The 72,089-nt window shown below is 37.3% G+C and overlaps 1 protein-coding gene and 2 pseudogenes across 3 annotated transcripts; all 3 read right to left on the reverse strand.

The window, feature by feature from the left end:
- Positions 1-45,377: 45,377 nt before the first annotated feature.
- On the reverse strand, positions 45,378-49,389 carry LOC308521515 (protein SET-like; annotated as a pseudogene). The gene is made up of 2 exons: positions 49,363-49,389; positions 45,378-46,243 (listed from the first exon to the last, which is right to left on the reverse strand). The product of its transcript is annotated as a protein SET-like (transcript).
- Positions 49,390-49,510: 121 nt separating this feature from the next.
- On the reverse strand, positions 49,511-53,013 carry LOC308521844 (protein SPT2 homolog; annotated as a pseudogene). The gene is made up of 2 exons: positions 52,803-53,013; positions 49,511-51,289 (listed from the first exon to the last, which is right to left on the reverse strand). The product of its transcript is annotated as a protein SPT2 homolog (transcript).
- On the reverse strand, positions 51,188-54,244 carry LOC308521843 (hsc70-interacting protein-like). The gene has a single exon (XM_081094957.1). It carries the CDS (start codon positions 52,716-52,718, stop codon positions 51,612-51,614), a length of 1,107 nt encoding a protein of 368 aa, XP_080951083.1. The 5' UTR covers positions 52,719-54,244; the 3' UTR covers positions 51,188-51,611.
- Positions 54,245-72,089: the final 17,845 nt, after the last annotated feature.

Consider the following 72,089-nt stretch of genomic DNA (forward strand, 5'->3'; position numbering starts at 1 on the left):
CACTTACAGTCTTTCTACACTAATTTTGAGCTGTATAAACATGAATTCCTAATATTTGAAAGCAAATTCAAGTGAAAACACTCCCTAAAGTGCCCGGAGTCGTAAATATTTTCAGTTTTCTGGTCATTTCCCTGCTTTCTAAGGGTAATTTCAGTTATTGAATACGGCAGAGTATGTAGTAAGAACCTACCTACTTTTATTTCAAGGGCTTATTACAAGTATAAATCATTTCTGGAAACTCTACATGCGTATTTTAAGAGTTATACCACAATTAGACAGTTTTCTTACAAGTATGTACTGGAACCGTCAGATTATTAACTTTTTCACCAAAAAGACGCTCGAGAAATTTGGCCTCAATTGTAAACATAAGCAGTATCGTCCTCACTTACAGTCTTTCTACACTAATTTTTAGCTGTATAAACATGGATTCCTAATATTTGAAAGCAAATTAAAGTGAAAACACTCCCTAAAGTGCCCGGAGTTGTAAATATTTTCAGTTTTCTGGTCATTTCCCTGCTTTCCACGGGTAATGTCAGTGATTGAAAACGGCAGGAAATGTAGTAATAATCTACTTACTTTAATTTCAAGTGTTTATTACAAGATTTTAATCATTCCTGGAAACTATAAATGCTTATTTTAAGAGTTATACCACAATTAGACAGTTTTCTTACAAGTATGTACTGGAACCGTCAGGATATTAACTGATTCACCAAAAGGACGTTCGAGAAATTCGGCCTCAATTGTAAACATAAGCAGTATAGTCCTCACTTACAGTCTTTCTACACTAATTTTGAGCTGTATAAACATGGATTCCTAATATTTGAAAGCAACTTCAAGTGAAAACGCTCTCTAAAGTGGCCGGAGTTGTAAATATTATCAAATTTCTGGTCATTTCCCGGCTTTCAACGGGTAAAGTCAGTGATTGAAAACGGCAGAGTATGTAGTAAGACCCTACCAACTTTTATTTCAAGGGCTTATTACAAGTTTTAAATCATTTCTGGAAACTCTAAATGCGTATTTTAAGAGTTATACCACAATTAGAGAGTTTCTTACAAGTATGTACTGGAACCGTCAGGATATTAACTGATTCACCAAAAGGACGCTAGAGAAAATCGGCCTTAATTGTAAACATAAGGAGTATAGTCCTCACTTACAGTCTTTCTACACTAATTTTAAGCTGTATAAACATGGATTCCTAATATTTCACAGCAATTTCAAGTGAAAACACTCCCTAAAGAGCCCGGAGTTGGAAATATTTTCAGTTTCTGGTCATTTCCCTGCTTTCGAAGGGTACTGTCAGTGATTGAAAACGGCAGGGTATGTAGTAAGGACCTACTTACTTTTATTTCAAGTGCTTATTACAAGTTTTAAATCATTTCTGGAAACTCTAAATGCGTATTTTAAGAGTTATACCACAATGAGACAGTTTTCTTACAAGTATGTACTGGAACCGTCAGGATATTAACTTTTTCACCAAAAAGACGCTCGAGAAATTCGGCCTCAATTGTAAACATAAGCAGTATAGTCCTCACTTACAATCTTTCTACACTAATTTTTAGCTGTATAAACCTGGATTCCTAATATTTGAAAGCAAATTCAAGTGAAAACACTCCCTAAAGTGCCGGGAGTTGTAAATATTTTCAGTTTTCTGGTCATTTCCCTGCTTTCTAAGGGTAATGTCAGTGATTGAAAACGGCAGGGTATGTAGTAAGAAACTACTTATTTTATTTCAAGTGCTTATTACAAGTTTGAAATCATTTCTGGAAACTCTAAATGCGTATTTTAAGACTTATACCGCAATTAGACAGTTTTCTTACAAGTATGTACTGGAACCGTCAGGATATTAACTTTTTCACCAAAAAGACGCTCGAGAAATTCGGCCTCAATTGTAAACATAAGCAGTATAGTCCTCACTTACAATCTTTCTACACTAATTTTTAGCTGTATAAACCTGGATTTCCTAGTATTTGATAGCAAATTGAAGTGAAAACACTCCCTAAAATGCCGAGAGTTGTATATATTTTCAGTTAATTGGTCCTTTCCCTGCTTTCCACGGGTAATGTCAGTGATTGAAAACGGCAGGGTATGTAGTAAGAAACTACTTATTTTATTTCAAGTGCTTATTACAAGTTTGAAATCATTTCTGGAAACTCTAAATGCGTATTTTAAGACTTATACCGCAATTAGACAGTTTTCTTACAAGTATGTACTGGAACCGTCAGGATATTAACTGATTCACCAAAAAGACGCTCAAGAAATTCGGCCTCAATTGTAAACATAGGCAGTATAGTCCTCACTTACAGTCTTTCTACACTAATTTTGAGCTGTATAAACATGGATTCCTAATATTTGAAAGCAAATTCAAGTGAAAATGCTCTCTAAAGTGGCCGGAGTTGTAAATATTATCAAATTTCTGGTCATTTCCCTGCTTTCTAAGGGTAATGTCAGTTATTGAATACGGCAGAGTATGTATTAAGAACCTACCTACTTTTATTTCAAGGGCTTATTACAAGTTTAAATCATTTCTGGAAACTCTAAATGCGTATTTTAAGAGTTATACCACAATTAGAGAGTTTCTTACAAGTATGTACTGGAACGGTCAGGATATTAACTGATTCACCAAAAGGACGCTAGAGAAAATCTGCCTTAATTGTAAACATAAGGAGTATAGTCCTCACTTACAGTCTTTCTACACTAATTTTAAGCTGTATAAACATGGATTCCTAATATTTCACAGCAAATTCAAGTGAAAACACTCCCTAAAGAGCCCGGAGTTGGAAATATTTTCAGTTTCTGGTCATTTCCCTGCTTTCTAAGGGTACTGTCAGTGATTGAAAACGGCAGGGTATGTAGTAAGGACCTACTTACTTTTATTTCAAGTGCTTATTACAAGTTTTAAATCATTTCTGGAAACTCTAAATGCGTATTTTAAGAGTTATACCACAATTTGACAGTTTTCTTACAAGTATGTACTGGAACCGTCAGGATATTAACTTTTTCACCAAAAAGACGCTCGAGAAATTTGGCCTCAATTGTAAACATAAGCAGTATCGTCCTCACTTACAGTCTTTCTACACTAATTTTGAGCTGTATAAACATGAATTCCTAATATTTGAAAGCAAATTCAAGTGAAAACACTCCCTAAAGTGCCCGGAGTCGTAAATATTTTCAGTTTTCTGGTCATTTCCCTGCTTTCTAAGGGTAATTTCAGTTATTGAATACGGCAGAGTATGTAGTAAGAACCTACCTACTTTTATTTCAAGGGCTTATTACAAGTATAAATCATTTCTGGAAACTCTACATGCGTATTTTAAGAGTTATACCACAATTAGACAGTTTTCTTACAAGTATGTACTGGAACCGTCAGATTATTAACTTTTTCACCAAAAAGACGCTCGAGAAATTTGGCCTCAATTGTAAACATAAGCAGTATCGTCCTCACTTACAGTCTTTCTACACTAATTTTTAGCTGTATAAACATGGATTCCTAATATTTGAAAGCAAATTAAAGTGAAAACACTCCCTAAAGTGCCCGGAGTTGTAAATATTTTCAGTTTTCTGGTCATTTCCCTGCTTTCCACGGGTAATGTCAGTGATTGAAAACGGCAGGAAATGTAGTAATAATCTACTTACTTTAATTTCAAGTGTTTATTACAAGATTTTAATCATTCCTGGAAACTATAAATGCTTATTTTAAGAGTTATACCACAATTAGACAGTTTTCTTACAAGTATGTACTGGAACCGTCAGGATATTAACTGATTCACCAAAAGGACGTTCGAGAAATTCGGCCTCAATTGTAAACATAAGCAGTATAGTCCTCACTTACAGTCTTTCTACACTAATTTTGAGCTGTATAAACATGGATTCCTAATATTTGAAAGCAACTTCAAGTGAAAACGCTCTCTAAAGTGGCCGGAGTTGTAAATATTATCAAATTTCTGGTCATTTCCCGGCTTTCAACGGGTAAAGTCAGTGATTGAAAACGGCAGAGTATGTAGTAAGACCCTACCTACTTTTATTTCAAGGGCTTATTACAAGTTTTAAATCATTTCTGGAAACTCTAAATGCGTATTTTAAGAGTTATACCACAATTAGAGAGTTTCTTACAAGTATGTACTGGAACCGTCAGGATATTAACTGATTCACCAAAAGGACGCTAGAGAAAATCGGCCTTAATTGTAAACATAAGGAGTATAGTCCTCACTTACAGTCTTTCTACACTAATTTTAAGCTGTATAAACATGGATTCCTAATATTTCACAGCAATTTCAAGTGAAAACACTCCCTAAAGAGCCCGGAGTTGGAAATATTTTCAGTTTCTGGTCATTTCCCTGCTTTCGAAGGGTACTGTCAGTGATTGAAAACGGCAGGGTATGTAGTAAGGACCTACTTACTTTTATTTCAAGTGCTTATTACAAGTTTTAAATCATTTCTGGAAACTCTAAATGCGTATTTTAAGAGTTATACCACAATTAGACAGTTTTCTTACAAGTATGTACTGGAACCGTCAGGATATTAACTTTTTCACCAAAAAGACGCTCGAGAAATTTGGCCTCAATTGTAAACATAAGCAGTATCGTCCTCACTTACAGTCTTTCTACACTAATTTTGAGCTGTATAAACATGAATTCCTAATATTTGAAAGCAAATTCAAGTGAAAACACTCCCTAAAGTGCCCGGAGTCGTAAATATTTTCAGTTTTCTGGTCATTTCCCTGCTTTCTAAGGGTAATTTCAGTTATTGAATACGGCAGAGTATGTAGTAAGAACCTACCTACTTTTATTTCAAGGGCTTATTACAAGTATAAATCATTTCTGGAAACTCTACATGCGTATTTTAAGACTTATACCACAATTAGAGAGTTTCTTACAAGTATGTACTGGAACCATCAGGATATTAACAGATTCACCAAAAAGACGCTCGAGAAATTCGGCCTAAATTGTAAACATAAGCAGTATAGTCCTCACTTACAGTCTTTCTACACTAATTTTTAGCTGTATAAACATGGATTCCTAATATTAGAACACAAATTCAAGTGAAAACACTCCCTAAAGTGCCCGGAGTTGTAAATATTTTCAGTTTTCTGGTCATTTCCCTGCTTTCTAAGGGTAATGTCAGTGATTGAAAACGGCAGGGTATGTAGTAAGGACCTACTTACTTTTATTTCAAGTGCTTATTACAAGTTTAAATCATTTCTGGAAACTCTAAATGCATATTTTAAGAGTTATACCACAATTCGACAGTTTTCTTACAAGTATGTACTGGAACCGTCAGGATATTAACTTTTTCACCAAAAAGACGCTCGAGAAATTCGGCCTCAATTGTAAACATAAGCAGTATAGTCCTCACTTACAATCTTTCTACACTAATTTTTAGCTGTATAAACCTGGATTCCTAATATTTGAAAGCAAATTCAAGTGAAAACACTCCCTAAAGTGCCGGGAGTTGTAAATATTTTCAGTTTTCTGGTCATTTCCCTGCTTTCTAAGGGTAATGTCAGTGATTGAAAACGGCAGGGTATGTAGTAAGGACCTACTTACTTTTATTTCAAGTGCTTATTACAAGTTTTAAATCATTTCTGGAAACTCTAAATGCGTATTTTAAGAGTTATACCGCAATTAGACAGTTTTCTTACAAGTATGTACTGGAACCGTCAGGATATTAACTTTTTCACCAAAAAGACGCTCGAGAAATTCGGCCTCAATTGTAAACATAAGCAGTATAGTCCTCACTTACAATCTTTCTACACTAATTTTTAGCTGTATAAACCTGGATTTCCTAGTATTTGATAGCAAATTGAAGTGAAAACACTCCCTAAAATGCCGAGAGTTGTATATATTTTCAGTTAATTGGTCCTTTCCCTGCTTTCCACGGGTAATGTCAGTGATTGAAAACGGCAGGGTATGTAGTAAGAAACTACTTATTTTATTTCAAGTGCTTATTACAAGTTTGAAATCATTTCTGGAAACTCTAAATGCGTATTTTAAGACTTATACCGCAATTAGACAGTTTTCTTACAAGTATGTACTGGAACCGTCAGGATATTAACTGATTCACCAAAAAGACGCTCAAGAAATTCGGCCTCAATTGTAAACATAGGCAGTATAGTCCTCACTTACAGTCTTTCTACACTAATTTTGAGCTGTATAAACATGGATTCCTAATATTTGAAAGCAAATTCAAGTGAAAATGCTCTCTAAAGTGGCCGGAGTTGTAAATATTATCAAATTTCTGGTCATTTCCCTGCTTTCTAAGGGTAATGTCAGTTATTGAATACGGCAGAGTATGTATTAAGAACCTACCTACTTTTATTTCAAGGGCTTATTACAAGTTTAAATCATTTCTGGAAACTCTAAATGCGTATTTTAAGAGTTATACCACAATTAGAGAGTTTCTTACAAGTATGTACTGGAACGGTCAGGATATTAACTGATTCACCAAAAGGACGCTAGAGAAAATCTGCCTTAATTGTAAACATAAGGAGTATAGTCCTCACTTACAGTCTTTCTACACTAATTTTAAGCTGTATAAACATGGATTCCTAATATTTCACAGCAAATTCAAGTGAAAACACTCCCTAAAGAGCCCGGAGTTGGAAATATTTTCAGTTTCTGGTCATTTCCCTGCTTTCTAAGGGTACTGTCAGTGATTGAAAACGGCAGGGTATGTAGTAAGGACCTACTTACTTTTATTTCAAGTGCTTATTACAAGTTTTAAATCATTTCTGGAAACTCTAAATGCGTATTTTAAGAGTTATACCACAATTTGACAGTTTTCTTACAAGTATGTACTGGAACCGTCAGGATATTAACTTTTTCACCAAAAAGACGCTCGAGAAATTTGGCCTCAATTGTAAACATAAGCAGTATCGTCCTCACTTACAGTCTTTCTACACTAATTTTGAGCTGTATAAACATGAATTCCTAATATTTGAAAGCAAATTCAAGTGAAAACACTCCCTAAAGTGCCCGGAGTCGTAAATATTTTCAGTTTTCTGGTCATTTCCCTGCTTTCTAAGGGTAATTTCAGTTATTGAATACGGCAGAGTATGTAGTAAGAACCTACCTACTTTTATTTCAAGGGCTTATTACAAGTATAAATCATTTCTGGAAACTCTACATGCGTATTTTAAGAGTTATACCACAATTAGACAGTTTTCTTACAAGTATGTACTGGAACCGTCAGATTATTAACTTTTTCACCAAAAAGACGCTCGAGAAATTTGGCCTCAATTGTAAACATAAGCAGTATCGTCCTCACTTACAGTCTTTCTACACTAATTTTTAGCTGTATAAACATGGATTCCTAATATTTGAAAGCAAATTAAAGTGAAAACACTCCCTAAAGTGCCCGGAGTTGTAAATATTTTCAGTTTTCTGGTCATTTCCCTGCTTTCCACGGGTAATGTCAGTGATTGAAAACGGCAGGAAATGTAGTAATAATCTACTTACTTTAATTTCAAGTGTTTATTACAAGATTTTAATCATTCCTGGAAACTATAAATGCTTATTTTAAGAGTTATACCACAATTAGACAGTTTTCTTACAAGTATGTACTGGAACCGTCAGGATATTAACTGATTCACCAAAAGGACGTTCGAGAAATTCGGCCTCAATTGTAAACATAAGCAGTATAGTCCTCACTTACAGTCTTTCTACACTAATTTTGAGCTGTATAAACATGGATTCCTAATATTTGAAAGCAACTTCAAGTGAAAACGCTCTCTAAAGTGGCCGGAGTTGTAAATATTATCAAATTTCTGGTCATTTCCCGGCTTTCAACGGGTAAAGTCAGTGATTGAAAACGGCAGAGTATGTAGTAAGACCCTACCTACTTTTATTTCAAGGGCTTATTACAAGTTTTAAATCATTTCTGGAAACTCTAAATGCGTATTTTAAGAGTTATACCACAATTAGAGAGTTTCTTACAAGTATGTACTGGAACCGTCAGGATATTAACTGATTCACCAAAAGGACGCTAGAGAAAATCGGCCTTAATTGTAAACATAAGGAGTATAGTCCTCACTTACAGTCTTTCTACACTAATTTTAAGCTGTATAAACATGGATTCCTAATATTTCACAGCAATTTCAAGTGAAAACACTCCCTAAAGAGCCCGGAGTTGGAAATATTTTCAGTTTCTGGTCATTTCCCTGCTTTCGAAGGGTACTGTCAGTGATTGAAAACGGCAGGGTATGTAGTAAGGACCTACTTACTTTTATTTCAAGTGCTTATTACAAGTTTTAAATCATTTCTGGAAACTCTAAATGCGTATTTTAAGAGTTATACCACAATTAGACAGTTTTCTTACAAGTATGTACTGGAACCGTCAGGATATTAACTTTTTCACCAAAAAGACGCTCGAGAAATTTGGCCTCAATTGTAAACATAAGCAGTATCGTCCTCACTTACAGTCTTTCTACACTAATTTTGAGCTGTATAAACATGAATTCCTAATATTTGAAAGCAAATTCAAGTGAAAACACTCCCTAAAGTGCCCGGAGTCGTAAATATTTTCAGTTTTCTGGTCATTTCCCTGCTTTCTAAGGGTAATTTCAGTTATTGAATACGGCAGAGTATGTAGTAAGAACCTACCTACTTTTATTTCAAGGGCTTATTACAAGTATAAATCATTTCTGGAAACTCTACATGCGTATTTTAAGACTTATACCACAATTAGAGAGTTTCTTACAAGTATGTACTGGAACCATCAGGATATTAACAGATTCACCAAAAAGACGCTCGAGAAATTCGGCCTAAATTGTAAACATAAGCAGTATAGTCCTCACTTACAGTCTTTCTACACTAATTTTTAGCTGTATAAACATGGATTCCTAATATTAGAACACAAATTCAAGTGAAAACACTCCCTAAAGTGCCCGGAGTTGTAAATATTTTCAGTTTTCTGGTCATTTCCCTGCTTTCTAAGGGTAATGTCAGTGATTGAAAACGGCAGGGTATGTAGTAAGGACCTACTTACTTTTATTTCAAGTGCTTATTACAAGTTTAAATCATTTCTGGAAACTCTAAATGCATATTTTAAGAGTTATACCACAATTCGACAGTTTTCTTACAAGTATGTACTGGAACCGTCAGGATATTAACTTTTTCACCAAAAAGACGCTCGAGAAATTCGGCCTCAATTGTAAACATAAGCAGTATAGTCCTCACTTACAATCTTTCTACACTAATTTTTAGCTGTATAAACCTGGATTCCTAATATTTGAAAGCAAATTCAAGTGAAAACACTCCCTAAAGTGCCGGGAGTTGTAAATATTTTCAGTTTTCTGGTCATTTCCCTGCTTTCTAAGGGTAATGTCAGTGATTGAAAACGGCAGGGTATGTAGTAAGGACCTACTTACTTTTATTTCAAGTGCTTATTACAAGTTTTAAATCATTTCTGGAAACTCTAAATGCGTATTTTAAGAGTTATACCGCAATTAGACAGTTTTCTTACAAGTATGTACTGGAACCGTCAGGATATTAACTTTTTCACCAAAAAGACGCTCGAGAAATTCGGCCTCAATTGTAAACATAAGCAGTATAGTCCTCACTTACAATCTTTCTACACTAATTTTTAGCTGTATAAACCTGGATTTCCTAGTATTTGATAGCAAATTGAAGTGAAAACACTCCCTAAAATGCCGAGAGTTGTATATATTTTCAGTTAATTGGTCCTTTCCCTGCTTTCCACGGGTAATGTCAGTGATTGAAAACGGCAGGGTATGTAGTAAGAAACTACTTATTTTATTTCAAGTGCTTATTACAAGTTTGAAATCATTTCTGGAAACTCTAAATGCGTATTTTAAGACTTATACCGCAATTAGACAGTTTTCTTACAAGTATGTACTGGAACCGTCAGGATATTAACTGATTCACCAAAAAGACGCTCAAGAAATTCGGCCTCAATTGTAAACATAGGCAGTATAGTCCTCACTTACAGTCTTTCTACACTAATTTTGAGCTGTATAAACATGGATTCCTAATATTTGAAAGCAAATTCAAGTGAAAATGCTCTCTAAAGTGGCCGGAGTTGTAAATATTATCAAATTTCTGGTCATTTCCCTGCTTTCTAAGGGTAATGTCAGTTATTGAATACGGCAGAGTATGTATTAAGAACCTACCTACTTTTATTTCAAGGGCTTATTACAAGTTTAAATCATTTCTGGAAACTCTAAATGCGTATTTTAAGAGTTATACCACAATTAGAGAGTTTCTTACAAGTATGTACTGGAACGGTCAGGATATTAACTGATTCACCAAAAGGACGCTAGAGAAAATCTGCCTTAATTGTAAACATAAGGAGTATAGTCCTCACTTACAGTCTTTCTACACTAATTTTAAGCTGTATAAACATGGATTCCTAATATTTCACAGCAAATTCAAGTGAAAACACTCCCTAAAGAGCCCGGAGTTGGAAATATTTTCAGTTTCTGGTCATTTCCCTGCTTTCTAAGGGTACTGTCAGTGATTGAAAACGGCAGGGTATGTAGTAAGGACCTACTTACTTTTATTTCAAGTGCTTATTACAAGTTTTAAATCATTTCTGGAAACTCTAAATGCGTATTTTAAGAGATATACCACAATTTGACAGTTTTCTTACAAGTATGTACTGGAACCGTCAGGATATTAACTTTTTCACCAAAAAGACGCTCGAGAAATTTGGCCTCAATTGTAAACATAAGCAGTATCGTCCTCACTTACAGTCTTTCTACACTAATTTTGAGCTGTATAAACATGAATTCCTAATATTTGAAAGCAAATTCAAGTGAAAACACTCCCTAAAGTGCCCGGAGTCGTAAATATTTTCAGTTTTCTGGTCATTTCCCTGCTTTCTAAGGGTAATTTCAGTTATTGAATACGGCAGAGTATGTAGTAAGAACCTACCTACTTTTATTTCAAGGGCTTATTACAAGTATAAATCATTTCTGGAAACTCTACATGCGTATTTTAAGAGTTATACCACAATTAGACAGTTTTCTTACAAGTATGTACTGGAACCGTCAGATTATTAACTTTTTCACCAAAAAGACGCTCGAGAAATTTGGCCTCAATTGTAAACATAAGCAGTATCGTCCTCACTTACAGTCTTTCTACACTAATTTTTAGCTGTATAAACATGGATTCCTAATATTTGAAAGCAAATTAAAGTGAAAACACTCCCTAAAGTGCCCGGAGTTGTAAATATTTTCAGTTTTCTGGTCATTTCCCTGCTTTCCACGGGTAATGTCAGTGATTGAAAACGGCAGGAAATGTAGTAATAATCTACTTACTTTAATTTCAAGTGTTTATTACAAGATTTTAATCATTCCTGGAAACTATAAATGCTTATTTTAAGAGTTATACCACAATTAGACAGTTTTCTTACAAGTATGTACTGGAACCGTCAGGATATTAACTGATTCACCAAAAGGACGTTCGAGAAATTCGGCCTCAATTGTAAACATAAGCAGTATAGTCCTCACTTACAGTCTTTCTACACTAATTTTGAGCTGTATAAACATGGATTCCTAATATTTGAAAGCAACTTCAAGTGAAAACGCTCTCTAAAGTGGCCGGAGTTGTAAATATTATCAAATTTCTGGTCATTTCCCGGCTTTCAACGGGTAAAGTCAGTGATTGAAAACGGCAGAGTATGTAGTAAGACCCTACCTACTTTTATTTCAAGGGCTTATTACAAGTTTTAAATCATTTCTGGAAACTCTAAATGCGTATTTTAAGAGTTATACCACAATTAGAGAGTTTCTTACAAGTATGTACTGGAACCGTCAGGATATTAACTGATTCACCAAAAGGACGCTAGAGAAAATCGGCCTTAATTGTAAACATAAGGAGTATAGTCCTCACTTACAGTCTTTCTACACTAATTTTAAGCTGTATAAACATGGATTCCTAATATTTCACAGCAATTTCAAGTGAAAACACTCCCTAAAGAGCCCGGAGTTGGAAATATTTTCAGTTTCTGGTCATTTCCCTGCTTTCGAAGGGTACTGTCAGTGATTGAAAACGGCAGGGTATGTAGTAAGGACCTACTTACTTTTATTTCAAGTGCTTATTACAAGTTTTAAATCATTTCTGGAAACTCTAAATGCGTATTTTAAGAGTTATACCACAATTAGACAGTTTTCTTACAAGTATGTACTGGAACCGTCAGGATATTAACTTTTTCACCAAAAAGACGCTCGAGAAATTTGGCCTCAATTGTAAACATAAGCAGTATCGTCCTCACTTACAGTCTTTCTACACTAATTTTGAGCTGTATAAACATGAATTCCTAATATTTGAAAGCAAATTCAAGTGAAAACACTCCCTAAAGTGCCCGGAGTCGTAAATATTTTCAGTTTTCTGGTCATTTCCCTGCTTTCTAAGGGTAATTTCAGTTATTGAATACGGCAGAGTATGTAGTAAGAACCTACCTACTTTTATTTCAAGGGCTTATTACAAGTATAAATCATTTCTGGAAACTCTACATGCGTATTTTAAGACTTATACCACAATTAGAGAGTTTCTTACAAGTATGTACTGGAACCATCAGGATATTAACAGATTCACCAAAAAGACGCTCGAGAAATTCGGCCTAAATTGTAAACATAAGCAGTATAGTCCTCACTTACAGTCTTTCTACACTAATTTTTAGCTGTATAAACATGGATTCCTAATATTAGAACACAAATTCAAGTGAAAACACTCCCTAAAGTGCCCGGAGTTGTAAATATTTTCAGTTTTCTGGTCATTTCCCTGCTTTCTAAGGGTAATGTCAGTGATTGAAAACGGCAGGGTATGTAGTAAGGACCTACTTACTTTTATTTCAAGTGCTTATTACAAGTTTAAATCATTTCTGGAAACTCTAAATGCATATTTTAAGAGTTATACCACAATTCGACAGTTTTCTTACAAGTATGTACTGGAACCGTCAGGATATTAACTTTTTCACCAAAAAGACGCTCGAGAAATTCGGCCTCAATTGTAAACATAAGCAGTATAGTCCTCACTTACAATCTTTCTACACTAATTTTTAGCTGTATAAACCTGGATTCCTAATATTTGAAAGCAAATTCAAGTGAAAACACTCCCTAAAGTGCCGGGAGTTGTAAATATTTTCAGTTTTCTGGTCATTTCCCTGCTTTCTAAGGGTAATGTCAGTGATTGAAAACGGCAGGGTATGTAGTAAGGACCTACTTACTTTTATTTCAAGTGCTTATTACAAGTTTTAAATCATTTCTGGAAACTCTAAATGCGTATTTTAAGAGTTATACCGCAATTAGACAGTTTTCTTACAAGTATGTACTGGAACCGTCAGGATATTAACTTTTTCACCAAAAAGACGCTCGAGAAATTTGGCCTCAATTGTAAACATAAGCAGTATCGTCCTCACTTACAGTCTTTCTACACTAATTTTTAGCTGTATAAACATGGATTCCTAATATTTGAAAGCAAATTAAAGTGAAAACACTCCCTAAAGTGCCCGGAGTTGTAAATATTTTCAGTTTTCTGGTCATTTCCCTGCTTTCCACGGGTAATGTCAGTGATTGAAAACGGTAGGAAATGTAGTAAGAACCTACTTACTTTTATTTCAAGTGCTTATTACAAGTTTGAAATCATTTCTGGAAACTCTAAATGCGTATTTTAAGGCTTATACCGCAATTAGAAAGTTTTCTTACAAGTATGTACTGGAACCGTCAGGATATTAACTGATTCACCAAAAAGACGCTCAAGAAATTCGGCCTCAATTGTAAACATAAGAAGTATAGTCCTCACTTACAGTCTTTCTACACTAATTTTGAGCTGTATAAACATGGATTCCTAATATTGGAAAGCAAATTCAAGTGAAAACGCTCTCTAAAGTGGCCTGAGTTGTAAATATTATCAAATTTCTGGTCATTTCCCTGCTTTCCACGGGTAAAGTCAGTTATTGAATACGGCAGGGTATGTAGTAAGGACCTACTTACTTTTATTTCAAGTACTTATTACAAGTTTGAAATCATTTCTGGAAAGTCTAAATGCATATATTAAGAGTTATATCACAATTAGACCGTTTTCTTTCAATTATGTACTGGAACCGTCAGGATATTAACTGATTCACCAAAAAGACGTTCGAGAAATTCGACCTCAATTGTAAACATAAGCAGTATAGTCCTCACTTACAGTCTTTCTACACTAATTTTGAGCTGTATAAACGGGAATTCCTAGTATTTGCAAGCAAATTCAAGTGAAAACATTCCCTAAAGTGCCGGGAGTTGTATATATTTTCAGTTAATTGTTCATTTCCCTGCTTTCTAAGGGTAATGTCAGTGATTGAAAACGGCAGGAAATGTAGTAAGAACCTACTTACTTTTATTTCAAGTGTTTATTACAAGATTTTAATCATTCCTGGAAACTCTAAATGCGTATTTTAAGAGTTATACCACAATTAGACAGTTTTCTTACAAGTATGTACTGGAACCGTCAGGATATTAACTGATTCACCAAAAAGACGTTGGAGAAATTCGGCCTCAATTGTAAGCATAAGCGGTATAGTCCTCACTTACAGTCTTTCTACACTAATTTTGAGATGTATAAACAGGATTTCCTAGTATTTGATAGCAAATTGAAGTGAAAAAACTCCCTAAAATGCCGAGAGTTGTATATATTTTCAGTTAATTGGTCCTTTCCCTGCTTTCCACGGGTAATGTCAGTGATTGAAAACGGCAGGGTATGTAGTAAGAAACTACTTATTTTATTTCAAGTGCTTATTACAAGTTTGAAATCATTTCTGGAAACTCTAAATGCGTATTTTAAGACTTATACCGCAATTAGACAGTTTTCTTACAAGTATGTACTGGAACCGTCAGGATATTAACTGATTCACCAAAAAGACGCTCAAGAAATTCGGCCTCAATTGTAAACATAGGCAGTATAGTCCTCACTTACAGTCTTTCTACACTAATTTTGAGCTGTATAAACATGGATTCCTAATATTTGAAAGCAAATTCAAGTGAAAATGCTCTCTAAAGTGGCCGGAGTTGTAAATATTTTCAGTTTTCTGGTCATTTCCCTGCTTTCCACGGGTAATGTCAGTGATTGAAAACGGCAGGAAATGTAATAATAATCTACTTACTTTAATTTCAAGTGTTTATTACAAGATTTTAATCATTCCTGGAAACTATAAATGCTTATTTTAAGAGTTATACCACAATTAGACAGTTTTCTTACAAGTATGTACTGGAACCGTCAGGATATTAACTGATTCACCAAAAGGACGTTCGAGAAATTCGGCCTCAATTGTAAACATAAGCAGTATAGTCCTCACTTACAGTCTTTCTACACTAATTTTGAGCTGTATAAACATGGATTCCTAATATTTGAAAGCAACTTCAAGTGAAAACGCTCTCTAAAGTGGCCGGAGTTGTAAATATTATCAAATTTCTGGTCATTTCCCGGCTTTCAACGGGTAAAGTCAGTGATTGAAAACGGCAGAGTATGTAGTAAGACCCTACCTACTTTTATTTCAAGGGCTTATTACAAGTTTTAAATCATTTCTGGAAACTCTAAATGCGTATTTTAAGAGTTATACCACAATTAGAGAGTTTCTTACAAGTATGTACTGGAACCGTCAGGATATTAACTGATTCACCAAAAGGACGCTAGAGAAAATCGGCCTTAATTGTAAACATAAGGAGTATAGTCCTCACTTACAGTCTTTCTACACTAATTTTAAGCTGTATAAACATGGATTCCTAATATTTCACAGCAATTTCAAGTGAAAACACTCCCTAAAGAGCCCGGAGTTGGAAATATTTTCAGTTTCTGGTCATTTCCCTGCTTTCGAAGGGTACTGTCAGTGATTGAAAACGGCAGGGTATGTAGTAAGGACCTACTTACTTTTATTTCAAGTGCTTATTACAAGTTTTAAATCATTTCTGGAAACTCTAAATGCGTATTTTAAGAGTTATACCACAATTAGACAGTTTTCTTACAAGTATGTACTGGAACCGTCAGGATATTAACTTTTTCACCAAAAAGAAGCTCGAGAAATTTGGCCTCAATTGTAAACATAAGCAGTATCGTCCTCACTTACAGTCTTTCTACACTAATTTTGAGCTGTATAAACATGAATTCCTAATATTTGAAAGCAAATTCAAGTGAAAACACTCCCTAAAGTGCCCGGAGTCGTAAATATTTTCAGTTTTCTGGTCATTTCCCTGCTTTCTAAGGGTAATTTCAGTTATTGAATACGGCAGAGTATGTAGTAAGAACCTACCTACTTTTATTTCAAGGGCTTATTACAAGTATAAATCATTTCTGGAAACTCTACATGCGTATTTTAAGAGTTATACCACAATTAGAGAGTTTCTTACAAGTATGTACTGGAACCATCAGGATATTAACAGATTCACCAAAAAGACGCTCGAGAAATTCGGCCTAAATTGTAAACATAAGCAGTATAGTCCTCACTTACAGTCTTTCTACACTAATTTTTAGCTGTATAAACATGGATTCCTAATATTAGAACACAAATTCAAGTGAAAACACTCCCTAAAGTGCCCGGAGTTGTAAATATTTTCAGTTTTCTGGTCATTTCCCTGCTTTCTAAGGGTAATGTCAGTGATTGAAAACGGCAGGGTATGTAGTAAGGACCTACTTACTTTTATTTCAAGTGCTTATTACAAGTTTAAATCATTTCTGGAAACTCTAAATGCATATTTTAAGAGTTATACCACAATTCGACAGTTTTCTTACAAGTATGTACTGGAACCGTCAGGATATTAACTTTTTCACCAAAAAGACGCTCGAGAAATTCGGCCTCAATTGTAAACATAAGGAGTATAGTCCTCACTTACAATCTTTCTACACTAATTTTTAGCTGTATAAACCTGGATTCCTAATATTTGAAAGCAAATTCAAGTGAAAACACTCCCTAAAGTGCCGGGAGTTGTAAATATTTTCAGTTTTCTGGTCATTTCCCTGCTTTCTAAGGGTAATGTCAGTGATTGAAAACGGCAGGGTATGTAGTAAGGACCTACTTACTTTTATTTCAAGTGCTTATTACAAGTTTTAAATCATTTCTGGAAACTCTAAATGCGTATTTTAAGAGTTATACCGCAATTAGACAGTTTTCTTACAAGTATGTACTGGAACCGTCAGGATATTAACTTTTTCACCAAAAAGACGCTCGAGAAATTTGGCCTCAATTGTAAACATAAGCAGTATCGTCCTCACTTACAGTCTTTCTACACTAATTTTTAGCTGTATAAACATGGATTCCTAATATTTGAAAGCAAATTAAAGTGAAAACACTCCCTAAAGTGCCCGGAGTTGTAAATATTTTCAGTTTTCTGGTCATTTCCCTGCTTTCCACGGGTAATGTCAGTGATTGAAAACGGCAGGGTATGTAGTAAGAACCTACTTACTTTTATTTCAAGTGCTTATTACAAGTTTGAAATCATTTCTGGAAACTCTAAATGCGTATTTTAAGACTTATACCGCAATTAGAAAGTTTTCTTACAAGTATGTACTGGAACCGTCAGGATATTAACTGATTCACCAAAAAGACGCTCAAGAAATTCGGCCTCAATTGTAAACATAAGAAGTATAGTCCTCACTTACAGTCTTTCTACACTAATTTTGAGCTGTATAAACATGGATTCCTAATATTGGAAAGCAAATTCAAGTGAAAACGCTCTCTAAAGTGGCCTGAGTTGTAAATATTATCAAATTTCTGGTCATTTCCCTGCTTTCCACGGGTAAAGTCAGTTATTGAATACGGCAGGGTATGTAGTAAGGACCTACTTACTTTTATTTCAAGTACTTATTACAAGTTTGAAATCATTTCTGGAAAGTCTAAATGCATATATTAAGAGTTATATCACAATTAGACCGTTTTCTTTCAAGTATGTACTGGAACCGTCAGGATATTAACTGATTCACCAAAAAGACGTTCGAGAAATTCGACCTCTATTGTAAACATAAGCAGTATAGTCCTCACTTACAGTCTTTCTACACTAATTTTGAGCTGTATAAACGGGAATTCCTAGTATTTGCAAGCAAATTCAAGTGAAAACATTCCCTAAAGTGCCGGGAGTTGTATATATTTTCAGTTAATTGTTCATTTCCCTGCTTTCTAAGGGTAATGTCAGTGATTGAAAACGGCAGGAAATGTAGTAAGAACATACTTACTTTTATTTCAAGTGTTTATTACAAGATTTTAATCATTCCTGGAAACTCTAAATGCGTATTTTAAGAGTTATACCACAATTTGACAGTTTTCTTACAAGTATGTACTGGAACCGTCAGGATATTAACTGATTCACCAAAAAGACTCTCAAGAAATTCGGCCTCAATTGTAAACATAAGCAGTATAGTCCTCACTTACAGTCTTTCTACACTAATTTTGAGCTGTATAAACATGGATTCCTAATATTTGAAAGCAAATTAAAGTGAAAACACTCCCTAAAGTGCCCGGAGTTGTAAATATTTGCAGTTTTCTGGTCATTTCCCTGCTTTCTAAGGGTAATGTCAGTTATTGAATACGGCAGGGTATGTAGTAAGGACCTACTTACTTTTATTTCAAGTGTTTATTACAAGTTTTAAATCATTTCTGGAAACTCTAAATGCGTATTTTAAGAGTTATACCACAATTAGACAGTTTTCTTACAAGTATGTACTGGAACCGTCAGGATATTAACTGATTCACCAAAAAGACGTTGGAGAAATTCGGCCTCAATTGTAAGCATAAGCAGTATAGTCCTCACTTACAGTCTTTCTACACTAATTTTGAGATGTATAAACAGGATTTCCTAGTATTTGATAGCAAATTGAAGTGAAAACACTCCCTAAAATGCCGAGAGTTGTATATATTTTCAGTTAATTGGTCCTTTCCCTGCTTTCCACGGGTAATGTCAGTGATTGAAAACGGCAGGGTATGTAGTAAGAAACTACTTACTTTTATTTCAAGTGCTTATTACAAGTTTGAAATCATTTCTGGAAACTCTAAATGCGTATTTTAAGACTTATACCGCAATTAGACAGTTTTCTTACAAGTATGTACTGGAACCGTCAGGGTATTAACTGATTCACCAAAAAGACGCTCAAGAAATGCGGCCTCAATTGTAAACATAAGCAGTATAGTCCTCACTTACAGTCTTTCTACACTAATTTTGAGCTGTATAAACATGGATTCCTAATATTTGAAAGCAAATTCAAGTGAAAATGCTCTCTAAAGTGGCCGGAGTTGTAAATATTATCAAATTTCTGGTCATTTCCCTGCTTTCTAAGGGTAATGTCAGTTATTGAATACGGCAGAGTATGTATTAAGAACCTACCTACTTTTATTTCAAGGGCTTATTACAAGTTTAAATCATTTCTGGAAACTCTAAATGCGTATTTTAAGAGTTATACCACAATTAGAGAGTTTCTTACAAGTATGTACTGGAACCGTCAGGATATTAACTGATTCACCAAAAGGACGCTAGAGAAAATCGGCCTTAATTGTAAACATAAGGAGTATAGTCCTCACTTACAGTCTTTCTACACTAATTTTAAGCTGTATAAACATGGATTCCTAATATTTGAAAGCAAATTAAAGTGAAAACACTCCCTAAAGTGCCCGGAGTTGTAAATATTTTCAGTTTTCTGGTCATTTCCCTGCTTTCCACGGGTAATGTCAGTGATTGAAAACGGCAGGAAATGTAGTAATAATCTACTTACTTTAATTTCAAGTGTTTATTACAAGATTTTAATCATTCCTGGAAACTCGAAATGCTTATTTTAAGAGTTTTACCACAATTAGACAGTTTTCTTACAAGTATGTACTGGAACCGTCAGGATATTAACTGATTCACCAAAAGGACGTTCGAGAAATTCGGCCTCAATTGTAAACATAAGCAGTATAGTCCTCACTTACAGTCTTTCTACACTAATTTTGAGCTGTATAAACAGGAATTCCTAGTATTTGAAAGCAAATTCAAGTGAAAACACTCCCTGAAGTGCCCGGAGTTGTAAATATTTTCAGTTTTCTGGTCATTTCCCTGCTTTCCACGGGTAATGTCAGTGATTGAAAACGGCAGGAAATGTAGTAAGAACCTATTTACTTTTATTTCAAGTGCTTATTACAAGTTTGAAATCATTTCTGGAAACCCTAAATGCGTATCTTAAGACTTATACCGCAATTAGACAGTTTTCTTACAAGTATGTACTGGAACCGTCAGGATATTAACTGATTCACCAAAAAGACGCTCAAGAAATTCGGCCTCAATTGTAAACATAAGCAGTATAGTCCTCACTTACAGTCTTTCTACACTAATTTTGAGCTGTATAAACATGGATTCCTAATATTTGAAAGCAACTTCAAGTGAAAACGCTCTCTAAAGTGGCCGGAGTTGTAAATATTATCAAATTTCTGGTCATTTCCCGGCGTTCAACGGGTAAAGTCAGTGATTGAAAACGGCAGAGTATGTAGTAAGAACCTACCTACTTTTATTTCAAGGGCTTATTACAAGTTTTAAATCATTTCTGGAAACTCTAAATGCGTATTTTAAGAGTTATACCACAATTAGAGAGTTTCTTACAAGTATGTACTGGAACCGTCAGGATATTAACTGATTCACCAAAAGGACGCTAGAGAAAATCGGCCTTAATTGTAAACATAAGCAGTATAGTCCTCACTTACAGTCTTTCTACACTAATTTTGAGCTGTATAAACATGGATTCCTAATATTTGAAAGCAAATTAAAGTGAAAACACTCCCTAAAGTGCCCGGAGTTGTAAATAATTTCAGTTTTCTGGTCATTTCCCTGCTTTCCACGGGTAATGTCAGTGATTGAAAACGGCAGGAAATGTAGTAATAATCTACTTACTTTAATTTCAAGTGTTTATTACAAGATTTTAATCATTCCTGGAAACTCTAAATGCCTATTTTAAGAGTTATACCACAATTAGACAGTTTTCTTACAAGTATGTACTGGAACCGTCAGGATATTAACTGATTCACCAAAAGGACGCTAGAGAAATTCGGCCTTAATTGTAAACATAAGGAGTATAGCCCTCACTTACAGTCTTTCTACACTAATTTTGACCTGTATAAACATGGATTCCTAATGTTTCACAGCAAATTCAAGTGAAAACGCTCGGTAAAGAGGCCAGAGTTGTAAATATTATCAGTTTTCTGGTCATTTCCCTGCTCCACGCGTAATGTCAGTGATTGAAAACGGCAGGGTATGTAGTAAGAACATACTTACTTTTATTTCAAGTGCTTATTACAAGTTTGAAATCATTTCTGGAAACTCTAAATGCGTATTTTAAGAGTTATACCACAATTAGACAGTTTTCTTACTAGTATGTACTGGAACCATCAGGATATTAACTTTTTCACCAAAAAGACGCTCGAGAAATTCGGCCTCAATTGTAAACATAAGCAGTATATTCCTCACTTACAGTCTTTCTACACTAATTTTGACCTGTATAAACATGGATTCCTAATATTTTAAAGCAAATTCAAGTGAAAACGCTCTGTAAAGTGTCCGGGGTTGTAAATATTATCAGTTTTCTGGTCATTTCCCTGCTTTCCACGGGTAATGTCAGTGATTGAAAACGGCAGGGTATGTAGTAAGAACCTACCTACTTTTATTTCAAGGGCTTATTACAAGTATAAATCATTTCTGGAAACTCTACATGCGTATTTTAAGAGTTATACCACAATTAGAGAGTTTCTTACAAGTATGTACTGGAACCATCAGGATATTAATAGATTCACCAAAAAGACGCTCGAGAAATTCGGCCTAAATTGTAAACATAAGCAGTATAGTCCTCACTTACAGTCTTTCTACACTAATTTTTAGCTGTATAAACATGGATTCCTAATATTTGAAAACAAATTCAAGTGAAAACACTCCCTAAAGTGCCCGGAGTTGTAAATATTTTCAGTTTTCTGGTCATTTCCCTGCTTTCTAAGGGTAATGTCAGTGATTGAAAACGGCAGGGTATGTGGTAAGGACCTACTTACTTTTATTTCAAGTGCTTATTACAAGTTTAAATCATTTCTGGAAACTCTAAATGCATATTTTAAGAGTTATACCACAATTCGACAGTTTTCTTACAAGTATGTACTGGAACCGTCAGGATATTAACGTTTTCACCAAAAAGACGCTCGAGAAATTTGGCCTCAATTGTAAACATAAGCAGTATCGTCCTCACTTACAGTCTTTCTACACTAATTTTTAGCTGTATAAACATGGATTCCTAATATTTGAAAGCAAATTAAAGTGAAAACACTCCCTAAAGTGCCCGGAGTTGTAAATAATTTCAGTTTTCTGGTCATTTCCCTGCTTTCCACGGGTAATGTCAGTGATTGAAAACGGCAGGAAATGTAGTAATAATCTACTTACTTTAATTTCAAGTGTTTATTACAAGATTTTAATCATTCCTGGAAACTCTAAATGCCTATTTTAAGAGTTATACCACAATTAGACAGTTTTCTTACAAGTATGTACTGGAACCGTCAGGATATTAACTGATTCACCAAAAGGACGTTCGAGAAATTTGGCCTCAATTGTAAACATAAGCAGTATAGTCCTCACTTACAGTCTTTCTACACTAATTTTGAGCTGTATAAACAGGAATTCCTAGTATTTGAAAGCAAATTCAAGTGAAAACACTCCCTGAAGTGCCGGGAGTTGTATATATTTTCAGTTAATTGGTCCTTTCCCTGCTTTCCACGGGTAATGTCAGTGATTGAAAACGGCAGGGTATGTAGTAAGAACCTACTTACTTTTATTTCAAGTGCTTATTACAAGTTTGAAATCATTTCTGGAAACCCTAAATGCGTATTTTAAGACTTATACCGCAATTAGACAGTTTTCTTACAAGTATGTACTGGAACCGTCAGGATATTAACTGATTCACCAAAAAGACGCTCAAGAAATTCGGCCTCAATTGTAAACATAAGCAGTATAGTCCTCACTTACAGTCTTTCTACACTAATTTTGAGCTGTATAAACATGGATTCCTAATATTTGAAAGCAACTTCAAGTGAAAACGCTCTCTAAAGTGGCCGGAGTTGTAAATATTATCAAATTTCTGGTCATTTCCCTGCTTTCAACGGGTAAAGTCAGTGATTGAAAACGGCAGAGTATGTAGTAAGAACCTACCTACTTTTATTTCAAGGGCTTATTACAAGTTTTAAATCATTTCTGGAAACTCTAAATGCGTATTTTAAGAGTTATACCACAATTAGAGAGTTTCTTACAAGCATGTACTGGAACCGTCAGGATATTAACTGATTCACCAAAAGGACGCTAGAGAAAATCGGCCTTAATTGTAAACATAAGGAGTATAGTCCTCACTTACATTCTTTCTACACTAATTTTGAGCTGTATAAACATGGATTCCTAATATTTCACAGCAAATTCAAGTGAAAACACTCCCTAAAGAGCCCGGAGTTGGAAATATTTTCAGTTTCTGGTCATTTCCCTGCTTTCTAAGGGTAATGTCAGTTATTGAATACGGCAGGGTATGTAGTAAGGACCTACTTACTTTTATTTCAAGTGCTTATTACAAGTTTTAAATCATTTCTGGAAACTCTAAATGCGTATTTTAAGAGTTATACCACAATTAGACAGTTTTCTTACAAGTATGTACTGGAACCGTCAGGATATTAACTTTTTCACCAAAAAGACGCTCGAGAAATTTTGCCTCAATTGTAAACATAAGCAGTATAGTCCTCACTTACAGGCTTTCTACACTAATTTTGACCTGTATAAACATGGATTCCTAATATTTTAAAGCAAATTCAAGTGAAAACGCTCTGAAAAGTGTCCGGGGTTGTAAATATTATCAGTTTTCTGGTCATTTCCCTGCTTTCCACGGGTAATGTCAGTGATTGAAAACGGCAGGGTATGTAGTAAGAACCTACTGACTTTTATTTCAAGTGCTTATTACAAGTTTGAAATCATTTCTGGAAACCCTAAATGCGTATTTTAAGACTTATACCGCAATTAGACAGTTTTCTTACAAGTATGTACTGGAACCGTCAGGATATTAACTGATTCACCAAAAAGACGCTCAAGAAATTCGGCCTCAATTGTAAACATAAGCAGTATAGTCCTCACTTACAGTCTTTCTACACTAATTTTGAGCTGTATAAACATGGATTCCTAATATTTGAAAGCAACTTCAAGTGAAAACGCTCTCTAAAGTGGCCGGAGTTGTAAATATTATCAAATTTCTGGTCATTTCCCTGCTTTCAACGGGTAAAGTCAGTGATTGAAAACGGCAGAGTATGTAGTAAGAACCTACCTACTTTTATTTCAAGGGCTTATTACAAGTTTTAAATCATTTCTGGAAACTCTAAATGCGTATTTTAAGAGTTATACCACAATTAGAGAGTTTCTTACAAGCATGTACTGGAACCGTCAGGATATTAACTGATTCACCAAAAGGACGCTCGAGAAATTCGGCCTTAATTGTAAACATAAGGAGTATAGTCCTCACTTACATTCTTTCTACACTAATTTTGAGCTGTATAAACATGGATTCCTAATATTTCACAGCAAATTCAAGTGAAAACACTCCCTAAAGAGCCCGGAGTTGGAAATATTTTCAGTTTCTGGTCATTTCCCTGCTTTCTAAGGGTAATGTCAGTTATTGAATACGGCAGGGTATGTAGTAAGGACCTACTTACTTTTATTTCAAGTGCTTATTACAAGTTTTAAATCATTTCTGGAAACTCTAAATGCGTATTTTAAGAGTTATACCACAATTAGACAGTTTTCTTACAAGTATGTACTGGAACCGTCAGGATATTAACTTTTTCACCAAAAAGACGCTCGAGAAATTTTGCCTCAATTGTAAACATAAGCAGTATATTCCTCACTTACAGGCTTTCTACACTAATTTTGACCTGTATAAACATGGATTCCTAATATTTTAAAGCAAATTCAAGTGAAAACGCTCTGAAAAGTGTCCGGGGTTGTAAATATTATCAGTTTTCTGGTCATTTCCCTGCTTTCCACGGGTAATGTCAGTGATTGAAAACGGCAGGGTATGTAGTAAGAACCTACTTACTTTTATTTCAAGTGCTTATTACAAGTTTGAAATCATTTCTGGAAACTCTAAATGCGTATTTTAAGACTTATACCGCAATTAGAAAGTTTTCTTACAAGTATGTACTGGAACCGTCAGGATATTAACTGATTCACCAAAAAGACGCTCAAGAAATTCGGCCTCAATTGTAAACATAAGAAGTATAGTCCTCACTTACAGTCTTTCTACACTAATTTTGAGCTGTATAAACATGGATTCCTAATATTGGAAAGCAAATTCAAGTGAAAACGCTCTCTAAAGTGGCATGAGTTGTAAATATTATCAAATTTCTGGTCATTTCCCTGCTTTCCACGGGTAAAGTCAGTTATTGAATACGGCAGGGTATGTAGTAAGGACCTACTTACTTTTATTTCAAGTACTTATTACAAGTTTGAAATCATTTCTGGAAAGTCTAAATGCGTATATTAAGAGTTATATCACAATTAGACCGTTTTCTTTCAAGTATGTACTGGAACCGTCAGGATATTAACTGATTCACCAAAAAGACGTTCGAGAAATTCGACCTCAATTGTAAACATAAGCAGTATAGTCCTCACTTACAGTCTTTCTACGCTAATTTTGAGCTGTATAAACGGGAATTCCTAGTATTTGCAAGCAAATTCAAGTGAAAACATTCCCTAAAGTGCCGGGAGTTGTATATATTTTCAGTTAATTGTTCATTTCCCTGCTTTCTAAGGGTAATGTCAGTGATTGAAAACGGCAGGAAATGTAGTAAGAACCTACTTACTTTTATTTCAAGTGTTTATTACAAGATTTTAATCATTCCTGGAAACTCTAAATGCGTATTTTAAGAGTTATACCAGAATTAGACAGTTTTCTTACAAGTATGTACTGGAACCGTCAGGATATTAACTGATTCACCAAAAAGACGCTCAAGAAATTCGGCCTCAATTGTAAACATAAGCAGTATCGTCCTCACTTACAGTCTTTCTACACTAATTTTGAGCTGTATAAACCTGGATTCCTAATATTTGAAAGCAAATTAAAGTGAAAACACTCCCTAAAGTGCCCGGAGTTTTAAATATTTTCAGTTTTCTGGTCATTTCCCTGCTTTCTAAGGGTAATGTCAGTTATTGAATACGGCAGGGTATGTAGTAAGGACCTACTTACTTTTATTTCAAGTGCTTATTACAAGTTTTAAATCATTTCTGGAAACTCTAACTGCGTATTTTAAGAGTTATACCACAATTAGACAGTTTTCTTACAAGTATGTACTGGAACCGTCAGGATATTAACTGATTCACCAAAAAGACGTTCGAGAAATTCGGCCTCAATTGTAAGCATAAGCAGTATAGTCCTCACTTACAGTCTTTCTACACTAATTTTGAGATGTATAAACAGGAATTCCTAGTATTTGATAGCAAATTCAAGTGAAAACACTCCCTAAAATGCCGGGAGTTGTATATATTTTCAGTTAATTGGTCATTTCCCTGCTTTCCACGGGTAATGTCAGTGATTGGAAACGGCAGGAAATGTAGTAATAATCTACTTACTTTAATTTCAAGTGTTTATTACAAGATTTTAATCATTCCTGGAAACTCTAGATGCGTATTTTTAGAGTTATACCACAATTAGACAGTTTTCTTACAAGTATGTACTGGAACCGTCAGGATATTAACTGATTCACCAAAAGGACGCTAGAGAAAATCGGCCTTAATTGTAAACATAAGGAGTATAGTCCTCACTTACAGTCTTTCTACACTAATTTTGACCTGTATAAACATGGATTCCTAATATTTCAAAGCAAATTCAATTGAAAACGCTCACTAATGTGGCCGGAGTTGTAAATATTTTCAATTTTCTGGTCATTTCCCTGCTTTCCACTGGTAATGTCTGTGATTGGAAACAGCAGGAAATATAGTACGAACCTATTTACTTCTATTTTAATTGTTTCTCTCAAGTTTTTAATCATATCTGGAAACTATAATTGCGTTATTTAATACTGGTCATTTCACAGCTGTTTGAAAGTTAGTTTTCTGTGTGTGAGCATGGCCCCTGTCGACAGTAAGGCTGCATTTACATGTGTTCCCAGCATTTCAGTTATATTTCCATACCATTCCACTTTCTATAATTTTGACTTCTTAGAGTTTTTATCTAACTAACATAGTGTTCTGTGATCTATAGACTTGAATTTTTAAGGCTTTTATACTGGGTTTTTTTAAAAATTGCCAAGTTTTTGTACCAGAAATATAAATGTAATCAGTATCCTCGTGACTCAACAGCTGTTTCTATGAGAGGTTTCAGTGTTTGATCACGGCCCCACAGAGAGTAAGGCTCTATTTACATGTATTCCTAGCATTTTACGCACCTTCCTCTACAATTCCAGGTTCTATCATTTTGATTTCTTAGAGTTTCAGTCTAACTCACATCTTGTTATAAGTCCTATAGTTTTGAATTTTAAAGGGTTTTACCCAGGATTCTTTTAAAAAGCTAACTGATTGAACCGGAATTATAAATGTAAACAGTATATTCATCATTTCACAGCTGTTTCAAAGTCAGTTTTCAGTGTCTGAACACGGCCCTGCAGACAGGAATGCTGTATTTACAGGTTTCCTAGCATTTCAGATACATTTCCATACAATTCTAGGTCCTCTCATTTTGATTTCTAAGAGTTTTATTCTAACTAAGATTGTGTTCTGAGCTCTATAGCCCTGAGTTTTTATGGCTTTTATGCCGGGTTTTTTAAAAACGCCAACTCCATGAACCGGAAATAGAAATGTAATCAGTGTCCTTGTGACTTCACAGCTGTTTATATGAGAGCTTTCAGTGTTTGAACACGGCCCCACAGAGAGTGAGTCTCTATATACATGTATTCCTAGCGTTTGAGATCCAATCCTATACAATTCCAGTTTCTATCATTTTGACCCTAAGTGTTTCAGTCGAACAAACATAGGGTTCTTAGGTCTATAGCAGGCTCCTCAAACTTTTTAAACAGGGAGACAGTTCACTGTCCCTCAGACCATTGCAGGGCTGGAGTATAGTTTTAAAAAAAACTATGAACAAATTCCTATGCACACAGCACATATATTATTTTGAAGTAAAAATACAAAAAGGGAACAAATACAATATTTGGATTTGCATGTGGCCTGTGGTCCATAGTTTGAGGACCCCTGGTCTATAGACTTGAATTCTTATGGTTTTTAAAAATGTTCCTATAGAAATGTCAAGTCATTGAAACGGATTTATAAATGTAAACAGTATACTCGTCATTTCACAGCTATTTGAAAGTCAGTTTTCATAGTTTGAACATGGCCCCGTTGACAGTTAGGCTGTATTAATATGTATTCCTAGAGTTTCAGATCCCTTCTTATACAATTCCGGATTCAATCATTTTTATATCTAGGAGTTTCAGTCTAACTAACATAGTGTTTTCAGGTCTATAGATTTGAATTTGAAGGGTTTTAAGTAGGTTTCTTTTAAAAAACCAACTGATCGAACCGGAATTATAAATGTAAACAGTATATTCGTAATGTTTGAACACAGCCCCTCAGATTGTTAGGCTCTATTTATATATAGTCCTATCGTTTCAGATACCTTCCTGTACAATTCCAGGGTCTATCATTTTGATTTCTAAGAGCTTCAGTCTAAGTTACACTGTTATGATGTCTATAGATTTGAATTTTTAAGGGTTTTAAGTAGGTTTCCTTTAAAAAGCTAACTGATTTAACCAGAATTATAAATATAAAAGTACATTCCTCATTTCACAGCTGTTTTAAGTCAGTTTAAAGTATTTGAACATGGCCCACTGACAGTAAGTCTCTATTTACATGTATTCCAAGTGGTTCATACACATGCCTTACTAATTCACTGGGCTATCATTGTGAATTCTAATCGATTTAAGGACTTTCGGGCAGTTTTCTAAGCCTATAATCATAAATTTTAAAAGATTAAACCAACTTTTTTAAAAAATGCCAATTAACTGAGCAGGAATTATGAATGTTAACACAATTCTACTCATTTCACAGCAGTTTGAACCAGAATTCTTCATGATTTTTACACTTTCTTACACATATTAAGGCTCTATTTATATGTATAACAAGGACTTCATAAACATTCATACAATTTGACTGGTTTATTATAGTGAATTTCAAGTTATTTTCACCACACTTTCAAAAAGGTCAACTCATTGAGCAGGAATTAGGAATTTAAAACACTATCCTACCCATTGCACAACTGTTTGAAGGCAAAATCCTAATGTTTTAACACTCCCTTCCAGACATTAAGGCTCTATTGACATTAATGCTAGGTTTTTCAACCACTTTTCTACTCATTTCCCTCATATATCCTTGTGAATTCTGGTGAAAGGACTTCTTTACAGTTTCCTTGGTTTTAAAACAGAAATTCTTGGTAATTGTAAAACACATTCTTCCCAAAACATTAACTCATTCATGTGGAATTACAAATGTAAACACTCTCCAACCCATCTCAAAACTATTGGAAAACTAATTCTCATTGATTTAATAATGCCCTACACATATGAAGGCTCTATTTACATGTGTTCCAAGTGGTTCATACACATGCCTTACTAATTCACTGGTCTATCATTGTGAATTCTAATCAATTAAATGACTTTCAGGCAGTTCTCTGAGCTAATAATCATAAATTTTAAAAGATTAAACCAACTTTTTTAAGAAATGCCAATTAACTGAGCGGGAATTATGAATGTTAACACTATTCTACTCATTTGACAGCTGTTTGAACGTGAATTCTTAGTGACTTTACACTGTCCTGCAGATATTAAGGCTCTATTTATATGTATTCCAAATGATTCCTACACATTCATACTATTTTACTGGTTTATTATAGTGAATTTCAAGTTATTTTAACCACATTCTTCCAAAAACGCCAACTCACTGAACCTGAATTATGTATGTTAAACACTATCCTACCCATTGCACAACCATTTGAAGGCAAAATCATGTTTTAACATGTCCTTACTGAAATGAAGGCTCTATTGACATTTATGCTAGGTTTTTCAACCAGTTTTCTAATCATTTTCCACGATTATCCTTGTGAATTCTGGTGGAAACACTTCTTTACAGTTTTCTTGGTTTTAAAACAGGAATTCTTGGTAAATGTAAAACACATTCTTCCCAAAACACTAACTCATTCAGGTGGAATTACGAATGTAAATACTCTCCAACCCATTTCAAAGTTATTGGAACACTAATTCTCATTAATTTAATAATGCCCTGCACATATTAAGGCTCTATTTACATGTATTCCAAGTGGTTCATACACATTCGTTGCAAATTCACTGGTCTACCCTTGTGAATTCTAATCAATATAACGATTTTCATCCAGTTCTCTGAGCATATAATCATAAATTTTACAAGATTAAACCACCATTTTTTAAAATGCCAATTCACTGAGCAGGAATTATGAATGTTAACACTATTCTACTCATTTTGCAGCTGTTTGAACGTTAATTTTGTTACTGTACACTGTCCTATAGATATTAAGGCTCTATAGGTATAACAAGTGGTTCATACACATTCATACTATTTCACTGATCTATTATAGTGAAATTCAAGTTATTTTAACCACACTCTTCCACAAATGCCACCTCATTGAGCCGGAATTAGGAATGTAAAATACTAACTTACCCATTGTACAACCATTTGAAGGCAAAATCCTAATGTTTTAACATGTCCTTACAGATATGAAGGCTCTATTGACATTTAGGCTAGGTATTTCAATCACATTTCTAATTATTTCCCTCGTCTATCCTTGTGGATTCTGGTGGAAGCACTTCTATACAGTTTCCTTGGTTTTAAAAATAGGAATTCTTGATAAATGTAAGACACGTTCTTCCCAAAACACTAACTGATTCATGTGGAATTATGAATGTAAACACTCTCCATCCCATTTCAAAGCTGTTAGAATGCTAATTCTCATTGATTGAATATTGCCCTACACATATGAAGGCTCTATTTACATATTTTCCAAGTGGTTCATACACATGCCTTACTAATTCACTGGTCTATCATTGTGAATTCTAATGGATTAAATGACTTTCAGGCAGTTCTCTGAGCTTATAATCATAAATTTTAAAGGATTAAACCAACTTTTTAAAAAAAATGCCAATGAACTGAGCAGGAATTATGAATGTTAACACTATTCTACTCATTTGACAGCTGTTTGAACGTGAATTCTCAGTGACTTTACACTGTCCTTCAGATATTAAGGCTCTATTTATATGTATTCCAAATGGTTCATACACATTCATACGATATTACTTGTTTATTATAGTGAATTTCAAGTTATTTTAACCACATTCTTCCAAAAACGCCAACTCACTGAACCTGAATTATGTATGTAAAACACTATCCTACCCATTGCACCACCGATTGAAGGCAACATCCTAATGTTTTAACACGACCTCACAGATATTAAGGCTCTATTTACGTTTATGCTAGGGTTTTCAATCACTTTTTTAATCATTTCCCTCCTATCCTTGTGAATTCTGTTGGAAACACTTCTTTAATGTATTATTGGTTTGAAAAACAGGATATTTTAAACTTTAAAACACATTCTTTCCAAAATGCTAACTCATTCATGTGGAATTACAAATGTAAACACTCTCCAACCCATTCCGAAGATTTTGAACGTTAATTCACATTTATTAATACTGCCCTGCACATATGAAGGCTCTATTTACATGTATTTCAAGTGGTTTATAAACATTCCTTACTAATTCACTGGTCTATCATTATGAATTCTAATAGATTTAACGACTTTCCCGCAGGTCTCTTAGCTTATAATCATAAATTGTAAAAGATTAGCCCTAGCTGGTATGGCTCAATGGATAGAGCGTTGGTCTGCAGACTAAAGGGCCAAGGGTTCGATTCCGGCCAAGGGCACATGCCTGGGTTGCAGACTTGATCCCCAGTGTGGGGCGTGGAGGAGGCAGCCGATCAAGGATTCTCATCATTGTTGTTTCTCTCTCTCTCTCCCTCTCCCTTCCTCTTTAAAATCAATGAAATATATTTAAGAAAAAGATCAAACCACCTTTTTTCAATATTGCCAATTAACTGAGTGGGAATTGTGAAGGGTAACACTATTCTACTCATTTCCCAGCTGTTTGAATGTGAATTCTCAGTGATTTTACACTGTCCTTCAGATATTAAGGCTCTATTTATATGTATAACAAGTGCTTCATAAACATTCATACAATTTGACTGGTTTATTTTAGTGAATGTCAAGTTATTTTCACCACACTCTTCCAAAAATGTCAACTCATTGAGCAGGAATTAGGAATGTAAAACGCTATCCTACATATTGTACTATCCTAACCATTGCACAACTGTTTGAAGTCAATATCCTAATGTTTTAACATGACCTTACAGATATGCAGGCTCCATTGACAGTTATGCTAGCTTTTTCCATCACTTTTCTAATCATTTCTCTCGTCCATCCTTGTGAATTTTGTTGGAAACACTTCTTTACACTTTTCTTGGTTTTAAAAACTGGAATTTTTGAAATTTATAAAACACATTCTTCCCAAAACGCTAACTCATTCTGATGGAATTACAAATGTAAACACTCTCCAACCCATTTCAAAGCTGTTGGAACGCCAATTCTTATTGATTGAATAATGCCCTGAACATATGAAGGTTCTATTTACATGTACTCCAAGTGGTTCATACACATTCCTTAGTAATTCACTGGTCTATCATTATGAATTCTAATCGATTTAATGACCTGTGGGCAGTTCTCTTAGTTTATAATCATAAATTTTAAAAGATTAAACTACCAGTAAAAACCGGTTTGGCTCAGTGGATAGAGCGTCGGCCAGCAGACTGAAAGGTTCCTGGTTTGATTCCATTTAAGGGCATGTACCTTGGTTGCGGGCAGATCCCCAGTAGGAGATGTGCAGGAGGCTGCTGATCAATGTTCTCTATCATCAATGTTTCTAACTATCTCTCATCCTTCTGCTCTGCAAAATATCAATAAAATATATTTTAAAAAATAAAACATAAAACCACCTTTTTTCAAAAATGACCATTAACTGATTGGGAATTTTGAATGTTAACACAATTCTACTCATTTCACAGCTGTTTGAACGTTAATTTTGTTACTGTACACTGTCCTATAGATATTAAGGCTCTATAGGTATAACAAGTGGTTCATACACATTCATACTATTTCACTGATCTATTATAGTGAAATTCAAGTTATTTTAACCACACTCTTCCACAAATGCCACCTCATTGAGCCGGAATTAGGAATGTAATATACTAACCTACCCATTGCACAACCATTTGAAGGCAAAATCCTAATGTTTTAACATGTCCTTACAGATATGAAGGCTCTATTGACAGTTAGGCTAGGTTTTTCAACCACTTTTCTGATCATTTCCCTCGTCTATCCTTGTGAATTCTGGTGGAAACACTTCTTTACAGTTTTCTTGGTTTTAAAACAGGAATTCTTGATAAATGTAAAACACATTCTTCCCAACACTAACTCATTCAGGTGGAATTACGAATGTAAATACTCTCCAAACCAATTCAAAGCTCTTCGAATGCTAATTCTCGTTGATTTAATAATGCCCTGCACATATGAAAGCTCTATTTACATGTATTCCAAGTGGTTCATACACATTCGTTGCTCATTCACTAGTCTTTCCTTGTGAATTCTAATCAATTTAACGAATTTCATGCGTTCTCTGAGCGTATAATAATAAATTTTAAAAGATTAAACCACCATTTTTCAAAAATGCCAATTCACTGAGCAGGAATTATGAATGTTAACAGTATTCTACTCATTTCACAGCTGTTTGAACCTGAATTCTCAGTGATTTTGCACTTTTGTACAGATATTAAGGCTCTCTATGTATAACAAGTGGTTCATACACATTCACACTATTTCACTGATGTATTATAGTGAATTTCAAGTTATTTTAACAACACTCTTCCACAACCACCACCTCATTGAGCTGGAATTAGGAATGTAAAATACTAACCTACTCATTGCACAACCATTTGAAGGCAAAAATCATAATGTTTTAAAAAGGCCTTACAGATATGAAGGCTCTATTGACATTTATGCTAGGTTTTTCAATCACTTTTGTAATAATTTCTCTCGTCGATCCTTGTGAATTCTGGTGGAAGCACTTCTTTACAGTTTTCTTGGTTTTCAAATGAGGAATTGTTGATAATCGTAAAACACATTCTTCCCAAAACACTAACTCATTCATGTGGAATTACGAATGTAAACACTCTCTAACCCATTTCATAGCTGTGGGAATGCTAATTCTCATTGATTTAATACTGCCTTGCACATAAAAAGGCTCTATTTATATGTATTCCAAGTGGTTCATTCACATTCATTACTAATTCACTGTCTATCCCTGTGGATTCTAATCACTTTAACAACTGTCATGCTGTTCCCTGAGTGTATAATCATAAATTTTAAAAGATTAAACCACCATTTTTCAAAAATGCCAATTAACTGAGCGGGAATTATGAATGTTAACACTATTCTACTCATTTCACAGCGGTTTGAACATGATTTCTCTGTGATTTTACACTTTCCTACAGATATTAAGGCTCTATTTATATGTATACCAAGTTGTTTATACACATTCATACTATTTCACTGGTTTATTATACCTAATTTCAAGTTATTTTCACCACACTCTTTGAAAAACGCCAACTCATTGAGCAGGAATTAGTTATGTAAAACACTGTTCTACCCATTGAACAACCTTTTGAAGGCAAAATCCTAATGTTTTAACATAACCTTACACAAGTGAAAGCTCTATTGACATTTATGCTAGTTTTTTTAATCACTTTTCTAACATTACACTTGTCTATTTTTGTGAATTTTGTTGGAAACACTTCTTTACAATTTTCTTGGTTTTAAGAAGAGGAATTTTTGAAATTTGTAAAACACATTCTTCCCAAAACGCTAACTCATTCAGGTGGAATTATGAATGTAAACACTCTGCAACCCATTTCCAAGCTGTTGGAAAGCCAATTGTCATTGATTGAATAATGCCCTACACATTTGAAGGCTCTATTTTTTTTTAAATATATTTTATTGATTTTTTACAGAGAAGAAGGGAGAGGGATAGAGAGTTAGAAACATCGATGAGAGAGATCGATCAGCTGCCTCCTGCACGCCCCCCACTGGGGATGTGCCCGCAACCAGGGTACATGCCCTTGACCGGAATCAAACCCGGGACCCTTGAGTCCGCAGGCCGACGCTCTATCCACTGAGCCAAACCGGTTCGGCTTGAAGGCTCTATTTACATGTACTCGAAGTAATTCATACACATTCCTTATTAATTCCCTAGTCTATCATTATGAATTCTATTCGATTTAACGATTTTCGGGCTGTTCTCTTAGCTTATAATCATAAATTTTAAAGATTAAAATACCTGCCAAAACCAGATTTGCTCCTTGTATAGAGCGTCGACCTGCGGACTGATACCTTCCTGGTTTGATTCTGGTTAACGGCATGTACCTTGTTTACGGGCACATCCGCAGTAGGAGATGTGCAGGAGGCTACTGATTGATGTTTCTCTCTCTCAATGTTTCTAACTCTCTATCTCTCACCCGTCCTCTTTGCAAAAGACCAATAAAATATATTTTGAAAAATAAAACATTAAATGGCCTTTTTTCAAAAATGCCAATTAACTGAGTGGGAGTTATGAATGGTAACACTATTCTACTAATTTCACAGCTGTTTGAACATGAATTCTCAGTGATTGTACACTGCCCTACAGATATTAAGGCCCTATTTATATGTATTCCAAGTGTTTTATACACATTCATACTATTTCCTGGTCTATAATAGTGAGTTTAAAGTTATATTAACCACACTATTCAAATATCGACAACTAATTGAGCCAGAATTAAGAATGTAAAACACTATCTCGCCCATTTCACAACCGTTTGAAGGCAAAATCATAATGTTTTAACATGACCTTAAAGCTATAAAGGCTCTCTTGACATTTATGCTAGGTTTTTCAATCACTTTTCTAATCATTTCCCTCACCTATCCTTCTGAATTCTGTTGGAAACACTTCTGTACACTTTCTTGGTTTTTAAAAACAGGAATTTTTGAAATTTGTAAAACACATTCTTCCCAAAACACTAACTCATTCAGTTGGAATTACGAATGTAGACACTCCCATGTTGGAATGCTAATTCTCATTGATTGAATAATGCCCTGCACATATGAAGGCTCGAATTACATGTATCCCCAATTTTTCATACATACTCCTTACTATTTCACTGGTGTATCATAGTGTATTTCAAGTTATTTTCACCACATTCTTCCAAAAACGCCAACACATTGAGCCAGAATTAGGTATGTAAAACACCATTGCACAACCATTTGAAGGCAACATCCTAATGTTTTAACACTACCTTACAGATATCAAGGCTCTATTTACATTTATGCTCGGTTTTTCCATCACTATTCTGATCATGTCCCTAATCTCCCTTTGTGAATTCTGTTGGAAACACTTCTTTAATATTTTCGTGGTTTTAAACACAGGAAGTTTTAAATTTTTAAAACACGTTCTCCCCAAAACGCTAACTCATTAACGTGGAATTACGAATGTAAACACTCTCCACCTCATTTCAAAGATTTGGAACGCTAATTCTCATTGATTGAATACTTCCCTGCACAGATGAAGGTTCTATTTCCATGTATTCCAAGTGGTTCATACACATTTGTTACTAATTCACTGGTCTATCCTTGTGAATTCTAATTGATTTAAAAACTTTAGGGCAGTTCTCTGAGCTTATAATCACAAATTTTAAAAGATTAAACCACCTTTTTCAAAAAATGCCAATTCACTGAGCGGAAATTATGGATGTTAACACTGCTGTACTCATTTCACAGTTCTTTGAACCTGAATTCTCAGTGATTTTACACTTTTGTACAGATATTAAGGCTCTATTTATATGTATACCAAGTGGTTCATACACATTCATACTATTTCACTGGTCAATTATAGTGAACTTAACGTTATTTTACCCACATTCTTCTAAAAATGCCAAATCATTGAGCTGGAATTATGTATGTAAAACACTATCCTACCCATTGCACCAACGTTTGAAGGCAAAATCCTAATGTTTTCACAGTACCTTACAGATATTAATGCTCTATTGACATGTGCGCTAGGTTTTTCAGTCATGTTTTTAATCAATTCCCTTATCTATCCTTGTGAATTCTGTTGGAAACAATTCTTTACAGTTTTCTTGGTTTTAAAATGAGGAATTGTTGATAATTGTAAAACACATTCTTCCCAAAACACTAACTCATTCAGGTGGAATTACGCATGTAAATACTCTCCAACCCATTTCAAAGCTGTTGGAATGCTAATTCACATTGATTTAATACTGCCTTGCACTTAAAAAGGCTCTATTTATATGTAATCCAAGTGGTTCATTCACATTCATTGCTAATTCACTGTCTATCCCTGTGGATTCTAATCACTTTAACAACTGTCATGCTGTTCCCTGAGTGTATAATCATAAATTTTAAAAGATTAAACCACCTTTTTTAAAAAATGCCAATTAACTGAGTGGGGATTATGAATGTTAACACTATTCTACTCATTTCACAGCGGTTTGAACATGATTTCTCTGTGATTTTACACTTTCCTACAGATATTAAGGCTCTATTTATATGTATACCAAGTTGTTTATACACATTCATACTATTTCACTGGTTTATTATAGTGAATTTCGTTATTTTCACCACACTCTTCCAAAAACATCAACTCATTGAGCAGGAATTCGGAATGTAAAACGCTATCCTACCTATTGCACAACCCTTTGATGGCAATCTTAATGTTTTAACACTTCCTTACCGATATTAAGGCTCTATTGACATTTATGCTACGTTTTTCAATCACTTTTCTAATCATTTTTCTCATCTTTTCTTGTGAATTCTGTTGGAAATACTTCTATACAGTTTTCTTGGTTTTAAAAAGAGGAATTTTTGAAATTTGTAGAACACATACTACCCGAAACGCTAACTCATTCAGGTGGAATTACCAATGTAAACACTCTCCAACCCATTTCAAAGCTGTTGGAACGCTATTTCTCATTGATTTAATACTGCCCTGCACATATGAAGGCTCTATTTTCATGTATTCCAAGTGGTTCATTAACATTTGCTACTAATTCACTGTTCTATCATTGTGAATTCTAATCTATTTAAAGACTTTTGGGCAGTTCTCTGTGCTTATAATCATAAATTTTAAAAGTTAAACTACCTTTATTTAAAAATGCCAATTAACTGAGTGGGAATTACGAATATTAACACTATTCTACTCATTACACAGCTGTTTGAACGTGAATTCTCATTGATTTTACACTTTCTGACAGATATTAAGGCTCTATTTATATGTATACCAAGTTGTTTATACACATTCATACTATTTCACTGGTTTATTATAGTGAATTTCAAGTTATTTTCACCACACTCTTTGAAAAACACCAACTCATTGAGCAGGAATTAGTTATGTAAAACACTGTATTTCCCATTGAACAACATTTTGAAGGCAAAATCCTAATGTTTTAACATGACCTTACACAAGTGAAAGCTCTATTGACATGTATGCTAGGGTTTTCAATCACTTTTCTAATCATTTGCCTCACCTATCCTTCTGAATTCTGTTGGAAACACTTCTGTACACTTTTCTTGATTTTAAAAACAGGAATTTTTAAAATTTGTAAAACACATTCTTCCCAAAACGTTAACTCATTCCGGTGGAATTACAAATGTAAACACTCTCCAACCCATTTCAAAGCTATTGGAATGCTAATTCTCATTGACTGAATAATGCCCTGCACATATGAAGGCTCGAATTACATGTATCCCCAATTTTTCATACACACTCCTTACTATTTCACTGGTGTATCATAGTGTATTTCAAGTTATTTTCACCGCATTCTTCAAAAAAAACTCCAACACATTGAGCCAGAATTAGGTAGGTAAAACACTATCCTACCCATTGCACAACCATTTGAGGGCAAAATCCTAATGTTTTAACACTTCCTTACAGATATCAAGGCTCTAATTACATTTATGCTAGGTTTTTCCATCAATTTCCTAATGATGTGTCTCATCTACCTTTGTGAATTCTGTTGGAAACACTTCTTTAATATTTTCGTAGTGACGAAACCAGTTTGGCTCATTGGATAGAGCGTCGGTCTGTGGACTGAAAGGTCCCAGGTTCGAATCGGGTCAAGGGCATGTACCTGGGTTGCAAGCACATCCCCAGTAGGAGATGTGCAGGAGGCAGCTGATCGATGTTTCTCTCTCATCGATGTTTCTAACTCTCTATCTCTCTCCCTTCCTCTCTGTAAAAAATCAATAAAGTATATTTTTTTAAAAAAAATATTTTCGTGGTTTTAAACACAGGAAATTTAAAATTTTTAAAACACGTTCTTCCCAAAATGCTAACTCATTCACGTGGAATTACAAACGTAAACACTCTCCAACTCATTTCAAAGATTTGGAATGCTAATTCTCATTGATTTAATACTGCACATATGAAGGCTCTATTTATATGTATTCCAAGTGGTTCATACAAATTCGTTACTAATTCACTGGTCTATACTTGTGAATTCTAATTGATTTAAAAACTTTAGGGCAGTTCTCTGAGCTTATAATCACAAATTTTAAAAGATTAAACCACCTTTTTCAAAAAATGCCAATTCACTGAGCGGGAATTATAGATGTTAACACTACTGTACTCATTTCACAGTTCTTTGAACCTGAATTCTCAGTGATTTTATACTTTCCTACAGATATTAAGGCTCTATTTATATGTATACCAAGTGGTTCATACACATTCATACCATTTCACTGGCCAATTATAGTGAACTTAACATTATTTTACCCACATTCTTCTAAAAATGCCAAATCATTGAGCTGGAATTATGTATGTAAAACACTATCCTACCCATTGCACCACCGTTTGAAGGGATAATCCTAATGTTTTCACAGTACCTTACAGATATTAAGGCTCTATTGACATGTATGCTAGGTTTTTCAGTCACTTTTTTAATCAATTCCCTTATCTATCCTTGTGAATTCTGTTGGAAACAATTCTTTACAGTTTTCTTGGTTTTAAAAAGAGGAATTTTTGAAAATTTTAAAACACATACTTCCCAAAATTCTAACTTATTCATGTGGAATTACGAATGTAAACACTCTGCATCCCATTTCAAAGCAGTTGGAACACTAATTCTCATTGATTTAATACTGCCGTGCACATATGAAGGCTCTATTTACATGTACTACAAGTGGTTCATACACATTCCTTAGTAATTCACTGGTCTATCATTATGAATTCTAATCTATTTAAAGATTTTGGGCAGTTCTCTTAGCTTATAATCATAAATTTTAATAGGTTAAACCACCTGCCAAAACCGGTTTGACCAGCCATGGGCAAACTATGGCCTGCGGGCCGGGTCTGGCCCATTTGAAATGAATAACACTAAAAAAAAAAATAAATAAAATAAAAATAAAAAAAAAAAGACCGTACCCTTTTATGTAATGATGTTTACTTGGAATTTATATTAGTTCACACAAACACTCCATCCATGCTTTTGTTCCAGCCCTCCGGTCCAGTTTAAGAACCCATTGTGGCCCTCGAGTCAAAAAGTTTACCCACTCCTGGGTTTGACTGAGTGGATAGAACGTTGGCCTGTGGACTGATACCTTCCTGGTTCGATTCCGGTTACAGGCATGTACCTTGGTTGCGGGAACATCCCGAGTAGGAGATGTGCTGGAGGCTGCTGATTGATGTTTCTCTCTCATCGATGTTTCTAACTCTCTATCTCTCACCCTTCCTCTCTGCAAAAGATCAATAAAATATATTTAAATAATAAAACTTTAAACCGCCTTTTTTAAAAAATGCCAATTAACTGAGTGGGAATTATGAATGATAACACTCTTCTACTCATTTCACAGCTGCTTGAACATGAATTCTCAGGTATTGTACACTGCCCTTCAGATATTCAGGCTCTGTTTGTATGTATTCCAAGTGGTTCATACACATTCATACTATTTCACTGGTCTATTATAGTGAATTTCAAGTTATTTTCACCACCTTCTTCCAAAAACGCCAACTCATTGAGCCAGAATTATGTATATAAAACACCATCCTATCCATTGCACCACTGTTTGAAGGCAAAATCCTAATTTTTTAACACGACCTGTCAGATATTAAGGGTCTATTTACATTCATGCTAGGTTTTTTAACCACTTTTCTAATCATTACCCTTATCTATCCTTATGAATTCTGTTGGAAACACTTCTTTACAGTTTTCTTGGTTTTAAAAACAGGAATTTTTGAAATTTGTAAAACACATTATTCCCAAAAGCTAACTCCTTCAGGTGGAATTACAATGTAAACACTCTCCAACCCATTTCAAAGCTGTTGGAATGCTTAGTCTCATTGATTTAACATTTCCCTGCACATATGAAGGCTCTTTTTACATGTATTCCAAATGGTTCATACACATTCCTTACTATTTCACTGGTGTACCATAGTGTATTTGAAGTTATTTTCACCACATTCTTCCAAAACTGTCAACTCATTGAGCCAGAATTAGGAATGTAAAATACTATCCCTGCCATTGCACAACCATTTGAAGGCAAAATTCTAATGTTTTAACAGTACTTTACAGATATCAAAGCTCTATTTACATTTATGCTAGGTTTTAAAATCACTTTTCTTATCATTTCCCTCATCTATCTTTGTGAAATCTGTTGGAAACACTTCTTTAATGTTTGCTTGGTTTTAAAAACCAGAAATTTTAAATTTTTAGAACACATTCTTCCCAAAACGCTAAGTCATTCAGGTGGAATTATGAATTTAAACACTCTCCAACCCATTTCAAATATGTTGGAACGCTAATTCTCACTGATTTAATATTGCCCTGCATCTATTAAGGCTCTATTTACATGTATTCCAAGTGGTTCATACACCTTCCTTACTATTTCACTGGTCTATCATTGTGAATTCTAATTGTTTTTAACGACTTTTGGAGAGTTCTCTGAGCTCTATAATCATAAATTCTAAAAGATTATACCACCTTTTTTCAAAAATGCCAATTAATTGAGTGGGAATTATGAATGTTAACACTATTCTACTCATTTCACAGCTGTTTATATGTGAATTCTCAGTGATTTTACACTCCTTACAGATATTATGTCTTGATTTATATGTATTTCAAGTGGTTCATGCACATTCCTTACTATTTCACTGGTCTATCATAGTGAATTTCAACTTAGTTAACCACATTCTTTTAATGCTAAAGGGAGCAATTCAACAAGAGGCTATAACTCTGGTAAACTTATATGTACCCAATACAGGAGCACCCAAATACTTAAAACAAGTTTTGGAATATATCAAAGGAGAGATTGATAGGAATGCAGTCATAGTAGGGGACTTTAATACCCCACTAACACTACAGGATACATACTCTAAACAAAAAATCAGCAAAGAAACAGCAATCTTAAATGACTCACTAGATCAGATGGACTTAATTGACATCTTTAGAACATTTCATCCCAAAACTACAAAATATACATTCTTCTCAAGTGCACAACAGGAAATTTTCAAAGGTAGACCACATATTAGGACACAGGCAAAGTCTCTTCAAATTCAAGAAAATAGAAATCATAACAAGCATCTTCTCAGATCACAGTGGCATATAACTAGAAATCAACTACAATAAAAACAATGAAAAAAATCAAACACTTGGAGGTTAAATAGCATGCTATTAAACAATGATTGGGTTACCAAAAAGATCAAAGAAGAAATAAAAAGCATCCTGGAAACAAATGACAATGAAAACACAACAATTCAAAATCTATGGTACACAATCAAAGCAGTACTGAGAGGGAAGTTCATAGCTCTACAGGCCTACCTCAAAAAAAAATCATAATAAATTATCTAACTTTGCAACTTAAAGAATTAGAAAGAGAGCAACAGGAAAAGCCCACAGTAACCAGAGGGAAGGAGAGAATAAAGATCAGAGCAGAAATAAATGACACAAACACCAAAAAAACAAACAAACAAACAAAAAACAATACAAAAGATCCATGAAACCAAGAGCTGGTTCTTTGAAAGGATAAATAAGATTGATAAACCTCTAGCCAGGCTCACCAAGAAATAAAAAGAGAGGACACAAATAAACAAAAATCTGACCACACAGATATACAAAGGATTGTGAAAAAATACTATGAACAACTCTACTCCAACAAACAGGACAACCTCGATGAAATGGACACATTCCTAGAAAAATACAAGCTTCCAAAACTCAATAAGGAAGAATAAAAAAACCTGAATAGGCCCATAACTACTGATGATATTAAAACAGTAATCAAAAAGCTTCCAGCAAACAAAAGCCCTGGACCAGATGGCTTCACAGGAAAGTTTTACCGAACATTCAGAGAAGAACTAAAACCAATCCTCCTCAGACTATTCCAAAAAATTCAAGAGGAAGGCACACCTCCAAGCTCTTTCTATGAAGCCAGCATTATCCTAATCCCAAACCCAAATAAAGACACCACAAAGAAAGAGAATTACAGGCCAATATCCCTAATGAATATAAATGCTAAAATCCTCAACAAAATTCTAGCAAATTGGATCTAGAATTACATTAGAAAGATCATATACCATGACCAAGTGGGATTTATTCCAGGGATGCAAGGCTGATACAATATCCACAAATCAGTAAACGTGATAGTTAATTTGTTTATAAATTGAGAGACCAAAAAATCACATGATCATATCAATTGATGCAAAAAAGGCATTTGACAAAGTCCAACACCCTTTTCTGATAAAAATGCTCAGCAAAGTGGGAGTAGAAGGATCATACCTCAACATAATAAAGGCCATATATGACAAACCTACAGCCAACATCATACTCAATGGGCAAAAACTAAAACCATTTCCTCTAAGAACAGGAACAAGACAGGGATGCCCACTTTCACCACTCCTGTTCAACATAGTACCGGAAGTGCTAGCCACAGCGATCAGACAAGAAGAAGAAGTAAATAGCATCCAAATTGGAAAACCAGAAGTAAAATTGTCATTATTTGCAGATGGCATGATACTGTACATAGAAAATCCTAAAGACTCCATCAAAAAATGATTAGACTTAATAAATGAATTTGGCAATGTAGTAGGATACAAAATTAATGCCAGGAAATCTATGGCATTTTTGTACACATTTAGTTTTATTGTAACAAAGCAACCTATAAACTTTTTAAAAATATATTTTATTGATTTTTTACAGAGAGAAAGGGAGGATAGAGAGTTATACATGTCGATGAGAAAGAAACATTAATCAGCTGCCTCCTGCACACCTCCTACTGGGGATGTGCCCACAACCAAGGTATATGCCCTTGACGGGAATTGAACCTGGAAGCTTTCAGTCTACAGACCGATGCTCTTTCCACTGAGCCAAACCAGTTAGGGCCAACTTTTAATGTTTAAAATTGAGCATTATCTTTCCCTTCCAGTGAAACAAAAAGAAAATTTAAAAATAAACAGGAACAAAATTACAATAGAGAAATGTCAATTCTGAATAAGATCCTACAGGTTCTGCTTATTCTCCCATCGAGTGGCAGGGTTCAAGTAATCATTAGAAGAGAATTCTATTTATAAAGTGTCATCTTAGACTGCAATGATGCCTGTTTAAGATCCCAATTAAACATGCCAAAGTAGAAGCCATGTTTTCAAAATGCCCACTTAACCCACCCAAACATCTCAAATCCCCCTTTGCTGAACCACCCCCCCTTTTTAAAGTTTTTTTCTCTTTTTTTAAACAAGTAGACAGATACGTGTTGGTAAATGCTAACTGTCCATATTTACAGAGACACAGTGTAATCTCTGAGTCCAATATACAGAGAAAGGAGGAAAAAAAGCTAGAATTCTATGCAATACTACACAGGGGCCTAGCAACCTCCAGCTCCCAGCAGAGCTAAGGGAGCGAAGGTTTTCCCTTTTTCCCACAGAGCACGGTGGTGTTGATTCCATGAAGGTTTTTTTGAGACAGGAAGGGATAAAAATGAATTTAGAACAGAAAGGGGCAAAGATTCTTTTCCCACTGTATTCTGCTCAAGGTATACCCTCCCCCCAAAGAAGGTGAGAACCATGGTGTAACGATGGTCTAAAGGAGAGGAAAGAGACCTCAAAAACAGGGCGACTGAGCACAAGGGGCGGGGGAAGAAAAAGAATAAATAGACTGCAACTTGCTCCCAGGGACTGGAAAAAAATTTAAAAAGGTTGAGACCCATCAGTGTTCATTAAACATCTTCTCCTTCATCTTCCTCTCCTTCTTCCCCCTCATCATCATCATCATCTTCTTCTTCCCCTTCCCCTTCTTCATCATCTATGACAGGAACCAAGTAGTACTGTGGTGGATTTGGCCAAATGTCATCTTTGATGACTTCTCCGAACTCATCTGCACCTGCATCAGAATGGTCAGTAACCAGGTAAAGAAGCTTTCTGGTTCCTCATGCTGTCTCTTCCTGCTGGCGTTATTCTGTGTTTGACTTGAGTGTTTCGTCAAATCCTTTCCAGATTTCCATTTGATTTCAGTGAACTTTGAAGATGGATCACCACTCTCATTCAGATGAAACTCTTTGGAGCAAACTTTATTTTCAAAGTAAGGATTTTCATCAAAATAAAAATCTATTCTGTAACCTGATTTAATATCTTCAAATTCTGTCACTTCAACTCTTGTCAAATAATGCAGCACCTCTTCATCCTCTTCCCCAAGCAGTGCAGACACTTGTGGATAGTTGACGAATGTTGTTACCCCAAAATGTGGGATTTTGGCAATCAATTCTGACCTCTTCTTAAAAAAATGGTTGTCAGAGTTGTTATATTTCTGTTCTACTTTCAAAATCTCCTCACTGGCTTATTCATTAAGTCTGTCTATTTCATTTTATACTTCATCAATATGTTCAATCGCGTCTTGCTGTTCTTTTTCTCCCTTTGACACATCCTAAGGGTCGGCTTCTTCTCTGGCTTGGGGGCTGGAGGCAGTTTCGGTTTCTTCATTTGAAGTGGGAGCGAGGGACTGACGTTTGGGGGCTATGCTGTGAGGAAAGTCCGAGGATCTGAACGCTGGGAAGTCGCCGGGCTTGAAGTCACGCTGAGCATTATTCTATGGCATTTCTATACATCAATAGTGAACTTACAGAAAGAGAGATTTAAAAAACAATCCCATTTACTATTGCACACACAAAAATTAAGATAACTAGGAATAAACTTAACTATGGAGGTAAAAGACCTCTACTCATAAAACTACAGAATGTTGAAAAAAGAGATAGAGAGATAAAGGAAGATATAAACAGATGGGAGAACATACCATGTTCATGGATTGGTAGAATCAACATCATTAAAATGTCCATACTACCCAAAGTAATCTATAGATTCAATGCACTCCCCATTAAAATACCAACAGTATATTTCAAAGACCTAGAACAAACTCTCCAAAAATTCATCTGGAATAAAAAAAGATCCCAAATAGCTGTGGCAATTCTGAGAAAGAAGAATAAAGTAGGAGAGATCTCAATACCAGATATCAAGCTGTATTACAAAGCCACTGTTCTCAAAACTGCCTGGTACTGGCACAAGAACAGACATAGCAATTAATGGAATAGAATAGAGAACCCAGAAATTGACCCAAACCACTACGCTGCATATTTGACAAAAGAGGCAAGAGCAAACAATGAAGTCAAGAAAATCTCTTCAGCCATAGCCGGTTTGGCTCAGTGGATAGAGCGTCAGCCTGCGGACTGAAGGGTCTCGGGTTCGATTCCGGTCAGGGGCGTGTACCTTGGTTGCGGGCACATCCCTGGTGGGAGGTGTGCAGGAGGTGTGTTTCTCTATCATCGATGTTTCTGACTCTCTATCTCTCTCCCATTCCTCTCTGTAAAAAATCAATAAAATATATTTAATAAAATGAAAGTCTCTTCAATAAATGGTTTGGGAAAATTAGACAGATACTTAAAAAAAATGAAACTAGACCACCAACTTACACCATACACAAAAATAAACTGAAAATGGATAAAGGACTTAAATGGGAGATGGGAAACTATAAAAATCTTAGAAGAACCCATAGGCAGCAAAATTTCAGACATGTGCCAAAGCAATATCTTCACCGATACAACTCCTAGGGGAATGGAAACTAAAGAGAAAATAAACAAATGGGACTACATCGAAATAAAAAGCTTCTGCACAGCAAAAGAAACCATCAAGAAAACAACAAGAAAGCCCACTGCATGGAAGAACATATTCGCCAATGTTATCTCCGAAAAGCGTTTAATCTCCAACATTTACAGGGAACTCATACAACTTAACAAAAGGAAGATAAACAACCCAATCAAAAAATGGGCACAGGACCTACATAGATACTTTTTGAAAGAGAACATAAGGAAGGCAAGAGACATATGAAAACATGCTCAAAGTCACTATTATCTGAGAGATGCAAATCAAAACAACAATGAGGTACCATCTCACACCTGTCAGACTGGCTATCATCAACAAATCAACAAATGACAAGTGCTGGAGAGCATGCGGAGAAAAAGGAACCCTCGTGCATTGCTGGTGGGAATGCAGACTGGTGCAGCCACTGTAAAGAACAGTATGGAGTTTTCTCAAAAAACTAAATATGGAACTCCCATTTTACCCAGTAATCCTACTTCTAGGAATATATCCCAAAAAACTAGAAACACTAATCAGAAAGGATGTATGCACCCCTATGTTCATAGTAGCACAATTTACAATAGCTAAGAATTGGAAACAGCCTAAATGCCCATCAGCAGATGAGTGGATTAAAAAACTGTGGTACATCTACACAATGGTACATCTACACTGCTGTAAAAAGGAACTCCTACCATTCGCAACAGCATGGATGGTCCTGAAGAGCATTATGCTAAGCGAAATAAATCAGTTAGAGAAAGATAAATATCACATGATCTAACTCATTTGTGGAATATAATGAACAACATAAACTGATGAATAAAAATAGATCCAGAGACTTAAAAGCATCAAACAGACCATCCACCCTCAGAGGGAAAGCAGGGGAGGGTGCGAGGATGGGGTAAGAGATCAACCAAAGAACTTGTATGTACGCATATAAGCATAACCAATGAACACAGACAGCAGGGAGTGAGGGCATGTGCTTGGGGGTGGGAGCAGCCGGGGAGAGTTTAATGGGGGGAAAAGAAGACATATGTAATACTTTAAACAATAAAGAATTTTAAAAAATTAGAGAAACTCCTGGTAAAGTTCTCTTCCTACACCAGTTTTTTTTTCCAACTAAATCTTTTAGAAAGGAATGGGAGACAATTGTAGGGTCTTTCTCATTTTTATTTCTTAATGATGAGCTTAAAATCAGTATGCCCCATGCAAAATTTTGGTACTCTTCCTTCCCACCTTTTAAACTTTATTTATTTATTTCCCCTGGATACACATGAATTTAGTTTTTGGGTTTTGTCATTAATTGCTAAGGAATTTTAAGATAAAAATGCAAAGTCATTAACATCACGAGATACAAGGGCACTTTGGATTCCAAAATATCTTTATAGTGGGGGAGTAAGAGAAGCCTCACGTGTCACTTGCTTATTTTTTAAACTATTACTCTTTCAACTCTAATCTTTGAATAATATATTTTTTCTACAATATAAAATGACTTTTTAAATAAAATCAGCACAGTAACATTATCTATTTTACAATAAATCTGAAAGAAAAATTTGGAAAAGAATATTTTTACACCAAATGGAATAACTTGTTTTTTAACTTGAAATTTTTTTGGTTAATTGCCTAAACGCCTAAATCAGTGAATAAGAATTCTCAGCATCCAATCCATGAATATAGAATACAATATAATTTATTCTACTTTTTACTTCAAAGCCACAGAGATGACATCCATATAATTATAAAGCCTACTTACATTTTCAAGTTCTCAATCCAAACATATAGATTAGAACAGGTGACTTTATTCCTGGCAACATTCATGAAAGGGCCAGATTCCTCATAAAAAGACAAAATAAGTTTGATTGGGAGCCGGCCATTGCCCTACTCACCCATCAGCAAAATTATGGAATTCAAGAGGCAATCTTTTTTCCTTTTTAAAATAGCAAAGGAACAAAAGAAGATTGGCTGACTGTGGAGTGGGCCCACATTACAGTGCATAGCTCATCAGGATCAAGGCCGGCACCTCTGAGCAGTTATGTCATCTGCACTACAGCTTTTACCCCGGAAGGTATTTGAAAATACTTTACGCTCAAAATATATAGTATCCATTCCTTGTCCGTGAGGTCCCAAGTATAAATCTAAAGTGATAATGGGCTTCTTCAGTCCGAAGGCAGGACTTCGTTGCAGTAGAGTGTCTCCAGAGTTTCACAAAAATAAATAAAAGCAGCAGCTAACGTCTTTTCAGCTTCTTGACCTCTCTGCATTTTGTTGCTTCTTCCTCCCGTCTCATTCCCTCAAAGTCCTCTTGCATACCGGGTCTTAAACTCTTTGCTTCTTCCTTCTGCTGTTCTCTCCAACTACTCTCTATGTAACATAAGGCATAATCACTTTCATCTTTGTATTTTTTTCTGTCATAGACAAAGAATGTGCTTGGATATTTTTTCCTGAGATTCTCCTTCATCTTCGATAAAATCTTCCATTTCGGAGTCATAGTCCTCATGTTCCTCCTCTTCACATTCTCATGGTCTTTTGTAACCTCTAGGGAAGGGAAACTTTTCAGGACCTTGGGCAGATCTGTAGCCAGCTAAGGAAGGCTTCATTCCATTCATCTGTCCATTGCTGGGCTGGGTAATGATATTCTTAGAAGATACTGTTTCTGAGACAAAAGTGCATTTGGGCTTATGGGGAGGATCTGAGCTACTAACTCTTCACCCAGGTCCCAAGTTGCTCACTGGTCTTCTAGGGCCTGAACTGCTGATAGGCCGTCCAGCTGGAACTGAGCCACTTACTGATCCCCCAGAGCCACTGACTGACCTCCCGGGGGCTGGGGGGCATTGAGCCACTCACTGGTCATCGGTCATGTGGACTGTGCATAGGCCACCCAGGGTCACCAGAACTGACCTCTGACTTCCCAGAACCACCTGAGCCACTGATGGGTCGTCCAGAGCCCCCTGTACTACTGACTGTCCTTCCAGGAGGATTTGAGTCACTGGCTGGCCTCTTGGTCCCACTGATTGATCACTCAGGTCCTGAGCTGGGGCTGCCATCCTGGCACCTGGGCATGGAGCCAGAACTAACTGTAGGTCAAACACTCCCTGTGCTGGGCTTCCCAGGAGCTGGGCTGGAGCTGCCTGGCTGCCTGACACCTGGACTCTTAGCCTTATGTGGGGTGACCATGGGTCCAGGTCTGAAATGGCTAGGATGGGGAGGAGATTTTTGGCTTTGTGCTCAGTAACAGATTTCTGAGTCCCATTAGCAGAAGCCTTTGGAACACTTGGTGAATAGGTGCTCGAGTGGGTCTTTCCAGCCCCATTGAAAACAGGCCTGTCATGGTCCTCCCGAAACGAGGGTTGGGAGCAGTTGTTAGATCCTACTTTGGGCCTCTCTCCTGGCATGGATTTGGATGAAAACAAACCTGAATGTTTCTTATTAGCTGTGCTGGGTCTAGATTTCTTCTCAGCACGAGGAAGGGCAGTGCCCTTGGGAGAAGGATGCTTGTCCCCAGAAATTCTGCTAGGTTTCGTGCCCATACCTTCTGTCTGAGAGGGCACCTTTTTGGTCAGAGGCAGTCCTGCATCTGCCTCAGGTTTCTTTTTCATATGTCTTCCTTCCCTCGCTAAGTTCTTGTGCAGTCATAGGCCACTTTTCTGGTTTTATTCACTACCTTGATTTCCACTGGTTCGTACTACTTTTTCTCAGCCAGCCTGAGTAGGTCAGTGAAGTCATGATGTTGGGGCACTTTTAAGGGGGACCTTTGGTTTATTTTCAACTTTGGGAGGAGGTTCTTGCTCTTCTTCATACTCCTGCTCTGATGCTGCCTGATTGTATTCTAAGAATTCTTCCTCTTCTTCCATCTCATACTCTTGGTCTATTCCCTGACTAGTGTGGCTTTCCATTGCCTGTCTTTTCTTTGACTTTTCCTCAACAGGAATCCCATTTAACCATGGAAATTGTCCTTTGTCCTCTTGGCCATAGCTCTTGCTTTCTTGTCATGTTTTAGCTCAATTCACTTTTTTTTTTTTTTTTTTTTAGTAAAGAAAAATGTAGGGTTTAACACACCCTTTTAATTGGTTTTTAGGTATTTTTAAAGTTTAAAGTGTTTAAACTTTGTAATTCCTAGTAGGAAAACATTATCTGAATGAATACCATAATGGCAAACCACTGTAAAATGTTACAGCTGCGTTTGGGGCAAAGGGGTCGGGATTCTCTTCAAAGCACCCCAGCTTTCTTCATGAGAAGGTCAGAGGTACACTGGGTTGTATTATTGCGACATCCATTGGGTGATCCAAGTTGCTTTTCCTTCAGCAAGGGCTTTATTTGTCAGAAGGGCATTATGCTTGACCTCCAAATTTGGCTGACAATTTACTGATGAGATTCATAACCTTTGGGTTGCTCTGATATTTTGACATATTTGCTGGGTTCTGAGCCACATCCTGGAAGGCCACCATAACTTCTGGATCCTGCATGGCTGCAAGAACCTCTGGATCACTAAGAATTTCATTGAGCCCAGGCATTCCTGCCATTCCAGGCATGCCTCCTCCCATTCCAGGCATTCCTCCAGGAAAATTACCAGGCATTCCCCCAGGAAAGCCACCTGGAAAAGAGCCAAACTGAGCTCCTGATTGTCGTCTGGCTTCTTCCTCCCTCTGGGCTTTCTCATGTTCTTCCCGAGCCTTCTTAACCCTTTCCATTCTTTCTTTGATCTCTCGCTCTTCCCGTTTCCGCTCATACTTTCTCCGATGTTCTGCAATTTTCTGGGCCTTTGGTTGAACTTCTTTCAGCATTGCACTAGCATCTTCATCATAATCCAATTTACATGCAAGGGCAAGATCATGGGCTGCTTCCTCCCAGTGGCCCAGAAGTCTGTGTGCCTTCCCTCGCCACTTGTAAGGCTGAGCTGAATCAGGATTTATTTCAATAGCTCTGTCACAGTCTCGGATGGCAGCATTTGGCTTCTGTAATTTGATGAAGACACTGGCTCTCTTGGCATACAGAATGGCCAAACGAGGATTCAGCTTGATGGCATCTGTGAACAAGTCTATGGCTTTCTGTAGTTCACCATCATTTAGGGCATCAATAGCAGCCACTTTTTTGTCATTTGCCTGATCCATCATCTCGTCAGTTATCTTTACATTTTCATCTCCCATTTCTTGAGGGGCGTCAGTGTCTGGTTCAATCACACCCTCATTGTCGATTTCTAGGTCACTTTCTTCACTTGATGGTTCATCTGTCTTTATGTCTTCCTCCACCTTCTGACTATCTGTGTTTTCCTCCTTATTTTCTTCTGATTTAGTTTTACGAGTAGCAGGTGGTATTTTACCTCCCATGCTCTCCACCCACTCCCTCAGGAAGCGCATTTCCTCGCTGTGCAGGACGCTCGGGTCCTGCTTACACATCTTCACGAAGGCCCGGAGCGCGCTCACTTTGCGGGGGTCCATGGCGGGGGAAGCGGGGGCAGGCGGCGGCGGGGTTGCAGGGACGGGCGCTCCCTCAGCCACACCGTGTGGAAGGGCTCAATTCACTTTTTGAGTAGTTCTTCTTTTCTCCTTTTCCTCTATGGCTTTTCTTCTGAGCTCCTCCTCTTTTCTTTTGAGAAAAGCTTGCACACTGCTGATTGGACACCCTTAACTTTTGGGTCTTTTTGGCAGGACCCACTGCCAAATTATACCTTTTCAGTGTGCTGATGGTTCCTTGTCCTTTAGAAGCTATCATGAGAATTTCCCTGAAATCCATGTTGACCGAACTGGATAGAATGGGCCGCCTCTCAGAGAGAAATGAGAACGCATCTTACCTGGTGGCCAGCTGCAGCCAAATGAACTGGCTGGCCACCTCTTTCTTATCTCTACTCAGCACCACCACTTTTGGCGCTGTCCAAGGTGGTCTGCCCACCCCCTTCCTCAAACGGCTTATATCCTTACAGGTCCAACGCTGCGCTCCCACCTTTGAAACTTTAAATAAAAGTTTTACATCCACAGATAAATTAGTAGATTTTTCCACATTCATTGACATAATCATTCAGTTGAGAATAAGTTACTTTAGTTTAATTGTTAAATCTTAGTTCAGCCTGGCTGTTTGGCTCAGTGGATTGAGTATTCTGTCAGGCACCAAGAGGTCGCTGGTTCGATTCCTGGTCAGGGCACATGCCAGGGTTGTGGGCTCAATCCCCAGAAGGGGGCATGCAGGAGGCTGCCAATTGAAGTGATAGCTCTATCTCATTGGTGTTTCAGTCTCTCTCTCCCTTTCCCTTCCTCTCTCTCTGAAAATCAATATTACCATATATTTTTTAAAATCTTAGTTCAGAAAATGGTGATGGACACGTACTCCCAAAATGTCTGAATACTTGCTTATATGGTGAAGAAACAAAAGTTCATATCGATTTTTTTACTAACAATCAATAATCTTACTTATTTAATATCTTTTTATTTATTTCAGAAAGGAAGGGAGAGATAACATGCATATAAATACATATCCTTTAAAACAGTACATGAAATATATAATAAAAGAAAATGTACAATGGCAACAAAACACATAAGATGCCTAGGAATGATCCACAATCTGTATAAATAAAACTTTAAAATGCTACCCAATAACAGACCTTGAACAACTGGACAGTAACATCATATTCTTGGAAAGAAAAATCATAATGATGTCAATCTCCCAATGTTGATTATAAATTTATTATGATTTGATTAAAATATCAGCAAGATTTTAAAGACCAAAACAAGCTCATTTAAGTTCACATGTTAAAATGAAAAATGTAAAAGAAAATTCTGGCGCCGAAACCGGTTTGGCTCAGTGGATAGAGCGTCAGCCTGCGGACTGAGGGGTCCCAGGTTCGATTCCGGTCAAGGGCATGTACCTGGGCTGCGGGCACATCCCCAGTGGGAGATGTGCAGGAGGCAGCTGATCGATGTTTCTCTCCCATCGATGTTTCTAACTCTCTATCTCTCTCCCTTCCTCTCTGTAAAAAATCAATAAAATATATTTAAAAAAAAAGAAAAAAAAAAAAGAAAATTCTGGCCTAGCCAGCATGGCTCAGTGGTTGACCCATGTATCAGGAGGTTACAGTTCGATTCCTGGTCAGGGCAAATGCCCTGGTTGCAGGCTTGATCTCCCCAGTGGGGAGCATGCAGGAGACAGCTCTCTCATCATTGATGTTTCTGTCTCCCTCTCCCTTTCTCTCTGAAATTAATAAAAATATTTTTAAATAGAATTCTGAGAAAAACAAATAAATGAGTAAAAACTACCCCAACCAGATAGAACAATGTATTGTGTTATAAACTACAGTAATTTAAAAACTTGGGCAATGTCCTGAAAATAGATAAACTGATGGAACAGAAAACAAAGTCCAGTAATAGACTCAAATACATATGGAAATTTGGTAAAATAAAAATATCTCCTTAGGTCAGTGGGAAAATATGCATTATATAATAAAGAATGTTGGAAGAACTGAATGGGGAAAAATACTGAACCAAAATCAACTCATTTTACTCATAACTAATATAAAAACTGAAAGCTACTGAAAACCCAAGGGTACAAAGTTATCAAAAGTGAAAGAATGGAAAAAATATATTAAGCAAACATAAGCCAAATAAAAAGTATATGATAATACAGAAGACTTGAAGGCAAAAAGCATTACTATAAATAAAGAGCACTTCATATCAATAATTTCATTTTACCAGGAATATCCAAATTCACAAGCACTTCATAACATGAAATCAAAGTACATATAAGAGAGCTACAAGGGAAACTAGATACATTTATAATCATAATAAATTTAATACACCTCTCTCCTTCAGAGACAGAGCATACCTCTTTCAGAACCAATAGCCTCACGCAAAGACTTCAGTGAGGATGTAAAACACTTCAACAACCTCAGCAGCAAACTGCATTCAACATTCAGATAACCCACTGTATCCAACAACCTTTCCTGCTAAAGGCATGAAGATGTTATTCCAAAGTTTCACATGCATACAAGTCCTTTGGTTGATCTCTCCCCTGCCCCCACCCTCCCTTGTCTTCCCTCTGAGGTTTGACGGTCTGTTTGATGCTTCTCTTTCTCTGGATTTATTTTTGTTCATCAGTTTGTTTTGTTCATTAGATTCCACAAATGAGTGAGATCATGCGATATTTATCTTTCTCTGACTAGCCTATTTAGCTCAGTATAATGCTCTTCAGGTCCCTCCATGCTACTGTGAATAGTAAGAGTTATTTCTTTTTTTACAGCTGCATAGTATTCCATTATGTAAGTGTACCATAGTTTTTTAATCCATTCATCTGCTGATGGGCACTTAGCTGTTGCCAAATCTTAGCTATTGTAAATTGTGCTGGGTACATATAATTTTTCTGCTTGGTGTTTCTGATTTCTTGGGATATAGTCCTAGAAGTGAGATTACAGGGTCAAATGGGAGTTCCATATTTAAGTTTTTGAGGAAACTCCATACTGTTTTCCACAGTGGCTGCATTCCTACCAGCAGTGCACAAGGGTTCCTTTTTCTCCACATCCTTGCCAGCACTTGTCATTTGTTGATGATAGGAAAGTTCCTAGTTTTAAAAGTTCTGAAACACACTCCTAAATAGCATTTCATTCAGCACTTAGAGATGCTCCACTATAGCCACCCCCTTGTCCTGCTGACCTGCACTGAGGTGCTGCTCCCAAGATGCACATGAGATGGCAGCGGAGGAGCACTTCAATTATTTTTTAAGTGAACCTACTGGACTATGAAGCAGGTTTCAACTAACTTCAAAGAACTGAAATTATATACAATATGTTTCTTGTTGTTATTGTAGTTAATCCAGAAATCAGGAACAGAGGTACCTAGAAACTCCTTATATTTAAAAGTTGTGAAATATATGTCTAACCCAAAAAATACATCACAATTCAAGTTAAAAAATAAGTTGAACTGAATGATAATATCACATACCAAAACTTATGAAAAAATGTTCACTCATAAATGCACATATTAGGAATAAAAGTTGAAAATTTACATTTTTTGCAGCCATATTAAAATCTAAAATAGTAAATTAAATAGAGAGAAAACAGAAGAAAGAAAATGTGCACATGTAGAGATGTCTGAACGGGGATATACTTAAAATGATAGCAGTTTTTTTAACTCAGGGTAGAATTTTGAATTAACTCTATATTTTATTGCTTAAGTAAACTGCACACACAAAGCTATTTTCATTTTAGGAAAAATGTTCTAGAGGAAAACATGGGATAATCTACACTAATAAAAGAGACACATGCAAATTGGTGTCACTCCGCTACACCCACCAGCCAATCAGAGCAACTATGCAAATTAACCCAACAAAGATGGCGGTTAATTTGCATACGCAGACCTGGAGCAAAGACTAAAGATTGAAGACGCTTGGCTTCTCCACTGCAGCCGCAGCGGAGAAGCCAAGCCCCTCTGCAGCCGGACCAAAGGCCTGGGTCCCGGGTGCCGGAGGAAAACCGGTGCCGGCAGCCAGGGGAAGGAAGGCCTATTGCGCGAATCTTTGTGCAATGGGCTTCTGGTCCTATAATAAAAGGCTAATATGCAAATTGACCAAATGGCAGAACAACTGGTCACTATGATATGCACTGACCACCAGGAGATAGAAGCTCAATGAAGGAGCTGCCCCCTGGTGGTCAGTGTGCTCCCACAGGGGGCATGCCGCTCAACCAGAAGATGGGCTCACCACTGAGTGCAGCAGTGGTGGCGGAAGCTTCTCCCACCTCCGCAGTAGTGCTAAGGATGTCCAACTGACAGCTTAGGTCCCTCAATAGGACATCTCTGGAGGGCTCCTGGACTGCAAGAGGGAGCAGGCCGGGCTGAGGGGACACCCCCCTTAGTGCACAAATTTCATGCATGGACCTCTAGTTTATAAATGATAAGCTAGACTGTTGTGATGGCAACACAAGTTTTTTCTTTGCTCACCAAGCCTGGTCTCTTAGTCTAAAGAGAATAAAAATTCTTCCTAATTGTTTAGCCCAAAGTGGCTCCTTTCATAATCTGCACCTCTTCATGTGCAATCCCAGCAGTTCTGAGAAAGGGAACCCCTAAAGCTTGGAGTCCCTGGAATCTACCTGAGCCTGGTTCTAACTTTTATAAGCAATGTTCTTTTGAACACAGAACAGATTTCTCAGGATTTTCATTTTGTACCTTGGAAAAAATCCTTTTTTATCTTTTTGGTTAGTCCTCACCTGAGAATATTTTCTCCATTAATCTTTTAAAGAGTGGAAGGGAGGAAGGGAGCAGGAAAAAGAGAGGAAAGTCAATGTGAGGGAGACACATCGATTATTTGCCTCCTGTACTCATGGGGGATCAAACCTGCAACTCAGGTATTGCCCTTGACTGGGAATCAAACCTGCGACTCTTCCCATGTGGGCTGACCCTCTAACCACTGAGCAATACCAGCCAGGCAAAATTCTCCTGTGTTATAGCTCAGAATATTCATTGCTGACAGACTGAGCCTCAGTGCCTTCCCTCTGCCTCCAGAGAGACTATAAGATGGGACCACGCAGCTCACTAGACTGACAGGGAAGCAGTACTCTCCAGATGCTGGTGTTCAGCTGCAGGACATGCTCATGAAAAGTGGTCCCACAGGAAATGTTCACTAATGTCCACCTGCCTCTCGAATCAGGAAAAATCCTGCTAGTCATCCTGTATCTGTGACCTACTGTTTGCCCCATGTCCCAACACCATCTACACTAATAAAAGACAAAGATGCTAATTGACAGTACCTTTGCTAAGCCATAAGCCATGCCCACCAGCCAATCAGAGTGACTATATGCAAATTAACCCAACCAAGATGGCAGCCAGCAGCCATGGAGCTGGAGCAAGCAGGAGGCTTGGTTGCCCAGGCGAAGGAGGAAGCCAAGCTTCCCGCATGCCCTGAGCCGGCAGTGGCCTCCACAAAAGGCAATAAAGTTTCAATTATAGAAGCTAAATAAATCCCAGATACCTGCTTCCAGCAAGCCTCCACTGGGAGCTTGGGTGGCTGGGGGCCATGGCCAGCCTGCAAACGGCCCTCAGCCCCTCCCCAGGCTGGCCAGGCACCCCATGGGGGACTCCCACCCTGAAGGGGCTGTGGCAAGCTTGCAAACAGCCATCAGCCCCTCACCCAGGCTGGCCAGACCCTCAAGGGGTGAGGGTCCCTGCTGGGGGGCTTGTCCAGGCTGCAAACAGCCATCAGCCCCTCACCCAAGTTGGCCATGCACTCCTATATAATAAAAGGGTAATATGAAAATTGACCCTAACAGCAGAATGATTGGTCACTATGACACACACTGACCACCAGGGGGCAGATGCTCAATGCAGGAGCTGCCCCCTGGTGGCCAGTGCACTCCCACCAGGGGAACCCTTCTCAGCCACAAGCCAGGCTGACAGATGCCAGTACAGCGGTGGTGGTGGGAGCCTCTCCCACCTCCTCAGCAGCACTAAGGATGTCCAACTGCAGCTTAGGCCTGCTCCCCGCTTGCAAGTGGACATCCCCCGAGGGCTCCCAGGCTGCCAGAGGGATGTATGACTGCCAGCTTAGGCCCGATCCCCCGGGGAGCGGGCCTAAGCCAGCAGGTGGTCATCCCCCGAGGGGTCCCAGACTGCAAGAGGGCACAGGCCAGGCTGAGGGACCCCCCTGGGTGCACAAATTTTTGTGCACCAGGCCTCTAGTTTATTTTATAAGGCACATTTTCACAACTGATCTAAGGAGACATCTTTATCTTACAAAATTTATGGATGGATTTTGGTAACTTACTAAACCTTCTATTCTGTTCAGTTAATTTGCATACAAATGAATATGAAGAACAATGAGGTAGTATTTGGTATATAAAACGTTTTGGGAAATGGTGGAGCAGAGTGATATTTAGGAAAAGCACAGCACACTTGGCAGGTTATGTTTCTAAGACAACCCCAAAACAACAGGACATGTACAGGTGGGGGTGGTCAACAGGCTCCTGTTTGGAGCCTTAAGGCCTAAAGCTGAGGCAAATAGGCTGATGTTCCCTCCTGGAACCAGGTATCATCATGGAAACCTCTTAGGAAGAAATGGGGGAGAACTACAGGTTCTTTCTTAACTTACCTGAAAATTTACATGCACAATGCAAGGCTGTGTCCTCTTTATTTCCACCTTTGGACGGTAAATAAAAACTTTACATCCAGAAACTAAATTAGTAGATTGTTCCAAATTTCATTGATAAAATCATCCAGTCCCAAAAATGTTTCTTTAGATAACTTGATAAATCTTAGTTCAGGACAGGGTGGAGTAGATGTACTTCCAAAGTTTACACTCTATGAAATATCAGGTTAATGGCTTATGTGGGGGAGAAACAAACTTCTCTCTAAACTCAAGGTTCTTTTCTGGTCTAATAATCAAATAGATATGACAGATTAGCAACAGAAAATAACCACCTGTAAGACACACGTATGGATAGGCCCCTCACATACATGAGAGAGTCAGAGACCCTGCCTGCAGGAGAGGCTGAATCAAAAAGAAAACGTGAGTACACAAGGCATTCGGAGCTTGGGGCCTTCCAGTCCTTGCAAAATGATATGAGCAGATGCTTTAGAAGATGCTATCCCTAATATCTACACTAGGGGGCAGCAGAGAAGAGCATTTCCTTGGGAGGAGTCCTGCTCCTCCACAAACAGTTTAAGATTAAGATTCCAAGTATTGGCATCCGGTGGCAGAATTTTGATCCCTTCATGAGGAATGTGAATTGTCTGTGACACCAGTATTCTTTAGATTGGTAAATGCATGAACAAACTCCTTTCTAGAAATAAACTTTCTCATAGTACAATTTTTTATGTTCCACAGGACATGTTTGCTAATACAGTGGGGCCTTGACTTACGAGTGTCCCGACTAATGAGTTTTTCAAGATACGAGCTGTCTCTCGGCCGATTTTTTGCTTTGAGTTGCTAGCTAAAATTCGGGTTATGAGCCAGCTTCAGATACCCCACCGCTAGTTGGCGCAGTGAACGTCACAGTGAACGCCACAACATCAGCCCAGCATCACGTGTCTCACTCATTCACTGTTGATTTGACATACGAGTAATTTGATTTACGAGCTCCGTCACGGAACGAATTAAGCTCATAAGTCAAGGCCCCACTAAAGTCCCAATGTCTTTAGTTCCTCTATAAGATGAAGCTGTTATAGTGTACCCCGTGAATCACAGAAGGACGCCTCAAGAAGTTGAATTAAAGAATCATATTTATTGCAAATCCGGGACTACAAGGGGGCATTTCGCTCTCCCAAATCTCACAGTGTCCTCCCAGCTGCAACACCAGATTTATATAGGCAAAATCACAAAGGTATTGATTACATCCCAGGGTTTGAAATGAGGAACCTGGTTCGAAAAAAAGCAGTTTACAGAAGCAGAATTAAGCATGTTAATTATAGTTTTGGGTCTCCAGATCACTTCGTTGACAGGAACACATTATCTAGAGCTCTCGGGTCTTGGGACCACTGAGTTGACAGGGAAACATTATCTGGAACCCTCAGGTCTTGGGATAATTGTGCTGTCCTGGTTCCCAGGTACAGAGGAATTTGCTTTCTAAAACCAGTAAGATCACAATCAATGGGATATTCACATTACAATCAATAAGGCATTCAATCAAATGGGATGATTTATATAATTCAGAAAATCAAAATAACTTTTCTATTGTTAAGCCAAACAGCAGGGTTAGAGTTAAACTACAGTTTCTACCTGATATGATTGCTGCTGTTGTGCCCATATTTCAAGGTTCCCAAAAAGCCCACCAGGGAGCCAGCAAGTCCGATGCAAAAGCAAAGAGTCCTTCATTTCGAACTAGTTCGGCTCCCCGACCACACTCACCAATGCAACAGTGAGCCCAGTGGCAGAGAGAGACTGAAGCCTGATGGGACGGGGGTTTTATAGGAGGGTGGAGTAAGGGCAGGAGAGGGGACTGTGGGCCCTGCCAGTTGGCCTGGCGCGAGTTGGTGTCTCATTACACAGGATGTAGTCATATTGATGGCGTGCACTTCCCTTGATTGTCATTGGTTAGTTTAAAGAAATCCCGGGTGTGGCCAGCAGGGGCCTGGGCTTCCGGGAAGAAGGTACTCTCCTGAGCACATGGCGGCTGCCCCAACATGGAGGGTACGGGGCAAGATGGAGGGCATAGCCCTCGCCCTTTCACTGCCATACTTCAAAGCAAAGCATGAATAAATCTATGTTCAGTAACCCCACTCCTCACCCAAACTCTCACTATATCACAGCACACACTACACTAACACACACAGCATTTCCCACACCAGCCACCCCCCTGCTGGCCCTCTGTAGGCAGACAATCTTCCTGCCTCATCTTTCCTCATGGTTTGTAGAGACGCCCCCGGGCCTATGGAGATGCCTCTACATGTCTGCTGAGGCTCAGCAACATGGAGCCACCTGAGTCAGAAGAAGTGTCTCGGGCTCGCTTCCTGGCCGGGCTGAGCTGCGGGGCAGTCACTGGACGCCGGCACCACAGGCTGACCACACAAGCGCCATGTCGGTCAGAGAGGAAACTCAGGTGCTCCCTGCCAAGAACATGACCCCCTGGGAGAAACTGCAGGCACCTGGATATTGTTGCTGTTCTTTTCAAATGCTCACTCTTTAAGGACCTTTCTACACTGTAACTAAGAATCAATGAGCTTGATTTTTTAGTTTCCAGAATTTGCCATCAAAAGCTTTTCTCTTTGAAATTGTAACATTTGTCATATTGTGACTTTCTCAGATTACCTACAGGGGACACAATTTCATTTACATAAACTTCTGGTTTCTAGAACACCATGTGTCCAGACCCTGACCTCATTTTAAATTCGAAGAAAGTTGTTCCTACTTTATTTAATCATTAAAAAACTCAAAAATAAGAGAGTTTTTCTACCTCCTCACATGATATTTTTTCATGTTTTTCCCCCAAGCTTAAACTGTCTATATATGTGTGTGTCTGCACTTAATCATCACTAATTATAGAGAGAGAGAAAGGGGGAGACAGACAGAGAACCATCCATGTGACAGATAAACATGGGTTAGTTGCTGGGATCCCAGCCTCACCCTTTGATGTGCACAGGAGGACAGTCCAGCCAACTGGCAGCTCTACACAGGTTTCTCCGTAGCTAACACACATCATCATTGTTTTTGTAAAGCTGGGGAGAGCAAAACAAAAGTAGCTTAGCACAGAAGAAGGAACAGGAGAGAGCCAGGAGGGCACATTGCTCTCTAGACAGGAGCCTAGGGGCCCTGTGGCTCCCAGAGAAACAAAACTCCAAGTGGCAAAAGTGAGCAGAGAAAGCTGGCCTCACTGTGGCACCAGCGCTCATCCTGACCACAACCCCATAGCCAGCCACCCCCACCCCCACCCTCAGCTCCTCCCCCTGCTACCCTCTCCCCTCAGGTCCAGCCATGCTGCTTCCTTCTCTTCCTTCTTCAGGCAGTTTCTGCACTTTGGGAATGTCAGGGAATTTGTACAGTTTTTCTAAGTTGTGGCATCTAGTATTAGGAAACTATTTATGTCACTTACTTCAAACCTAAATTAGTAACTTGTGTTTTCTCTTTTTCTTTCTGATTAGTCTAGTTAGGGTTGGATAACATTTATTTATTTTTTTCCAATAAACAATATGTGGTTTCAGTACATTTGTATAGTGTTTGTTTTTTTACTCTTTCACAAGTACTCATGTCTTTGTTTAACTTTTTCAGCTATAACCTTGGGCCTAGTTTGCTCATTTTTCTAGCTTAAGGTGGCAATTAGGGCTACTGACTTTATGCTTTTCTTTGCATCTAATATAACCACATTTTTCTTAGTTACCTAATTTCATTCCACAAATTTTAATGGGTTGTGTTTATATTCAGTTCCAAATATAGTCTAATTTTTTCTTGTGATTTTTTGTCTTTGACCCTTTTATACCGAGGGCCATTTGGTATTTTTAACATACAAAGTTATGAACTTAAAAATTAGCCTGTTGTACTTGGTCACACATTTAATTAACCTCCCCTAATGCTGTGGCAGGCCAGACCCAGTGATTTCTCAGGCCTTAAAAAGGCCCGCCAGCCAGACCTTCCCCGACCCTGATGCAGAAGATTGTAGTTTTATTCCCAGCTATTTTTGTGACTGAATTCTAATTCTAAACTTTCATATTTTATATGAAAGAACATACAATTCTTTTCCACTGAGACATTTTTGTGGCCTAGAATGTAGTCTATGTTGGTGAATATTCCCAATACATTTGGGTGGAAAATGCTCTCTACTGTTGTTGGATAGAGGTTTCTATAAATGACAATAAACTTAAATCAAGTAACAAACCATAACTCTCAGGTTCAGATATTCTATATCTTTGTTGAGTTTTTTCCCTAATTTGTTCTATCAAATTCTAACACTCTTGAGAGGAGAGTGTTAAAATCTCAAGGTTTTCTAGAATTGTCTATTGCTTCTTTAAATTTTGTCAGTTTTGAGTATTTTGAAGTTATATGTATGAAGTTAATCATACATATTTAGGAGTATCTTCTTGTTGAAATGATCTTTTCATTATTATGGAATAGCCCTTTTTAACACTGATGATTTTCATTGTTCTAAGATTTCTTTAATGTTAATTCATATAACCACTTCACTTTTCTTATATTAATGTAGTCACCACAGCTTTCTTATAAGAATTTTTATGTAATTTTAAAGAAATCATTTTACTTGCAAACCTCTTGGTCCCTTTATAACTTTACAATTAAAATTTGGGGAGCAGGGTGTGGGGAGCTGATATAGGTTTAAGCCTCGGACTGACCTATTGGCAAAGTCACAAACAAGTCCCAGCTTAGCGGGCACAGTCCTCTTAGCATAATTAGGCTTGACCTTATAACACTCCCAGATCTTATCTGGGAAGCTAATGGGCTGAGGGAAGTGCAGGAAGTGTAACTATGGTCAAAACAAGTGAAACTCACAAGAACAGTGTAACTATGGTAACCACTACTTTGTTTACTTCTGACTATAAAATGGTTGGGCACCGGTAGAAGTCCTTCCTCTTGAGTTGGACTTACCCGCCTGGCCCCCCAATGTTCCCAAATTATCTCTTGTCTTTTCTCTTTTATTTGTGTGCGGCTCCTCTTCCAGATCCTGAACCCTGAACCACGTGGGACGTGGAGGGAGACATTTACAACATCTGGCACCCGACGGGAAATCTGGAAGTGAAGGCTTCACCTAGAGCGAAAAAACGAAAAATTCACCATAAAGGTGGGGAGATATTTCACCTCACGCAAAGCCCACAATCAGTTGCAGAAGTCGCGATCTGTAACTAGGGTGGGAACATTTTCTTAGCCAGGCTAATGGGGCAGGATTCAGCGTAAAAAGTAAGAAACTTTATTATAGATTTTTGATTTGCATGCTTAAGAATTTAAAGCTTCTGAAAGTAATCTCTTATAATTTTTGCTTGATGTTATAGAACATAACCCTTGGTTTCTTGAAGAAGGCACATTAGATCTTGAATGTTTGGCAAAGAGTTACTCAGAATTTGCTCATCAGCAGGAAAAAACTTGCCTCCAAAAACTGTTTTCCCTTGTGGAACACGGTATTTCATTTGCTAGAGCCTTTAAGAGAGGCCAAGGAGGATAAATCTCCTCCTCTTGCACCCTCCGCTCCTAAAGAGGAGCAGAAAGAAAAGAAAAAAATGAGAGGAATGGCCTTCATGGCTCCCTCCACCTCCATGTCCTAATCCTGAAATATTTAATTCTCCGTTAATAGAATCACCTGTGCAAAAAGGCCAAATTATAAAGAAACTGTAATATTAAAAGGTACTCTTTTAAATCAGGCTGAAAAAAGAGTGCCATGGTCATCTTAATGTGGTTTCTTGTCCAAATTAAAATCTTAATATCTATTTGGAATCTAAAATCTGTAATGAGAAATGAAACCCCGCTGCCAAATCTGCCTCTGGTGCGGAGAGATTCAAAGGTGGCAGGAGAGGGCAGAGCTATCGGCTCGCCCGCAAAAAGACTACCTTTATTTAAAAATTACTGGAGAACATCTTATGATGACTAAATTTTGGCTAAGATAATCTTGGGTGCTAGCTATTACTTTGGAAAGTGACATAGGAAAAAATTTAAAATGCCTTTTTCTATTAAGCATGACTTTGGGGGAAAAAAATATGGCATCTGAGTAATTTGCTGAAACTTCCCCCCAAGCAGGACATGGGGAAGGGAAGAAGGGAGCACATGGTGAGCCAATATGGACACCCTCTCCCCAAGTATTCTAATTTAAAGTCTCCTTCTCGCAATTGAAAAGTTTTACAAAATTTAAAAATGCATCTGGGATTTCTGTGCATGTGTAAAGAGAAAAGCTGGCTTAAAACTAATGCATGCAATGGTCCTGTTTTTGGACATTTCGATAGAGTTTTGAGCTGGAATCTCTTTGCAAATGTACAAAATAAAACCCAAGACTGATTATTTCCTAAGAAAAATGGCAAATTTGACCCAAGGAAGAAGTGCAGGCAGGTTCTAGCGGCAGGATTGGGTTTTCTATAATAAAGAGTAGTTTTGGGATGCCAGTGAACCACTTTTAAAACATATATAAGATATTAATTATGAAGGTCCAATGGCCCAGGGAGAAACTAGCCTAGCTCTGACATTTAAATGGACCAGGTTAGACCAAACTTGTTTCGCCAGCAGAAAACAGTTTCCATGGCTGCGATCTCGTGGCCAATTTTGAAATTTCTCACCAGCAAGCAACTGGCAGGAAACAATGTAGCGACAAGTTTGCTTCTTGACTTTCCCCAGAAAAAATTATGGTCGTTTTAAAGCCAAGGGCTGGGCCAGGCCTGTTTGCCAGCCTCAAGCGTGGTTTTCCAGAACCACTGGGAACTTGGGACCTTGGAGTTTATGGACTCAAATGATAAAAACTTATACCTAGGTATTTTGAAGTGAAATAATGCTGAAATATTGATCTGAGTGTGCCTCGTATGAAATCTAGAGGACAGAATTGAATATAATCTTTAAATCTTATATACACATATATATTTGATGATCTTTCAAGTTGGATTTCAAAACTATAACCAAGGAATGACTTTGGGACATTTCCCAGGGCCTGTAATGTTTTCAAAAGTTTATTCTCTCTTTTTAAAGGATTTTTTAATTCAACCAAATTTAATGACTTTGACTTGAAATACATGACCTTGCGGCACTATCAGTCAACATCCAAGAAGTAACCCTGTAGGTTACTTGGTTTAAAAGGAAAAGATTTTTCTTTTTTAAATTGAAATTCTCCAAGTGTAACCCAGCTGTGAGAGGACGAGGATACTGATTGGAAATTACTCTGCAAGAAAATAATAGAAAGAGGTTTTTCCTTCAAACATCTGGAGGACTGTAATTAAATGTACTAGGTTTAATATAGAAAGGTAAATAATTTGGGTTTTTGCCTTCCTGAATATAGCTAGTGTAAAGTTACTGAAAGACTAATTGAAGAAATTTAATTAATGTCATTTCCAGTTTAAAATTGAATTGCCATGGCCTAGAGCAAAAAATATCCTTACATGATATTATTCTACAATGTCATTAATAATTTTTGATATTTTGCAACAGCATATTGTACATTTATCCCAAACAAAGAAACAAACTAATTCTCTGAATGTTTGGCAGCAAATTAATAAGAACATGAAAGGATTTAATCCCTTCCACTGTGTGGAAGGCCCCCTGGGAAGGCACTTGAGCATTCTGTATTGACCTCTCTTGCCCTTTTTGCCAAGAGGGTCCCTCTTCTTACAATCCAATTGCCCACAGCTGTTGCCTGAGCTCTGTTAATGCTGAGGTTGAAGCCTCATGGTGGCTGGTACCATGGATCAATCTCTCACCCAATGGCATGAGCTGGGCCCTCCCTGGAGAAGAAACCTGGGTTCCCCAAGATATGTGATCAATGCCGGGGCCCCGCCAGCAGGCGAGGGGATCCAAAGGCAGTTGCTGGGCATGGAGGCCACGGGGCATAGGCTACCGAGGAGACAGAACTGAACCTTACATCATCCTGCTTGGCCCCGGAGGATGGCTGGTTAGCCAGAGATGGGTAAGATTCCCCAGGGAAGGAACAACCTAAGACAGGCACAGTCACAGAGGGGCCATCAGGAGAGAACTTGAGGGTCAACAGAGGTGGGGCACAGATCATCATCCCCCCAACTATGCAGGGGCTTGAACACTTGCCCCTTCTGAGGGAGGTCTCCTGTCCCCATGGCTGCTTCCCACTTCCCATGCCCAGCTCAGATCCAGACCCAGGTAACAGAAAGAGACTTGGCCCAGCTCAGAGCAGGACTCAAACAACAGAGACTTGGCTGGCAGCAGCTACCCTATATCTACATCCAGCCTAACACCAGGAACGCTCAGGGCCTTCCCAAGGATGCAAAATAATCCTTCCCATTAATATTGACAGTGTAACTAAGATTCTTGTTAGAGAATTAAATTTGACAGTAACGAGTTTAATTGAAATAAGAAGTATTAACCAAAATTTTCATTTCATGGTAAAATTGCTTAACATGCAATGAACCTAAAGGAGTCATATTTTTGTGCAAAAAATTCAAAATTTAAAGTTATCTAGACTACATTATAAAAATTTTCCAAAAGCCTCCTAATAATTAAATAAAAAAGGGGGGGATAGTGGAAAAATACCATGTAAGAAAATATATCCTATAACTAAATCACATCTAGAAAAAAATTTTTCATTTGTAATGCTAACAGCAAGACACCCATGAAAAACATACACGGTGTCAAAATGAGCCAAAGGAAAATTATTTGGGCAAATATAAAAAGGATCCCAAGTAAAATTTTCCTTTATTAACTTTTGGTCGAGAATATGTTTGTATATTTTCAGAAGACAACTCTGCCGGGAGCCGGTCCATCCTTGCTGTTTCAAGGGACCTGGCATATATGGCATACTGTTCTTAATATGTTTGCTACCTTCTTGGCACTATGTGTTTTAACCAAGGTCTCTGAGAAAGGTTGTGTCCCCAGGTAGGGATTTTCCCCTGAAGTTAGGGAGGGAATAAAACCTCAAGACCATGTGGATTCCTGCAAGAGGGAGGAATTATCAGGAATGCTCCAGCCATGAAGACAAGAGGAAAAACAATCCAGAGATGGAAGACACTGATGACGCTTTGCCATGCTAGCAGTCAGCAGCTGTGTGTTGCTGCAGGTTGCCCAGGATCAAACCAGAGAGGGTCGGACCTGCATTGCCACCATTTGTCCACCATCCAGAACTGAAATATCATTGCTGACATGTACACATAAGGAACTGTCGGACATTGAAACTTGGACTCAGAACTGTTGGACATCGAAATTGGGACTTAAACATTTTTGTTCTTGATGCTTAAGTTTTACTTTTATTATGGTAGCTTTTTGTTCTTGATGTTTAAGTTTTATTTTCATTATAGTAGCTTAATAATAAAAGAAGGGTGAGATGTGGGGAGCTGATATAGGATTAAGCCTCAGACTGACCTGTTGGCAAAGTCACAAACAAGTCCCAGCTTAGAGGGCACAGTCCTCTTAGCATAATTAGGCTTGACCTTATAACACTCCCAGATCTTATCTGGGAAGCTAATGGGCTGAGGGAAGTGCAGGAAGTGTAACTATAGTCAAAACAAGTGAAACTCATAAGAACAGTGTAACTATGGTAACCACTACCTTGTTTACCTCTGACTATAAAATGGTTGGTGCAGCCTGAGCACCAGTGGAAGTCCTTCCTCTTGAGTTGAACTTACATGCCTGGCCCCCCAATATTCCCAAATTATCTCTTTTCTTTTCTCTTTTATTTGTGTGCGACTCCTTTTCCAGCTCCTAAACCCTGAACCACGCGGGACGTGGAGGGAAATATTTACAACAGCAGGGGCCAGCTGGCATGGCTCGGTGATTGAACGTTGTTGATCTATGAACCAGGAGGTCCTAGGTTTGATTTCCAGTCGGGGAACATGCCCGGGTTGCGGGCTCGATACCCAGTGTGGGGCATGCAGGAGGCAGACAATCAATGATTCTCTCTCATCATTGATGTTTCTATCTCTCTCTCCCTCTCCCTTCCTCTCTGAAATCAATAAAAACATATAAATATAAAAGTGAGGTGGGGAGAAGGGGGGCATCTATAATACTCGGAACAATAAAGATTAAAGAAAGAAAAAGGGGGCCTATTTATGAAGAATTAATCCACTTAATAAATTCAGAACTATCCTTTAAAAAACTAAAATAAAATTAGATGGTTGGGTTTGTTTGTTTTTTTGGTACTAAGCATCTCAGTGAGTCTTTTAATCCAGTCATACATTGTCTGCCTTTTTTATTTGACGATTTAGTCCACTTCTTATTTCATTTCATTTGGTTTTTTTAAATATCCTCACCCGAGGATATGTTTACTGATTTTATTTATTTATTTATTAATTTATTTATCTATTTATTAGCAAGAGAGAGAGAAAGAGAGACACAGAAACATTAGTGTGAGGGAGAAATATGAAAATATCGAACCCACAACCTAGGTATGTGCCCTGACTTGGAATCAAACACTCAGCCTTATGGTGTATCAGGCAATGCTCCATCCACCTGAGCCACTGGCCAGGGTTAGCCCATTTATTTTTGATGAAGTATTTGCCCGTCTGAGGTTTAATCCTACCATCATTTTACAATTTGTTTTTATTGGCTGACTCATTTAATTTTTTTCTCTCTCAAACTTTTTCCTTTGGGCTCATGGATTATCTTTGAGCTCCATTTCATGTCCTCTGCTGACCTATCAGCAATGGCTTTATTGGTAGTATTATTGTTTTTATGACTGTTATTGTTTCAGTCATGGTCTAAGATTTATCTATTTGTCTTTAACTTATCGAAGTCTAGCTTCATATCATAGCATACCACTTCCATGCACTATTAAAATCTTACAGTACTGACTTTGTTTTCTCTTGCATGATCCTTTTATTTTTAATTTACTCAGCTGATTTGCATTTAAAATAATAATTTTTAGTTTCCACATTTTACTATTCTAGTGATTCACAATTTATCATTTCTGCCACTTTTATTTTTAACTTTTTCCAGTTTATCCTTGTTGTGAGAATATCATGTGCACTCCCCATGTGTCATGTCGAGAGGGATGCAGAGAGAGGAGAAACCTGCCGGCGCCTCGCCCAGGGCCAGGCTGGAGCCACCACTACATTGGAGAACATTCCCTGGAATTTCCCGCTGTGGTCCAGTTGAGGAGGTGACATAACCAGGAAGGAAGAAGGCAGCTGGAGACAAGTAGGAAGGGCGAGATCGCAAGAGGGGTTGCTCAGAGCAAACACACACACACACACACACACACACACACACACACACCGCCTGTGGCATCCGTGGGGCGACCCGCATCGTCCATGCAGCAGCAAAAAGGTGGGTGGCTGCTGGCGGCGGTGGAGTCCACACCCGCAGAAGGAGCCAGTGGGGAGAGAGCCACAGTTTTGATTTCCTTTTCCCCCCTTTTTCTTTCTAATTTCCAAACCAACTCTGTGGGGGAGGTGGGAGCCTTGGCCTAGAACAGTGATGGGGAACCTTTTGAGCTCGGAGTGTCAGCATTTTGAAAAACCCTAACTTAACTCTGGTGCTATGTCACATATAGAAATTTTTTGATATTTGCAACCATAGTAAAACAAAGACTTATATTTTTGATATTTATTTTATATATTTAAATGCCATTTAATAAAGAAAAATCAACCAAAATATGAGTTTGCGTGTCACCTCTGACACTCATGGTTTTGAACTCTATATCCAGTAGTTTTCTTTCCTCCATTTCTGTCATTTGTAATCTGTTTCTTTGTTTCCAAATTTTGGCTGCTTCCCTGTGTTGATAGAGTGGCTTTGTGTGCTAGGTGTCCTATAGGGCCCAGTGGCTCAGCCTCCCCAATTACCTGAGGTGAACACTCTTGGTGCACCCCTTTGTGGGCTGTATGCACAGTCTTGTTATAGTTAAGCCTTGATTGTAGTTGGTATCACTGAGAGGAATTGACCTTCAGGCCAATTGGCTGTGAGAATCAGCTGTGTCTACAGTGGGAGCACTTCTGTGCTGGAGACACCCTTCTGGGGCAAGATTTGCTTCAGTGGGGCTTTGGTGCTCACTGAGTCTGCCCCCTGAGTGTGTCCCTTGTGGATCGGAGGAGTTGTAAACTGGATGGTCCCAATATGCCCACTGGGTACACAGGCTCTTGGATCTCTAAGGAGGTGCTAATTTAGCCTCTTCCTGAGGCTACCCAGCAGGAGCTATGGAGAGATATGCAGTTTCCTCTTCCTTGTTTGGGGTTTGGAGGTGCTCAGATGAGGCCCAGCTGTGAAGCAATGCAAGCTTCTGTGGGGCCTTGATCCTTCTTTTGGATGGATGTTCTGGGTCTCTCTGACCCAGCTTCAGTTCAGAATAAAAAATATTGATGAACCTCTAGCCAGACTCATCAAGAAGCAAAGAGAGAGGACCCAAATAAACAAAATCAGGAATGAAATAACAACTGACCCCACAGAAATACAAAGGATAGTAATATATATATATATATATATATATATATATATATATATATACATACACACACACACACACACACTATCAATGACTTTATTCTAACAAATGAGACAACTTGGACAAAATACACATATTTCTAGGAAAATGCAACTTTCCAAAACTCAATCAGGAAGAATCAAAAAACCTGAATAGGCCAATAACTATGGAGGAAATTGAAGCCATAATAAAAAAAACTTCCAGCAAACAAAAGCTCTAGACCAGATGGCTTCGCAGGGGAGTTTTAGCATACATTCAAAGAAGAACTAAAACCTATTCTCCTCAAACTATTCCAAAAAATTCAAGACGAAGGAACACTTCCAAGCTCTTT

The sequence above is a fragment of the Myotis nattereri genome, assembly GCF_964212035.1.
Source record: "Myotis nattereri genome assembly, chromosome: 6".
In the NCBI taxonomy this organism is placed as follows: Eukaryota; Metazoa; Chordata; class Mammalia; order Chiroptera; family Vespertilionidae; genus Myotis; species Myotis nattereri.

Excerpts from the sequence above, each read along its gene's own strand:
- LOC308521843 (XM_081094957.1), bottom strand. The coding sequence starts at position 52,718 with ATGGACCCCCGCAAAGTGAGCGCGCTCCGGGCCTTCGTGAAGATGTGT.